Consider the following 62,391-nt stretch of genomic DNA (forward strand, 5'->3'; position numbering starts at 1 on the left):
AGGAAGAGCATGAATTCCTGTAATGGTTCTGTTTGTTTCATTTTTAATCCGAGTTTCTCAGGTAGCGGACTTAAAATCCGTGGTTCACTTGCTCATTTCTGTCTTCAAAAATTAGCATACGGTTGTTCCCTGAGTAAATCTGTGCATTCTCTGCAGTTTTAGAGCTTAGCCTTTCTGTGGTCTGAATTAAAGCACACACATACAAAAATCTACCTTTATTAGACTCTATTCTATAAAAACACTTTTGAGAGTGTAATACGTCTTCTTGAGGAATTATCCAGTATCTTCTCACAATCTTTTAAGATAACACTTGAATCAAGGTCTTTTGTGGGTTTACATTTTCCTGAGTCCCCAAACGAGTGCTCGTTTATACCATAGCAACACCAATTCTCTATGAAATGGACCAGTTACTCCAACAGTTAACATGAATAATTGTCACAAAGATATAGTGCCCCTGATTCCCTTTATAAATTATTCTAAAATAATGTGATTTGCTGTCATTCCTTCAGCTTGTTTGCCACTGTCCCATGCCATATACTTAAATCTACACTCGCGATGGGTCCCTGCATCATACATATGACACAACAAAGCACAACAGTATTTGTGTGATGAGAACTTTAATGCCAAACATTAGCATCACAGACAAAAAAAAATTAATACAAACGATGCTCCCGATTCCCCACATCCTCTCCACTCTCAGCCACTAGAGTGACCTGAGAGCCTCAACAGACGTAGGGACCACTACCTGGCTGGCCACACAGTGGCTCGTGCTTCCTGGCGCCCAGCAGTTCTCCCAGCAGGTGAGAATTCACATCAGTCCTCCCCCTAAATTCAGAGAAATGTCCCAGAAGCCTAGGTAGTAGTGTTAATTCTCATAAACTGGATTTCTCATAAGCCAGATGGGTGTCTATTGGGTTGTCCCTGGCTATGAGGGACCTAGCAGACTGATCTGTAAGTAGAAACTCCCGTTTCACGTATTTGATGACTCTACAAAGTTTCAATTTTGACTTTTGAAATAACCTAGTGCTCACCTTTAATCCATGTTCTTGTGGGTCCCCAGACCTTGCCAAGGTGTTGCTTAGACATCTGTTTTTGGTCACAGAAAACTGTAAAGTAGGTAGAGGTTAAATTCTATAATTTCTCTTTCAGTTTCTTTTTTCCTACTCCATTCTGTCCCCACTGGGACTTGCCTAAACTAACAGTACCACATACTTCCAAACCCTTCTGTCCTTCCCCTAATCAGCCCAAAGCTCACTGTTACAGACTTTGGGGGCAGGGCATGCAGTGTGTATCCATCTCTGAGAACCATTGTCTCCAAAGTCGAGCGGTTAGTACCAACATGGCCCCATTTATCACGCTGACTGGGCTATGCCAGACACCCGACTCACGCTGAGCCAGTCACAGTCTCTCTTCTGGAGATTTAGAATATAAGCCCAGAGACAGCTATCAAGATATCTACCAGGAAGCTCTGGGGGCCACATACAAAGAGAAGCCGAGTGAGTTGGTCTGCAAAGAGAGGAGAAGGAAGGAGATGCATAGACAAGAGCAAAGGGAAAGAGAGAGAGTAGGAGACAAGAGAGAGACTGAGTAGGGCTAACCAGACCCCCAGGCTTTCCAACTCCTCATTCCTCTCTTGTGAGGCCTGGTTGTTCACATTCGAGGCACATTCCATGAGGTAACCCCAGATTCTTAAACACATAGAATAGAGTAGTTTCCTAAAGCTAGTTTGAAGAGGGTTTCTGTTCCTTGCAACCAAGAATAACTTGACTAAGATGCTCCCTTAGGGAATGTGTTTCTGTGTTTAGTACTCTTCATCGATAAGCTGAGGGGTACAGAGGCCTCCTGTAGCACTTAAAGAAACACTTCTAGGCCCCAGGCTAACCCTCTGTGAACTGCTCTCTCTGCTGCTGGGCTCCACCAGCCATCTCACACATCTGCGGCTTCTCTCCATCTTTCATAAGAACTTTTCTTCTCCTTGCCTACTTCAGGATGGAACAAAGGGTCCCAACTGCCACCTCCTCTGTTTTGTTTTGATATAAGCACAATTCCTTTTGAGGGTTTTTGAAAAAATTCTGTTTAGATAGCTAGTAAAAACGGGGAGCCAGAAAATGGATTTTTTTTTTTAAGTGCAGGAGGAAAATAACATATGAAGTGAGATGGTGGTTGGAATGAAAGGGTTCCAAGACACTTGTGGTGTTTGAGAGGAGGGTAGTAAAAGAAATGAATGGGCTTCGTTAAGTATGCATGTTGAAAACGTCAGGGAAACCATTAAACAGGAAAAGAATACATAACTTAAATCCTTGGCTTAGCTCATTGTAAGCAAGAAAGCTAGCAAGTTTCTATGGTCACCTAATATAAGTATCTCTGGCCTCTTATAGCCACTAAGCTAAAAGAGCACAAAATGAGCCCCAGAGATGGCCCTGCAGGTGGCTGACTTTCAACGTAGGCTTAATTTGCAGGCTTGCAGTTCTCTTATGTGACTTTAAAACATTTAGACCAAGAGTGAGGCATTTACAGTTGAGGCAGCGAGATTCGGGAAAACTCTAAGTGCCCTGATCCCACAGTCTCCAGCCCCGTTCCTCTCTCGGAGATGGTCCTGATTTGTTTCAGGGCTCTAGGATGACCTCATCCGAGACAGACACCTTGCGAGAGTCCTCCCTGGGCCCAACACCTACCACTTCTCATTGCTTCTGGTTCTTAACTATACTCACTGTCAGTGCATCCAGAGGACAAGAAGCAAAATCAAATCCAGAACTTGAAAACAGCAAACAAATTGCAGTATTTTGCTAATTTATGTTGGCAAAATTCCAGAAAGCAAGTGTGGGAATTTTTTTTAAAGACTTTATTTGAGAGAGAGAGAGAGCATGGGGGGGGGCAAAGTGAGGAGGGAGGAGCAGTAGAGGGAGAGGAAGAAGCAGACTCCCTTCTGGGTGCACAGGGCTCGATCCCAGGACCCTGAGATCATGATCTGAGCCAAAGGCAGACAGTTAACTGACTGAGCCACCCAGGCGCCCCGAGTGTGGGAATTTTTATTTCCACGCTGAGGATGCTGGTCCATCAAAAGAGGAATGTAATTTTAGAGTGACCTGAATGCATTGATATGTGGATTCGATGTACTGGTGTGAACAGCTGGGAGTGGTTTGTAGTAGGCTCACACTGAAACCTGATCTCGACCATGACCCTTGATGCCAGAAGTAGAGATATAGATTATCTTTGCCTTAATGTAGAAGTAATGCAAAGACATAGGGAGATAAGAATGTTGGAATGATTTCTCTCATGTAACCTGCTCATCCACCTTTTAGTTATGTCCCTGGAGAGGACTAGAGTACCTGTCCTTTACCAAGAAATACACTGATGACAAAGGTACACCACCATCTTTGAAAGGTTTCATTGGCTGATTTCTGTGATGCAGGGATGGAGATGGGAGATGTTCCATTAGAATAGACTCCATGATTTCCATGGGCATGTAGACATCATGGGCATGATGTCCAAGATGCAAAAGCCAAATAGGAGTACTTGATTGACCAGAGACAATGTGAGTGTGATAACTGTAATAGGCAGCAAAGAGAGAGTGAGCATCAGAATGGGTTGACCCACAGAGATCTTGGACAGGAGTAACTGATGGTGAGTCCCTAGGCTAGAAAAAGATGAACAGTACATTAAAGTTCTACTTGATCTGTGCTACCAACACAACCCTGAGTATAGTAAAAAACACAAAAACGAAAACGAAACTTGGATTGTATCACCACGAAAGCCAGAGCCCCTCCCTAATTCCCAGATCCGAGTCAGTGCACAGATCCTGAACCCCTTGAATGAAGGGAAAGCTGGGTAGCCTTGTGGATGGACAATTTGGCCAAATTCTTTGCAGTTTTTTTTTTAAGATTTTTTNTTCTTGTTTTGCCCCCATGCCTACATTTCTTGGCTCATCTCCTAGACACTCGCAGTAATGGGCTCTTCTGATCACTCCTCTATACCAGTCTGCTCTCTATCCCCAAACACACACAAACACATACACACATACAACCATTTCCACCCAAGTTGCTTAATGTTCTGCACAGAATTTAACCCTGTCTGAAATCATAAATTTTGTGTTTACTTGCTTTTTGCCCATCTTCATTACAGTGTGAGCTCCGAGATGAAAGGGATCTTGCCTGTTTTATTCCCTGCTGTGTTCTTATACATAAAGCAGATTCTGGTGCCACAGTGGGTGCCCCCCAAAACCCATGTAATGAGCAAATGAGCAAATTTCTATAATAACCAGTTGGTTGTTTTCAGAGCTGAATTTAAAAAAATTTTTTTAAACATTTATGTATTTATTTGTCAGAGAGAGAGAGTGCACAGGAGAGCACAAAGCAGGGGGAGTGGCAGGCAGAGGGAGAAGCAGGCTCCCCGCTGAGCAGGGGACTTGATTCTAGGACCCCGAGATCATGACCTGAACCGAAGGCAGACGCTTAACCGACCGAGCCACTCAGGCGTCCCTCAGAACTGAATCCTGACAAACTTGTACAGTAGATGGTTTGTTTGGGTGGCTCAAACATCCTTTGCCCAACCTGTTGAAAAATNTGAGATCATGACCTGAGCCGAAGGCAGATGCTTAACCGACCGAGCCACTCAGGCATCCCTCAGAACTGAATCCTGACAAACTTGTACAGTAGATGGTTTGTTTGGGTGGCTCAAACATCCTTTGCCCAATCTGTTGAAAAATCAAGTCCCAGGTGTTACTCCTTCCCAAGAACCAGCTTTATAAAGCAGATAGTACTTGAATGGGCACAGACAATACCCACTTAATGCCTAAATATCTTTCTTTCTAATGTGTGAGTGCTTTAAGTTGTACCTTTAAGGATTTGTTTCTTTGTGCCCTCAGAGAATTTTAGTCTTAAAGTTTCTAATATGCTGAATTGGAGGCCATTGAGATAAAGGGCTTAACTGTTAGATTTTAAATTTAAATAAAAATATCCTTCTAATAGGAAGTCTTCATCGTAGCCTGCTTAGGAAAATATGGGAAGGGGAGAAATGTTTTGAAAGGGTAGGTGGGAAAGCACTAATTCAGGTCTGGATAGTGTGGTCTGGCACTTCTCTACCAAGGCCAGCTCATAGAAAATGATATAATAAAATCATTTAGACTAAATTGTAAATGACTGATTAAGCAAATCAGTGGCCCACTGCCCTAGTTGAAGCAATTGAAATTTTAGATGAAACTGGATAGATAGATAGATAACATACATTTTGAGGGGAAAAGGGTCCTGCCTTGTATCACTGAAATCATGTCTCAGAATTCCATCGTCAATCTCCATTTCAAGATAGGGCGAGAGTGCTGTTTTGTTATAAAAACAAATGCTTGGCAAATAGCAGGTGCTCACATTCTGATACTCATTTGGATGAATAAGTGGACCCTGAAGTTGACTTAAATCAACAAGTTGGCTCAGAGGGAGAAGTAAATACAGGTCCAGGGTTCAGGAAAAGCCTTTTGAAGATGTATCCGTTCAAGGCAAATCATTCCTTGGCTAGGGCGAGGCAGCGGGGCTGGAGAATCTATATTTTCCAAAGGTGCCGGGTTGAGTCTGAAAAAGGATACGTCTGAATATACTTAATAGTTTAAGAGACAGAACAGCAAGGATAAGGGCTTAGAAGTAGGGCTGAGTGCACATGGGTAGAGCTGAGAGCGATTGTCTGGAAATGAGGCCAGAAAGACAGATTTAGGAGCTGTCCTAACATCAAGCCATCTCGTTTTGAGGCAACTGAAGCCAAAATCATTAGAAGTTTGCTCAGGGATGCCCAAAACAGCACTGCAAAAATGGAATTAATACCAGTTTCTCCAATGTTGCTTCCACTATACCAGGGATCTAGATAGGAAAGTCTTGAACTGTCCGAAGTCTGAATTTTTGATAGGAGTTTATCTTAGTCAACAGTAGTTAGATGCCCACTTTTGAATCATGTAACACTCGGTACTGGACCTCCTAAATGCTAAAGGACTCTGTTTTTTGGTCTCAACAGAAAAATATCGGACATTTCCTCTGAACACTGATTTGCCAACATGCGAGATAATGACAGCGCTTTGCGAAGTCTGTAAAGATCTCGCCAAATTCGCCTTCTCCGGCGTTCTGTAAGATACTGTCAGATGACGTCATCCAAAGAGTCCGCCGGGAGGGGCGGTGCGTCCCTGACCACACCCCCTGCAGCCGAAGACCCGCCCCTCAGCAGTTTCTCCCCTTTTCTGTTTTCCGGTGCATCGTGACGTAAGACGTGGGTCACGCAACATTAGCAACTGGTCCCGGAAGCAAAAGTCGAAGGGGCGGTGAAGGCGAAAGGAGGGCCCGCGTCCAGGTCGGCCGGCAGGGGGCGGGGCGGGGAGGAGCTGGGCATGGTAACGGCTCGGAAGCCGAGGGGGCTGGGCCGGACGGAGGCGGAGGAACCGGTGCCCGCCGTGCCGCTGCCGCTGCCGCCGCCGCCGCTGCTCCAGCCTGTTCCGTGAGGCCCGCGCCGGCGCCGCCTCGGCTATGATGATCCACGGCTTCCAGAGCAGCCACCAGGACTTCTCTTTCGGGCCCTGGAAGCTGACGGCGTCCAAGACCCACATCATGAAGTCAGCGGATGTGGAGAAGTGAGGCTCCGGGACTCGGGGCGCGGGCCGGGGAGCTGGGCCTGGGCGGGAGGCAGGGCGAGCTGCGCGCAGCCCCAACCCTCGCCGGGGCGGAGGCTCCGTCGGTGAGGACGGGACCCTGAACCACATTGGGGGAGAATCCCTTGGCCACCTCCTGTCCTTCGGTGGGGGTTCGCCCGGCGCTGCGTTCGTGCAACTGTCAATCCGCGCGGGTTTGAGCAGAGCACGACTGGGCTGGTGGACTTCGCCCTCGCCCAAGGTCTCTACCTGCCCCAGCCTGAGACGCCCTTAGACCGTTTCTTTCTGCGTGGCTGTGACCTGTTTTCTTGGGGGTTGATAACGGGGATGATACGTGCGCTTGGTTTTCAGCACGTCAGGTGCTGTGCCAGGCACTTGAAATATAGGAGATGAGAGAGCCTCTGCTTCCAGGAATTCAGTCTTATGAGAGAGACAGAAAAGGCCATTATAATACCGTGTGAATATCTGATAGAGATGTATATGCAGGGTTATTTGAGATCGTTGCGAGGGACAAGGCGTCCGGGAAATTCGGATGCCAGGGTGAATCTTGTTAAAGTCGGTTGGATGGGGTGGGCATGGGCGCATGTGTAAAGCCAGGAGGCCAGGCATGGTGCGAGCTGTGGGGCGTTTGTGATGCCTGAGCTGAATCTGGACAGAGTTTGGGGGTGTCAGGGGACACGTGTAAAGCCGGGAGGCCAGAGGGAGTGCGAGCCTGGGTTTGTTTGAAGAACCATTTCTGTGTGACTGCAGCGTGATGTACCAGAGGGGGACAAATGGGAAGAGGGAGGTAGGCCCCAGGGGGTGGAGATACTGAGAGAATTTGTATGACAGGCTAAGGACTTTGTATTTGGTGTGACTACCACCGGTGTAATTTTGTACAAAGGAGTGATACTGTCAGATGTACACTCTGAAAGATTTCTCTGAAGGTGATGTGGAGGATGGATTGGAGGGCTACAGGACTGGGTAAGGAGACCAGTTAGAAGGGGAGTACCTGGATTTAATGGCTAATTGACAGGAGGAGGGAGGAAGAAGGAATCTATGCTGATGACAAGATTTCTGGCTTGGGCTATTGCGTGGGAAGGTTCGTCATTGAACAAGGTGAGAAACAGGAGGAGGGGCAGATTGGGGCAGTTGTTGGCTAGAGGAACAGTTTAGATTGTTGAAATGTGAGTTGTGGGGGGTCTTAAGTGGAGATGCAGTAAGCATTTATCTTGGAACTCAAAGAACATGACCGTTCCTTGGGTTTACGTTTGGGAATCATCAGCTTCTGGTTGATACCTGGAGCCTTGGGAGTCAACTAAGATCTTGTAGAAGTTATCCAGAAGAAAAGGAAAGGGTTATGGGATGATACCCTAGGGCGCGCTGGTATTGTAAGATTTAGGCAGAGGGAAGTGACCAGGGAAGAGACTCTTGAAGGGATGATTAGCAGTGTAAATTAGTGACTAATGATTTTACATATATAACTGGAATATTTTGTAGGACCACCAGATTTCTCCAGATATATTGGGGAAAATGCAGAGAATCACATCTTATATTATTTCGTATGCATTATTCAGTCAAGTAGCTAAAATTTATTTAATTGGATGTTTTTTATGGAATATTTATTCCAATACACTCAATCTTCATTTTATTAAATCTTTTAAGTATTTAATATTTTCTTTGTAAAAATTGTGTTTTATTGTAGTAGGAACACTTAACATGAGATTTGTGTTCTTAACAACTTTTCCTTTATTCGAACTTTGTACTTTTTTTCTTGGAAGTATGGTGTGTATGGTGTGTATGTATCTATATCTATCTTTATCCATTCATCTTTCAGTGGATACCTAGGTTGCTTTCATATCTTGGCTATTGTAAATAATGCTGTAGTGAACATAGAGGTACATACTTTTTTTCAAATTAGTGTTTTTGTTTGGTTCAAATAAATACCCAGAAGTAGAATTGCTGGATTGTATGGTAGTTCTGTTTTTAATTTTGGGGGGAACTTCCTTATTCTTTTCCATAGTGACTGCACCATTTTGCATTCCCATCAACAGTGTAGGAGGGTTCCCTTTTTTCTACATCTTCGCCAACATTTGTTATTTCTTGTCTTTTTAATAATAGCCATTCTCACACGTGTGAAGCAATCCCTCATTGTGGTTTTGATTTGCATTTCCCTGATGATCAGTAATGTTGAACATCTTTTCATGTGTCTCTATGTCTTCTTTGGAGAAATGTCTATTCAGCTGCTCTGCCCCTTTCTAATTAGATTGTTTTTTTATATTGAGTTGTGTGAGTATGTATTTTGGATATTATGTATTATGTATTTTGGATATTAATCCCTCATCGGTTATATCATTTGCAGATATCTTCTCCTGTTCAGTAGATTGCCATTTCATTTTATTGACGGTTTCCTTCACTCTGCAAAAGCTTTTTAGTTTTATGTAGTCCCATTTATTTATTTTTGATTTCGTTGCCTTTGCTTGAGGAGACAGATCCACAATATATTGCAAGACTGATGTCAGGGAGCTTATTGCCTAATGTTTTCTTCTAGGAGTTTTATAGTTTCTGGTCTTACATTTAGACCCTAAATCTATTTTGAATTTATTTTTGTGTACAGTGTAAGAAAGTGGGTCAGTTTCCTTTTTTGCATGTGATTTTCCAGTTTCCCCAGCACCATTTATTGAAGAGACTGTTTTTTTTCTCATTGTATATTCTTGCCTCCTTTGTTGAAGATTAATGACCATATAAATGTGGGTTTAAACATTTGTTTATTTAGTTGAGAGAGAGAGGAAAATCATACTCAAGTGGGGGAAGGGGAAGAGGAACAGGGAGAAAAAGAATCCCAAGCAGACTCCCCGCTGATTGCTGAGCCTGATGTCGGGCTCAGTCTCATGACCCCGAGATCATGACCTGAGCCGAAATGAAGAATCGGAAGCTTAACNTGCAGATATCTTCTCCTGTTCAGTAGATTGCCATTTCATTTTATTGACGGTTTATTCAGCTGCTCTGCCCCTTTCTAATTAGATTGTTTTTTTATATTGAGTTGTGTGAGTATGTATTTTGGATATTATGTATTTTGGATATTAATCCCTCATCGGTTATATCATTTGCAGATATCTTCTCCTGTTCAGTAGATTGCCATTTCATTTTATTGACGGTTTATTCAGCTGCTCTGCCCCTTTCTAATTAGATTGTTTTTTTATATTGAGTTGTGTGAGTATGTATTTTGGATATTATGTATTTTGGATATTAATCCCTCATCGGTTATATCATTTGCAGATATCTTCTCCTGTTCAGTAGATTGCCATTTCATTTTATTGACGGTTTATTCAGCTGCTCTGCCCCTTTCTAATTAGATTGTTTTTTTATATTGAGTTGTGTGAGTATGTATTTTGGATATTATGTATTTTGGATATTAATCCCTCATCGGTTATATCATTTGCAGATATCTTCTCCTGTTCAGTAGATTGCCATTTCATTTTATTGACGGTTTATTCAGCTGCTCTGCCCCTTTCTAATTAGATTGTTTTTTTATATTGAGTTGTGTGAGTATGTATTTTGGATATTATGTATTTTGGATATTAATCCCTCATCGGTTATATCATTTGCAGATATCTTCTCCTGTTCAGTAGATTGCCATTTCATTTTATTGACGGTTTATTCAGCTGCTCTGCCCCTTTCTAATTAGATTGTTTTTTTATATTGAGTTGTGTGAGTATGTATTTTGGATATTATGTATTTTGGATATTAATCCCTCATCGGTTATATCATTTGCAGATATCTTCTCCTGTTCAGTAGATTGCCATTTCATTTTATTGACGGTTTATTCAGCTGCTCTGCCCCTTTCTAATTAGATTGTTTTTTTATATTGAGTTGTGTGAGTATGTATTTTGGATATTATGTATTTTGGATATTAATCCCTCATCGGTTATATCATTTGCAGATATCTTCTCCTGTTCAGTAGATTGCCATTTCATTTTATTGACGGTTTATTCAGCTGCTCTGCCCCTTTCTAATTAGATTGTTTTTTTATATTGAGTTGTGTGAGTATGTATTTTGGATATTATGTATTTTGGATATTAATCCCTCATCGGTTATATCATTTGCAGATATCTTCTCCTGTTCAGTAGATTGCCATTTCATTTTATTGACGGTTTATTCAGCTGCTCTGCCCCTTTCTAATTAGATTGTTTTTTTATATTGAGTTGTGTGAGTATGTATTTTGGATATTATGTATTTTGGATATTAATCCCTCATCGGTTATATCATTTGCAGATATCTTCTCCTGTTCAGTAGATTGCCATTTCATTTTATTGACGGTTTATTCAGCTGCTCTGCCCCTTTCTAATTAGATTGTTTTTTTATATTGAGTTGTGTGAGTATGTATTTTGGATATTATGTATTTTGGATATTAATCCCTCATCGGTTATATCATTTGCAGATATCTTCTCCTGTTCAGTAGATTGCCATTTCATTTTATTGACGGTTTATTCAGCTGCTCTGCCCCTTTCTAATTAGATTGTTTTTTTATATTGAGTTGTGTGAGTATGTATTTTGGATATTATGTATTTTGGATATTAATCCCTCATCGGTTATATCATTTGCAGATATCTTCTCCTGTTCAGTAGATTGCCATTTCATTTTATTGACGGTTTATTCAGCTGCTCTGCCCCTTTCTAATTAGATTGTTTTTTTATATTGAGTTGTGTGAGTATGTATTTTGGATATTATGTATTTTGGATATTAATCCCTCATCGGTTATATCATTTGCAGATATCTTCTCCTGTTCAGTAGATTGCCATTTCATTTTATTGACGGTTTATTCAGCTGCTCTGCCCCTTTCTAATTAGATTGTTTTTTTATATTGAGTTGTGTGAGTATGTATTTTGGATATTATGTATTTTGGATATTAATCCCTCATCGGTTATATCATTTGCAGATATCTTCTCCTGTTCAGTAGATTGCCATTTCATTTTATTGACGGTTTATTCAGCTGCTCTGCCCCTTTCTAATTAGATTGTTTTTTTATATTGAGTTGTGTGAGTATGTATTTTGGATATTATGTATTTTGGATATTAATCCCTCATCGGTTATATCATTTGCAGATATCTTCTCCTGTTCAGTAGATTGCCATTTCATTTTATTGACGGTTTATTCAGCTGCTCTGCCCCTTTCTAATTAGATTGTTTTTTTATATTGAGTTGTGTGAGTATGTATTTTGGATATTATGTATTTTGGATATTAATCCCTCATCGGTTATATCATTTGCAGATATCTTCTCCTGTTCAGTAGATTGCCATTTCATTTTATTGACGGTTTATTCAGCTGCTCTGCCCCTTTCTAATTAGATTGTTTTTTTATATTGAGTTGTGTGAGTATGTATTTTGGATATTATGTATTTTGGATATTAATCCCTCATCGGTTATATCATTTGCAGATATCTTCTCCTGTTCAGTAGATTGCCATTTCATTTTATTGACGGTTTATTCAGCTGCTCTGCCCCTTTCTAATTAGATTGTTTTTTTATATTGAGTTGTGTGAGTATGTATTTTGGATATTATGTATTTTGGATATTAATCCCTCATCGGTTATATCATTTGCAGATATCTTCTCCTGTTCAGTAGATTGCCATTTCATTTTATTGACGGTTTATTCAGCTGCTCTGCCCCTTTCTAATTAGATTGTTTTTTTATATTGAGTTGTGTGAGTATGTATTTTGGATATTATGTATTTTGGATATTAATCCCTCATCGGTTATATCATTTGCAGATATCTTCTCCTGTTCAGTAGATTGCCATTTCATTTTATTGACGGTTTATTCAGCTGCTCTGCCCCTTTCTAATTAGATTGTTTTTTTATATTGAGTTGTGTGAGTATGTATTTTGGATATTATGTATTTTGGATATTAATCCCTCATCGGTTATATCATTTGCAGATATCTTCTCCTGTTCAGTAGATTGCCATTTCATTTTATTGACGGTTTATTCAGCTGCTCTGCCCCTTTCTAATTAGATTGTTTTTTTATATTGAGTTGTGTGAGTATGTATTTTGGATATTATGTATTTTGGATATTAATCCCTCATCGGTTATATCATTTGCAGATATCTTCTCCTGTTCAGTAGATTGCCATTTCATTTTATTGACGGTTTATTCAGCTGCTCTGCCCCTTTCTAATTAGATTGTTTTTTTATATTGAGTTGTGTGAGTATGTATTTTGGATATTATGTATTTTGGATATTAATCCCTCATCGGTTATATCATTTGCAGATATCTTCTCCTGTTCAGTAGATTGCCATTTCATTTTATTGACGGTTTATTCAGCTGCTCTGCCCCTTTCTAATTAGATTGTTTTTTTATATTGAGTTGTGTGAGTATGTATTTTGGATATTATGTATTTTGGATATTAATCCCTCATCGGTTATATCATTTGCAGATATCTTCTCCTGTTCAGTAGATTGCCATTTCATTTTATTGACGGTTTATTCAGCTGCTCTGCCCCTTTCTAATTAGATTGTTTTTTTATATTGAGTTGTGTGAGTATGTATTTTGGATATTATGTATTTTGGATATTAATCCCTCATCGGTTATATCATTTGCAGATATCTTCTCCTGTTCAGTAGATTGCCATTTCATTTTATTGACGGTTTATTCAGCTGCTCTGCCCCTTTCTAATTAGATTGTTTTTTTATATTGAGTTGTGTGAGTATGTATTTTGGATATTATGTATTTTGGATATTAATCCCTCATCGGTTATATCATTTGCAGATATCTTCTCCTGTTCAGTAGATTGCCATTTCATTTTATTGACGGTTTATTCAGCTGCTCTGCCCCTTTCTAATTAGATTGTTTTTTTATATTGAGTTGTGTGAGTATGTATTTTGGATATTATGTATTTTGGATATTAATCCCTCATCGGTTATATCATTTGCAGATATCTTCTCCTGTTCAGTAGATTGCCATTTCATTTTATTGACGGTTTATTCAGCTGCTCTGCCCCTTTCTAATTAGATTGTTTTTTTATATTGAGTTGTGTGAGTATGTATTTTGGATATTATGTATTTTGGATATTAATCCCTCATCGGTTATATCATTTGCAGATATCTTCTCCTGTTCAGTAGATTGCCATTTCATTTTATTGACGGTTTATTCAGCTGCTCTGCCCCTTTCTAATTAGATTGTTTTTTTATATTGAGTTGTGTGAGTATGTATTTTGGATATTATGTATTTTGGATATTAATCCCTCATCGGTTATATCATTTGCAGATATCTTCTCCTGTTCAGTAGATTGCCATTTCATTTTATTGACGGTTTATTCAGCTGCTCTGCCCCTTTCTAATTAGATTGTTTTTTTATATTGAGTTGTGTGAGTATGTATTTTGGATATTATGTATTTTGGATATTAATCCCTCATCGGTTATATCATTTGCAGATATCTTCTCCTGTTCAGTAGATTGCCATTTCATTTTATTGACGGTTTATTCAGCTGCTCTGCCCCTTTCTAATTAGATTGTTTTTTTATATTGAGTTGTGTGAGTATGTATTTTGGATATTATGTATTTTGGATATTAATCCCTCATCGGTTATATCATTTGCAGATATCTTCTCCTGTTCAGTAGATTGCCATTTCATTTTATTGACGGTTTATTCAGCTGCTCTGCCCCTTTCTAATTAGATTGTTTTTTTATATTGAGTTGTGTGAGTATGTATTTTGGATATTATGTATTTTGGATATTAATCCCTCATCGGTTATATCATTTGCAGATATCTTCTCCTGTTCAGTAGATTGCCATTTCATTTTATTGACGGTTTATTCAGCTGCTCTGCCCCTTTCTAATTAGATTGTTTTTTTATATTGAGTTGTGTGAGTATGTATTTTGGATATTATGTATTTTGGATATTAATCCCTCATCGGTTATATCATTTGCAGATATCTTCTCCTGTTCAGTAGATTGCCATTTCATTTTATTGACGGTTTATTCAGCTGCTCTGCCCCTTTCTAATTAGATTGTTTTTTTATATTGAGTTGTGTGAGTATGTATTTTGGATATTATGTATTTTGGATATTAATCCCTCATCGGTTATATCATTTGCAGATATCTTCTCCTGTTCAGTAGATTGCCATTTCATTTTATTGACGGTTTATTCAGCTGCTCTGCCCCTTTCTAATTAGATTGTTTTTTTATATTGAGTTGTGTGAGTATGTATTTTGGATATTATGTATTTTGGATATTAATCCCTCATCGGTTATATCATTTGCAGATATCTTCTCCTGTTCAGTAGATTGCCATTTCATTTTATTGACGGTTTATTCAGCTGCTCTGCCCCTTTCTAATTAGATTGTTTTTTTATATTGAGTTGTGTGAGTATGTATTTTGGATATTATGTATTTTGGATATTAATCCCTCATCGGTTATATCATTTGCAGATATCTTCTCCTGTTCAGTAGATTGCCATTTCATTTTATTGACGGTTTATTCAGCTGCTCTGCCCCTTTCTAATTAGATTGTTTTTTTATATTGAGTTGTGTGAGTATGTATTTTGGATATTATGTATTTTGGATATTAATCCCTCATCGGTTATATCATTTGCAGATATCTTCTCCTGTTCAGTAGATTGCCATTTCATTTTATTGACGGTTTATTCAGCTGCTCTGCCCCTTTCTAATTAGATTGTTTTTTTATATTGAGTTGTGTGAGTATGTATTTTGGATATTATGTATTTTGGATATTAATCCCTCATCGGTTATATCATTTGCAGATATCTTCTCCTGTTCAGTAGATTGCCATTTCATTTTATTGACGGTTTATTCAGCTGCTCTGCCCCTTTCTAATTAGATTGTTTTTTTATATTGAGTTGTGTGAGTATGTATTTTGGATATTATGTATTTTGGATATTAATCCCTCATCGGTTATATCATTTGCAGATATCTTCTCCTGTTCAGTAGATTGCCATTTCATTTTATTGACGGTTTATTCAGCTGCTCTGCCCCTTTCTAATTAGATTGTTTTTTTATATTGAGTTGTGTGAGTATGTATTTTGGATATTATGTATTTTGGATATTAATCCCTCATCGGTTATATCATTTGCAGATATCTTCTCCTGTTCAGTAGATTGCCATTTCATTTTATTGACGGTTTATTCAGCTGCTCTGCCCCTTTCTAATTAGATTGTTTTTTTATATTGAGTTGTGTGAGTATGTATTTTGGATATTATGTATTTTGGATATTAATCCCTCATCGGTTATATCATTTGCAGATATCTTCTCCTGTTCAGTAGATTGCCATTTCATTTTATTGACGGTTTATTCAGCTGCTCTGCCCCTTTCTAATTAGATTGTTTTTTTATATTGAGTTGTGTGAGTATGTATTTTGGATATTATGTATTTTGGATATTAATCCCTCATCGGTTATATCATTTGCAGATATCTTCTCCTGTTCAGTAGATTGCCATTTCATTTTATTGACGGTTTATTCAGCTGCTCTGCCCCTTTCTAATTAGATTGTTTTTTTATATTGAGTTGTGTGAGTATGTATTTTGGATATTATGTATTTTGGATATTAATCCCTCATCGGTTATATCATTTGCAGATATCTTCTCCTGTTCAGTAGATTGCCATTTCATTTTATTGACGGTTTATTCAGCTGCTCTGCCCCTTTCTAATTAGATTGTTTTTTTATATTGAGTTGTGTGAGTATGTATTTTGGATATTATGTATTTTGGATATTAATCCCTCATCGGTTATATCATTTGCAGATATCTTCTCCTGTTCAGTAGATTGCCATTTCATTTTATTGACGGTTTATTCAGCTGCTCTGCCCCTTTCTAATTAGATTGTTTTTTTATATTGAGTTGTGTGAGTATGTATTTTGGATATTATGTATTTTGGATATTAATCCCTCATCGGTTATATCATTTGCAGATATCTTCTCCTGTTCAGTAGATTGCCATTTCATTTTATTGACGGTTTATTCAGCTGCTCTGCCCCTTTCTAATTAGATTGTTTTTTTATATTGAGTTGTGTGAGTATGTATTTTGGATATTATGTATTTTGGATATTAATCCCTCATCGGTTATATCATTTGCAGATATCTTCTCCTGTTCAGTAGATTGCCATTTCATTTTATTGACGGTTTATTCAGCTGCTCTGCCCCTTTCTAATTAGATTGTTTTTTTATATTGAGTTGTGTGAGTATGTATTTTGGATATTATGTATTTTGGATATTAATCCCTCATCGGTTATATCATTTGCAGATATCTTCTCCTGTTCAGTAGATTGCCATTTCATTTTATTGACGGTTTATTCAGCTGCTCTGCCCCTTTCTAATTAGATTGTTTTTTTATATTGAGTTGTGTGAGTATGTATTTTGGATATTATGTATTTTGGATATTAATCCCTCATCGGTTATATCATTTGCAGATATCTTCTCCTGTTCAGTAGATTGCCATTTCATTTTATTGACGGTTTATTCAGCTGCTCTGCCCCTTTCTAATTAGATTGTTTTTTTATATTGAGTTGTGTGAGTATGTATTTTGGATATTATGTATTTTGGATATTAATCCCTCATCGGTTATATCATTTGCAGATATCTTCTCCTGTTCAGTAGATTGCCATTTCATTTTATTGACGGTTTATTCAGCTGCTCTGCCCCTTTCTAATTAGATTGTTTTTTTATATTGAGTTGTGTGAGTATGTATTTTGGATATTATGTATTTTGGATATTAATCCCTCATCGGTTATATCATTTGCAGATATCTTCTCCTGTTCAGTAGATTGCCATTTCATTTTATTGACGGTTTATTCAGCTGCTCTGCCCCTTTCTAATTAGATTGTTTTTTTATATTGAGTTGTGTGAGTATGTATTTTGGATTATGTATTTTGGATATTAATCCCTCATCGGTTATATCATTTGCAGATATCTTCTCCTGTTCAGTAGATTGCCATTTCATTTTATTGACGGTTTCCTTCACTCTGCAAAAGCTTTTTAGTTTTATGTAGTCCCATTTATTTATTTTTGATTTCGTTGCCTTTGCTTGAGGAGACAGATCCACAATATATTGCAAGACTGATGTCAGGGAGCTTATTGCCTAATGTTTTCTTCTAGGAGTTTTATAGTTTCTGGTCTTACATTTAGACCCTAAATCTATTTTGAATTTATTTTTGTGTACAGTGTAAGAAAGTGGGTCAGTTTCCTTTTTTGCATGTGATTTTCCAGTTTCCCCAGCACCATTTATTGAAGAGACTGTTTTTTTTCTCATTGTATATTCTTGCCTCCTTTGTTGAAGATTAATGACCATATAAATGTGGGTTTAAACATTTGTTTATTTAGTTGAGAGAGAGAGGAAAATCATACTCAAGTGGGGGAAGGGGAAGAGGAACAGGGAGAAAAAGAATCCCAAGCAGACTCCCCGCTGATTGCTGAGCCTGATGTCGGGCTCAGTCTCATGACCCCGAGATCATGACCTGAGCCGAAATGAAGAATCGGAAGCTTAACTGACTGAGCCACCCAGGCACTCCATAAATGTGGGTGTATTTCTGGACTCTCTATTCTGTTTCATTGATTATTGTGTATGTTTTTGTGCCAGCACCATACTGTTTGGGTTACTATAGCTTTGTAGAATACTTCTAGCTTTGGTCGTCTTTCTCAAGATTGCTTTGGCTATTCAGCGTCTTTTGTAGTTCCCCTCTTAACAAATTTTTAAGTGTACAATACATTAACTATAGGTACAGCATTGTACAGCAGATCTCTTGAGCTTATTCATCTTGCTTGACTGAAAATTTATGTCTGTTGATCAGTGATTTATTTTCTCCTCCCCTCCCAGCCTCTGGTGACCACCATTCCACTGTTTGATTCTATAAATTTGACTGTCTTATTGTTATTTTTTAAAAGATTTTATTTATTTATTTATTATTTATTTATTTATTTATTTATTTATTTTAGAGAGAGAGAGACAGTGTGTGTGTGGGAGCAGGGGAAGGGGCAGAGGCAGAGGGAGAGAGAATCTCAAGCAGACTCTGGGCTGAGTCAGAGCCCAACTTAGGGCTCGATCTCACAGCCCTGAGATTATGACCTGAGCCACAATCAAGAGTCCGACATTTAACCAACGTAGCCACCCAGACACCCCCAAATTTGACTATTTTAGATGCCTCATATAAGTAGAATCATGTAGTATTTGTCTTTTTGTGACTCACTTATTTTACTTAGCATAATGCCTTCAAGTTTCATCCATGTTGTTCCATAATGCAGACTTTCCTTCCTTTTTTTAGATTGCATTGTATTCCATTGTATGTATAAACCCTATTTTCTTTATCCATACATTTGTGGATGGACACTTAGGTTGTTTCCACGTATTGGCTGTTGTGAGTAGTGTTGCAATGAACATAGGAGTGTTAATTTCTCTAGTATGTAATATTTTCTGTCTCCTAATAACTAAGAATAAATTTTACTTAAATTTGTGATGAAAAACTAACTTTATTAGATATCATACTAAAGATGTGCACCTTAAAACATTAGATCACTGATATGTGCATACATACATATACAACAAATGTGATAAATATATGTCCATATTTTTCCTTACTGTGTATCACATTTTTCCTATTTTATTATATTTTCTCTTTAAACATTTTTGATGATTCTATAATATTTCATTGTATGAATATACTGTAGTATACATAACCATTTATTTCTTTATAATTGGATGTTCTGAGTATTTCTTTTTTACTGTTATAAATAAGATGGTTTTGAGTATTGATGTGTATAGCTCCTTTTTGCATTCGGAATTATTCTCTATTACAGATTTCCTAAAATTGGTATTTTGAGTCAGGATGTAAATTTGATTAAATTTTGGTTCTTTTTGCTTAATTGGTGCACCAGGGGATAGAATGTAAATTGACACAGTCCTTCCAGAAATCCATGTAAGCAAAGCGCCTGGCTTCCCTCATCAGTGTTGGTGTTTTTGCCTTCTCATTACCACCTTTTAAAACTTGTGACAAGTTGAGAATTCTATTGGAAAGGTTGTTTTCCTACAAGAAACAGGCCCTTTAAGTGCTATCTTTTCTTCATAACTACAATTAATGTAATTGTTGTGTAAGAACAAAAAGTCTACCAGAAACATGAAGCTTATGGAAACATGAGACTATGGTATATTAGGTCGTCTCCTAGGCAGTCATAGTAGAATTAGAACCCACGTATTTATTCTTGCTAGTGGTGGGCCTTTGGTGATCCAGGAATGAATAGATGTTTCTAATAAGAATCAGTATTGATTGTTTAATTTGTTCATACAGGGCTTTTTTGCTTATTTGTTTTTAATATATATGCAAGATTCGATTGGTATGTCTGATTAGAAATGAATCTAAAGCAATAGGAAAGAGGGTAGTTGTGGTCTTAGGATATGCATAGGTCCTTTGTTGGCTTTATGTAACAATATATTTTTAATATAGTATTATTTTCCCTTACCTAACAATAATAGCTGTGTAGCTGTTCAAAATCCAGAATTAAAAAAGAAAATTGAAAAGAAAGCCTTCTGATCTGCTAAAGTAGCTATCATAGAAGACTTGCACTCAAGTCCTGTGCTTTCATTGTGGTCCCTTAGAACTTCACTCAGAGCTCATTTCAACTTTTGCCTCTATTGCCTCCTTTAAAATTATAACCGTATTGGAATTATTATCTGACTTTTGGTTATGCATAGGTTAGCCGATGAGTTACATATGCCATCTCTCCCTGAAATGATGTTTGGAGACAACGTTTTAAGAATCCAGCATGGCTCTGGCTTTGGGATTGAGTTCAATGCTACAGATGCGTTAAGATGTGTAAACAACTATCAAGGAATGCTTAAAGTAGCCTGTGCGGAAGAGTGGCAGGAAAGCAGGTGAGAATCTGGGCAGTTATGGGTTAAAAGAAAAAGAAGAGTTGAAAGAAATCTTCAGTCATGATATGTGTATTTTATTAGCGTGAAAGGCAAGTATTATTGTTAAACTTGATAGTTGGATCATTCTAGGATTCATTTTTCTCATCCATAAAATGGAGATTGGTTACCCCACCTCGTGAATACTTGTTGAGTTCCGTTGAATTACAGTTGAGCTGAACTATGTGAGGCTTACATTTTTGAGCTTTCAGTGTTCTTCAGTGAAGAGGCAGTACACCGTGTGCTTTATTGTTCCTGTTTTCGAAGAAAAATGGTTCGTTGTGATTTGCATTGTAAATGTGAGGAGGATTGAAATAGAGAAAAGTGTATTTTCTTTGATAATCAAATCAGCAATTATTTACTTTGTACCTATTATGTACTAGGTACCTCAGAGAATACAAAGAAGTATAAGCCGGCTTTTTAAATCATGTTCTCAGGCAGAATACAGACTAATTGGAAAGCCTCTATCAGCATATGACAAGTTTAATAACAACAAGTATGCAGAAAAACCGAGAAAGAGCTTGTATTAGTGAATTACGACAAGTATACATATATATTAGGTTATTTGTATTATTTGTAGAATATAATTTGGTGTGATATATGAATACAGATGATCTATATTCTGCATTTTTGAACCTGATCCTTCTTATTTTGATATTTGAGGACGGAGGGTGAACACTCCAAAGAAGTTATTAAACCATACGATTGGACCTATACAACAGATTATAAGGGAACATTACTTGGAGAATCACTTAAGTTAAAGGTAAATCTTATTTTTTGCTTTTATGATAAAGTCATTAATTGTCTTGGACAGTCTCAGCATTAGAACTTTCTAATAATGGCTTAATTTTGCTACTACTTTCATCCCACTTAACTCTCTATTGAGGGAAGCTTCAGAACCTAATGCGAAGGGATTTTGCTTATTGATTATAAACAGAAAATAAGAAGGCCATAGTGGAACAATTTTTATTCTCAGCAGTATGTTTAGTGGCAATGGCGAACTGCCTTAATGCTATCCTTATCACTGTCAAGAAGCGTTAAAATGTGTATCTGCCCTTGGTGTAATGAATTAGGCAATTTGGACAGAACCTGCTAGTTAGTAGCTTACAGTTTTACGGATGAACAGGCGGGTGGGCAGATAGGACTTCCAGTCAGATAGCTTAGGTTTTTGTCCTGCCTGCACTGTCTGTGAACCTGGTGTGATTCTAGACAAGTTGCTGACTTTGAGCCTCAATTTTATTAGTAAATTGGGTAAACAGAAATACTGACCTCAACAGCAGAGTTTTGATATGAGCTAATCTGTGGGAAAGTGCTCAATAAATGCTTAAGTTCCACATTAATAATGTGTCTGTTTAAACCGTGCTTAAGAAGAGACGCACTTCATGGTGAATGACGCTGGGAAAGTGGAATTGGTAGGTCTCATATTGGGAACTTAGCTGCATTTTGACATCTTGTACAATTTGAAATGAGGAAAATTTGGCTTAGGTTGCAAGTCTCTGTCACACTGAATTACAGAGAACAGAATTATTTTAGTGTAAAAGTGATTATTGGAGACTCCTATGTTGGTGCTTAGGCAGAAATGTTAAGGAGATAGAGCTGTGTATGGGCTCCTTGTCTCTGCAGAGATTTTTTTTTTTTTTTTTTAAAGATTTTATTTATTTATTTGACAGAGATAGAGACAGCCAGCGAGAGAGGGAACACAAGCAGGGGGAGTGGGAGAGGAAGAAGCAGGCTCACAGCAGAGGAGCCTGATGTGGGGCTCGATCCCATAACGCCGGGATCACGCCCTGAGCCGAAGGCAGACGCTTAACCGCTGTGCCACCCAGGCGCCCCTCTGCAGAGATTTTTAGAGTCTTGGGAAGACAGAAGTTCATAGCAGGAACTCTGTTCTCTTCATTTTCTGCCACTCCTATAATACAAGCTTTAACTATTTTCCTCTGCTCGTTCCAAGACAAATACACATTTTTTGAGAGAACTTGTATGCATTCATTCATTCATTCATTCACTCATTCATTCATTCTTGAGCTCTTTCTCTGAGCTAGGCACTGATTCTAGGAGCTGTGGCTATAGCAGAGAAAAGACAAAAATCCCTCCTTTACAATCTAATGGGGAGCAAGGTTATTTCAGTCCCTTAATACTTCATAGATTAATGTTCTCCTTTCTTCTCCCGAGTGAAAAACTTTGTAAAGAACATAGTTCATTTGATATTTCGTTGCTGGGAGTGAGGAAATGGGAACTTCTTTTAACCCTTTGCAGGAATGATGACTTACAAAAAGCCTCCTATGGGTTATGAAGTAGGATTAGCTGTGACCAGTGAGCAAGAAACACAGCAGTAGAAACAGGGAGTTTGAGAGTTGTAGGAGGTGTCAAGAGCGTGCTCAGTAGTCTTACTGACACTTTTGCCTGTAATGTAATTTGTTCTGAGGTGGTGTTGACAAATGTCAGTGTGATCACCCCTCACTGGTAGTAATGAGCTCCGGCTTTGGCAGGCCTGGAATCAAATCCCAATACCATCACTTAACTTGGAAAAGCAATTTAATCTTGCTAAACATTGTTTCTTACTTTGGTATACTGGATAATAGCAATTGTAAGGTAATAAGAGTATATATCTGAAATGTTTAGCACAATGTCTGTTCCACAGCAAGATCTCCATAAATGGTAGCTGCTGTTATTATTATGATGATAATATCATATCCCAAATGTCAGGGAAACTAAGTTAATATTATTGAAATAACAAGACTAAAATATTAGACTAGATATATACCAAGATGTAATCGAAAATATATATTAAGTATTATTGAAATACCAAGACTAGATATGTTGCCTAAATATTTATTTTTGTTTTATGGTCTAAACAGAGTTGATGAATATGTTCCTTTATTGCCTTAAAAAATTGAGTAACCGTTTTCTAGGCAAAATTATTAGAACTTTGTTGCTTAATTCTCAAAATAACCTTATATCATAGGCATTCTTATCCTCGTTTTATGGTGAAGAAATGGGTTCAAGATCTTAAAGTGTGTGTCTCTTAATAACATAATACCAGTGCTGTAGCTTATTGTTAAGCATGTTTGTTGTTTGTGTAAGATCACTCCATTGGAACAGTTTTTTCATTTGACTTTCTTAATACCTAAGGATTTTTTTTTTAAAGATTTTATTTATTAATTTGACATAGAGAGACAGCCAGCGAGAGAGGGAACACAAGCAGGGGGAGTGGGAGAGGAAGAAGCAGGCTCACAGAGGAGGAGCCTGATGTGGGGCTCAATCCCAGAACGCTGGGATCACGCCCTGAGCCGAAGGCAGACGCTTAACGACTGCACCACCCAGGCGCCCCAATACCTAAGGATTTTTTGCCCTAGAATATTACTTGGGATTTTAAATTATTTGATTCTTCCACCCTTTCTGAAAACAAAAGCCCTGGTGTGTATAGGAAGTATACGCCTGTGGAGGAGAATGTATTTTATATAAATGGTAAGAATGTCAGAGAATGAGGCATTAGAATGAAGCCTTTCCTTTTGCTCTTAAAATTCTTGCCTTTTAATTGCTGGGGGGTGCTGGGGTGTGTGGGCGTGTGTGTGCACGTGTGTGTGTGTGTAGTGTTTTCTCACTCTTTTTGGGTGGTTTTACCTATTACTCCGTGAGCTGTAGCATAGTATAAGAGAAGAGAGCCAGTCATAGAGTTGTACTGGCTGGATTCAAATCCAGCCTTGCAACTTATTAGCTGGGTCACCCTCAGAACATCTCCGAGATTATGGTGTAAGAATGTTATGACATGAGATGCCTAATATGTACCTGGCAATATGTGGTCATTTTCTTCATTCTTGTTAAATAAATAAATTGACTTTGCAGGAGGATAAAAGGGGAAGACTGCCTCTTCTAGTTATCTTGCCTTTTAGGAATAAAACGTGTATAATGTCCATGCATTTAAAAAAGTATTTTTAAAAAAGGTGTATTTATTTATTTAAGAGCAAGTGAGAGAAAGAGAGAGCGTGAGCCAGAGGAGGGGGAGAGAGAGAGGGAGAGAGAATCTTCAAGCAGACTCCTTGCTGAGTCTGGAGCCTGACACAGGACCCTGAGATCGTGACCTGAGCTGAAACCAAGAGTCAGATGCTTAATGGACTGAGCCACCCAGGCGCACCTAAAGAAAGCACTCTTTTTTTTTTTTTTGTAGTTTTATTTTTTATTTTTATTTATTTATTTATTTTAATGTTTTTTTATTATATTATGTTAGTCGCCATACAGTACATCCCTGGTTTCTGATGCAAAGTTCGATGATTCATTAGTTGCATATAACACCCAGTGGACCATGCAATATGTGCCCTCCTTACTACCCATCACCAGTCTATCCCATTCCCCCCTGCCCCGAAGCCCTCAGTTTGTTTCTCATAGTCCATAGTCTCTCATGCTTCATTCCCCCTTCTGATTACCCCCCCCTTTCTTTATCCCTTTCTTCCCCTACCGATCTTCCTAGTTCTTATGTTCCATAGAAGAGAGAAATCATATGATAATTCTTTCTCTGCTTGATTTATTTCACTTAGCATTATCTCCTCCAGTGCCATCCATGTTGCAGCAAATGTTGAGAACTCGTTCTTTCTGATAGCTGAGTAATATTCCATTGTATATATGGACCACAACTTCTTAAACCAGTCATCTGTTGAAGGGCATCTCGGTTCCTTCCACGATTTAGCTATTGTGGACAATGCTGAAAGCACTCTTTTTTAAAGCATGTTGGAACATTTACCAACTTATTCAGTGTGATTTTATATTTTGAGCTTTTTTTTCCTCTTTCTTTTTTTTTTTTTTACTGTGGTAAAAAGACACGTAACAAAACTTACCATCTTAACAATTTCTATGTATTTTAAGTTAGTGTTAAATATATTCATGTTGTTATGCAACCGATTTCCAGAACCTTTTCATCTTGAAAAACTGAAACTGTACCTGTTAAACAATAACTCTCCATTTCCTCCTCCCCCAGCCCCATGGCAGCCACCATTCTATTTTCTGTTTCTATGAAGTTGACCACTCGAGATACTTCAGATAAGTGGAATCATACAATTTTTGTCTTTCTGTGACTGGCTTATTTCACTTAGCATAGTTCCTCAAGGTTCATCAATGTAGCACGTGTCAGACTTTCCATCCTTAAAGGCTGAAAAATACTTCTGTGTATGTATATGCCATATTTTGTTTACCCACTCATTTGTGAGCATTTGGGTTGCTTGTCCTTGGCTATTGTGAATAGAGCTGTTATGAACAGAGGTGTGCAACTATCTCTTTTGAGATTCTGCTTTTAGTTTTTTGGATATATACCCGGAAGTAGAATTGCTAGATCACACGGCAATTCTATTTTTAATCTTTTGAAGAACTTATATACTGTTTTCTGCAGTGGCTGCCCCATTTTACATTCCCATCAGCAATGCGTGAGGGGTTTTAATTTGCATCTCGCTAATGATTAGTGATGTTGATTAGTGATCTTTTCATATGCTTATTGGCCATTTATATATCATCTTCAGTATCTTAAGCTTTTCGAAGTACATTTTTAGAGAGAAATGTACAGACGTAAACATTGGAGATGAATGGACTTTGTTAAGTCTAAAGGCAAAAGGAACTGCCATAAGTATTGTACCCTAGTTGATAAAGTTTTTCACAGAGGTATGGGTTAACAATTCTAATAGTATTTCAGTTTTGCAAGATGAAGACGTTCTAGAGATGTGTTTGACAACAATGTGAATATAGTTAACGCTATTGAATTGTATGCTTAAAAATGGTTAAGATGGTAGATTTCATGTTACATATTTTTGGCTGCAAGTAAAAGAAGTTAAACGTAGAGTTACCGTATAACACAGCAATTCTACTCCCTCGGTATACACTCAAGAGAATTGAAAAACCTGTAACCATGCAAAAACCTGTACCCAGCTGTTCATGGCAGCATTATTAATAATAGCTAAAATGTGGAAAACAGACAAATAACCATCAGATATAAGCAGAACTGGTGTATCTAGGCAGTGGGATATTATTTAGCCTTGAAAAAGGAGTGAAGCGCTGATACATGCTGGAACATGGACGGGCCTCGGAAACATGCTAAGTGAAAGAAGTCAGACACAAAGCACACATGTGTGATTCCAGAATGATTTGCAAAAGAGGCAAATCTATAGAAACAGAAGTTAGAGTAGTGGTTTCCAGGGGCTAGGGGAAGGAGGGAATGGAGAGTTGCTGCTAATAGATATGGGGGTTTCTCTTTGAGGCGATGGCAATGTTCTGGAGTTAGTTAGCAGTGAGGACTGCACAATCTTTGAAAATACTAAAAACCACTCAGTTGTACACTTTCAAAGGGTGAGTTGTATAGTACGGAAGTTACATCTTCATTTAAAAAAAAAAGAAAAAAATCACCGTATAACAGTAATTTCACTATATATTACTAATGGTATGTACTATAGAACAAAAAGAAAAAAGTTTTCTTATATATATTATATGTATATATATGATGATAAATATATAATGTGTGTGTATATATACACTCACTACTTTCAGTAATTTTTAAAGAGGAAATTTTTTAAAAGGAAATTTGGCATAGGGCTCTTAGCATTTACCATTAACTTTATATGATAAATTAAAAAATATTTATAGGTCAAGTGAGTGTCATAAACCTCCATCTGACGTGTGGGAAGTCTTATTTGAAAGATGTGAATGGGACTCACTCTTCTTGTAAGGTATTAAGAATGTTTGTAGCATCCCGTATGTTTCTTAAGCCTTTTAAAGGTTGTGAAATAACTCCGAAAACATGAAGGTACAGTTTAGTGAACTGTGAAATGTAGCCACCCAGGAAAAGAAATAAGATGTTGTGAGCACCCTCCAGCAGGACCCTTCCTGATCAAAATTCTTTTTAAAAAATATTTTCTAGTATAATTTGAAATTCTCGACCTTAGCTTTTAGTTCCTTAAAACTAGTGTGCATTGTTATTTTACAGCTTGGGCCTCGTTTTCAAAATCTGGAGTCCCTAGGGTCTTTTATTGTCTTGTTATTTCTGTTGGTTCTGGTTTATGGCGTCTAGGCTCCTAACGTGTCTCCTTATTTTGTTGAAATCCCAGGACGATGATATTTTTCTCCGGAGAGGATTTTTGTTATTTCTGACAGGCACCTGGGGGTGTTCATAGTCAAGGACACAGTTCTCCAAACGTTTGTAAAGACAGCGAATGTTTTAGGCTCTGAGGGTTGTAGAGTTTACGTTGCAGTTGCTCACCTGTGCTGTTGTAGTTGAAAGCCGCCGTAGACAATAGGTAAATGAATAGTCCTGGCTTTGTATCAGTAACATTTTACTTTGGGACGTGGAAATTTGAGTTTCATATAGTGAAATATATATGAATCCATATATATATTCATATAATGAATTTGAATTTCATGTGTCCTGAGGTATTCTTTTTTTGAACTTACCTGCTTTTTCCAATCATTTAAAAAAATGTAAAAATGATTCTTAGCTCACAGTTCATTCAAAAATAGGTGATGGGCCACATTTGGCCACATCTGGCCTACAGGCCTTCGTTTGCTAACCTCTGGCTTGGGACCAGTGTTTGAGGTTTCTAGGCCTGTAACATAAAAAGTTGTGAAACCAGAGTAGCGCTCGTCGCAAAATTGGGAGCGGCTCAGTGAATTGTCAAAGGTCCCTGTCCTTAGTGACCACTGAGCAGTGATGGAGCCAAAGATTAGCAGAGCCCAGCCTCTCACCTGGATCAGCCATTCCAGTTGCCTCCAGGCCCCAGCTCGGCTCACTTGCACTTTTTCTGGGCTCCAGTCTCTCAGGTCTCAGTCCAGTAATTCTGCATCTTGACCATTTGATGTTTTTAAGGTTTTGTTTTTTTCATCCAGCTTTTAAGTTGTCTTCAGCAAGAGAGTTTGTCTGGGTTACTTATTCTGACAATACTAGAGGCCAGAAGTGTTTGATCTGTTTTCATTTGAGCTGTTGGTTTTGGGGATTTTTTCCTCCTTTCTTTTCAGATACCTGAGTTTAGGGAGGACATAAATAGAGTTGTGGAAGAGAAAAGAGAAAGAGAAAATACGTTTTAAACATGTTTGTCCTTGCAAATGAAGAAGAAAGTATAGATAAATATAATGAATATCCCTAACCCATGTTTTATCTAATTGTTTTCTTTCTCTTTCAAATTTTTTATAAGAACAAGTAAATGACAAAACTGATAGATTCATTTTTATGGTCCCTTGTGAAGGTATATATGAAACATTAGTGAAGTAGCCATTTACTAATGAGAAAATTGATATGATTGGTTAATTTTTTTGGAAGTCAGCTGTTTTTATAAGGAGGATCTTACAAATGTATTCCTTTGAACTAAAACTAAATAAAAAGTAAGGAATTTAGAAGTTGTGTTTATACTGACAGAACTTTTATGCTCTTAGGCAGTCCTAGAAGAACCAGCTTTTGTCTTCGATAGAATCCAAACATGCAGGTGACACAAGGGGCTGGTTATATGCTGCCCTGTCGCTGCCCCTCGCCTCCCTTCCCATTCCCAATTTTCACCTTTGTATGTGGCCGCAGGTCTGCTCCAGACACATTTTGGAAAAAAATTGCAGAGGGCTAAAGTGTTATCTGTGAGTGAACATGGGAGAAATATGGACATTTTTCACCTCTTGGAACTCCTATCCTCACTGCTTCTTGTCATCGTAATCTTTTCCCCCCTACATCACATAATACTCCCTTAAACTGATCCCCTGCCCCTTTATGTCAAGAGACATAAAGGATGTCTCTTGAACATCCTTTATCATATTCTTCTAATGTTTGTCCAGTTTTCTCGAACTACTCTCTATTTCCTAATTCTGTCCAGGAGTCAGATTACCTCATGATGGCTACTGAGGAAGGTAAAATAATAGCTACCATTTACTGAACACCTGTGGTTTGACAAGCATTGTTGTGTGTATTTATGGTACAACTATGTCAAAGAATAGAAAAGCTGAACATCTTCTAGTGAAATCGGGTGGCGTAGAGAATGATAGCTCAGTTCCTACTCTATAGCTTAGGCGACACTTGGACTTAGTAAGCTGCTGCTATGACTTGCCACGTTAACATTGTTGATGCTCTTGTTGGGTCGTGAATCTGTGTGTCTGCGAGCTACGAAATAATACAGTGAAGAGATGGCCAGCATCCTCTAAAGAGCTTTGGGGTGCTAGGAGTTTTTCCTTCAGAATTTCTTTGAAAGTTCTTACTTACCTCATTACTTAAAACACTATTTTGTTTGTAGGTTTGGGGAAGCTAGGCAGGGAATCTAAAAGATTCTAGTGGGAATTTTTTAAGTTCCTAACCAGTGTCTTAAAGGTGGACTTTCACAGCACAAAACTGCTTTGGACGTCTATGATCGTAGTTCATCACACTAATTTTCAGATGATTAATTCTCTCATAATCACAACAGAACACTTGCTTTGAATTGGACTTTTATGAAAGATGATGAATTTTGACTCTGTGTTTCGTGAACCTACAGTATCAGCCACCTGTAGTATCTTCAGGTTTTCAGGGACAAGGAACATCTTCATCTGTCACGTCTGCTGACGACGCCCAGAAGTAGAGCTGTGTGCTCCGGCTATGAAGACAAGGCTGGTAGGAAAACTATTTTCCTGTGACTCTAGCTCTTTAAATTTTTATGTGTTCTTTCTTGAATTTTTTCTTTCAGGTTGTACCCACAACAGATCATATAGATACAGAGAAATTGAAAGCCAGAGAACAGATTAAATTTTTTGAAGAAGTTCTCCTGTTTGAGGATGAACTTCATGATCATGGAGTTTCAAGCCTGAGTGTGAAAATTGTGAGTACTATGATTTTTTAAAAAATTAACATGGTCGGGGCGCCTGGGTGGCAGAGCGGTTAAGCATCTGCCTTCGGCTCAGGGCGTGATCCCGGCGTTCTGGGATCGAGCCCCACGTCAGGCTCCTCCACTATGAGCCTGCTTCTTCCTCTCCCACTTCCCCTGCTTGTGTTCCCTCTCTCGCTGGCTGTCTCTCTCTGTCAAATAAATAAATAAAATCTTTAAAAAAAAAAAAATTAACATGGTCGGGTATGTAAGACTCACTTAGAGTCACACTGTCTTTTTTTTTTTTTTTTTAAGATTTTATTTATTCGACAGAGATAGACAGCCAGTGAGAGAGGGAACACAAGCAGGGGGAGTGGGAGAGGAAGAAGCAGGCTCAGCGGAAGAGCCTGACGTGGGGCTCGATCCCATACGCCGGGATCACGCCCTGAGCCGAAGGCAGACGCTTAACCGCTGTGCCACCCAGGCGCCCCTAGGATCACACTGTCTTAACGTGGTGTCATGTAAAGTATCACTTGGGTCTAGAGTACCTCTTCATATCCGTATAAAGTTCACAATGTCTTAGCATATTCCTAAGACTTCAGTTTCACCGAACATTTTCTTTTAAGAGCTGCCTGGCTGCTTTGTAGTTTATCTGCTTACTATTTAATCTGAACGAAAATTATGGCTTCAGTTTCACTTTTGCATTAAAATTCTATTGAAACGATCTGCAGACAGCACCGTGGATATAGGAATTTCACTGCATCGGAAACTGCGCTTTCCAACTTCAGCACAGAAATAGAAAACAAATGACACATGTAAATGCCCTTCTCCTTTTGTATTCTTTTCTGCCTGGAGGACACACTACTTGCATTTACAATGTTATTGGTGGAACATGTTTAAACAGAATAATACAGAGCTCATTAGCAGTTACTCATGTGTGTTTACTATTAGGTCATAATTGGGTTTCTAACACTTTATAGAAAAATTTCAACTGAAACTTTGTATTGTATGGCTTGTCCCTTAAGACCCAGCGAAAATGTCATCTCCTGTGTAAGGCACACAACAGCTCCCCTAGGCAGAGTTAAATATTCCTCTTCCAAAGAAAGACAATTATCATATGATTTCTCTCATCTATGGAACATAAGAACTAGGATGATCGGTAGGGGAAGAAAGGGATAAAGAAAAGGGGGGTAATCAGAAGGGGGAATGAAACATGAGAGACTATGGACTATGAGAAACAAACTGAAGACTTCAGAGGGGAGGGGGTGGGGGAATGGGATAGACTGGTGATGGGTAGTAAGGAGGGCACGTATTGCATGGTGCACTGGGTGTTATACGCAACTAATGAAGCATCAAACTTTACATCGGAATCTGGGGATGTACTGTATGGTGATTAACATAATATAATAAAATAAAAAAAAAATATTCCTCTGCCAGACCCCTATAAGTACTTTCTATTAGACCTCTCGATTATAGCACTTATCATAAGGTATGTCAAAGACAGGGCCCCACTACCAGAAATTGTGCTTGGAGTGTAATGGTTATGGGTGTTGTGGTTGAAATGATAAGGAATGAAAACAGTAAATCAAAACAGCAATATGTTTTAAAGTCAAGTTTTTCTATACAATCACAGAATTTTAGAATTGTAATGACTGTGTAGAGAATCGCTTAGTCTAACTTCTGTGTTTTATAGACAAGGCCCAGAAGTTTGGTTTATCTAGGGTCATGAAACTACTTAGTGACAGTTTTCTTTGTATCACCTAATATCTATCATTATTCTGCCATTAGATAATTGTTTTGTTAGCACCTTACTCCCTTGTTCACCTGTAAACCCCCCCCCCAATTCAGCTCTTGTCATTTAGATTTGTTCACTTTCCAATTTATCCAGTCATGCACCTTTCTGCTTGCCTACCCACCTACTATGACTAATTGACTATGTGGAATGTTCCTTGTGGGTTTGCATATCTGGGTGTGCATTTGTATCCAAGTAGGTGGCTATTCCTTGATGTATCCAAGTGGGTAGCTATGTGGGGAGCGCATGTGTTTTTGTGGGTGAAGGAGTTGGAGAGGATGGGCATGAATATATTATGTGTGTACCAGAGTAAATAGTAACTAAGTCTCAAACTGAAGAGTAAGGTCATCTTAACATGTTCTTTTTACCTCGTGTAAATTTTTATTTTTTATTTATTTTCAAAGATTTTATTTATTTATTTGTCAGAGAGAGAGAGTGTGAGACAGAGAGAGAGAGCACAAGTAGGGGGAGCAGCAGGCAAAGGGAGAAGCAGGCTTCCCGCTGATCAAGGAGTACAATGTGGAACTTGATCCCAGGACCCTGGCACCATGACCTGAGCTGAAGGCAGCTGCTTAACCAACTGAGCCACCCAGGTGTCCCTATTTTTTTTTTTTTTTAAGATTTATTTGAGTGAGAGAGCACGCGCGCGTGCGCACGCGCACACACACACACACACGCAAGCACAGGTAGGGGGAAGGGCAGAGGGAGAGAGAGAATCTCAAGAATATTCATGCTGAGCTCGTAGCCCCATGCAGGGGTTATTCTCACCACCCTGAGATCACTACCCGAGCCAAAACCCAAGAGTTCCACGCTGAACTGACTTCACCAAGGCGCTCCTTCACCTCATGTAACTTTTTTTTTAAAGATTTTATTTATTTATTTGAGAGAGAGTGTGAGCAAGCACGCACACAAGCGGGGGGTGGGGGGTGCAAAAGGAGAGGAAGAAGCAGATTCCGTGCTGAGCTCCACACAGAGCTCCATCGTACAACCCCCAGATCACGACCTCAGCAGAAATCAAGAGTCGGATGCCCAACCAATGAACCACCCAGGCGCCCCCAAATGAAGTTCCCTTCTATAGAAGCAAAGATTAGCCTGGTAAATATAAATGGAGGTGAGAAACCAGGAATGCGGTGCCTGGGAAACTAGGGAAGCAGAACTTTTCAAGAAGGACGTGAAAGTCAGTATCATGCTGTAGGGAGATCTTAGAATGAGATGGTGTCCACTAGACTACAAACCTTGTTTATTGGTTTTAGCAAGTAAGATATTGTTATTCACCTTGGCAGGTGCAGCTTAACTTACATGTTGAGGGGGTAAGTGAAGGATGTGGAGGTGCAGACAAGGAGTAGACCAAACTTCCAGAAAGCTTCCTGGATGAGAAGAAACAGAGCTGTACCTAAGAGAGGACATGAGGTTGACCGAAGTGTGTGTGCTTTTTGTTTTTTTAAGTATGGGAAAGACTAGGGGTGCCTGGGTGGCTCGGTCGGTTAAACATCGGACTCTTGATTTTGGCTCGGGACGTGATCTCGGGGTCCTGGGATCGGGTCCCACGTTGGGTTCCCTGCTCAGCAGGGAGACTGCTATTCCCTCTGTCCCCGCCCCCACACTTGTGGTTTTGTGCACGTGCTCTCTCTAATGAATAAATAAAATCTTTTTAAAAATATGGGGAAGACTAGCATGTTCAGGTGCTCACAGGAAGGAGTCACTTGTAGAGAGAGGAGAGAAAATGAATGGACCGAGGTTTCAGAGGAGGAGGAAGGCTTTGAGCCTTTACTGTCTGTGAGACACTGGGTTGGAAGAACTCCAGTCTTCTCCTCCCAGGTTCCTCCTTTACTCTCACACTCAGGGTGCTTATGACATCAGATGTATAGGTTTTTCCCCACACCTAGGATTCTGCTACATTAGCTGGATGCCCTGCAATTTAACTCACTATCTACTTGGAGATAGTGTCAGATCCCACAGGCTAAGGGCTTAGTCCCACAAGACACCAGCCCCCAACCCTGCCTCCTCAGTGCCAGCCACAAGTGATAGGTCCCCGATTACCCACAACTTCTGTCCAACTTGGCTACAAATTGGAGGTTCCTATGACCTCTTCCCCTTGGATTTGATTATTTGCTAGAACAGCTCACAGGGAGCCACTGACTTACGTTTATGGGTTTATTAAAGGATATGGTAACGGAGGTAGAGATGAGCAGCCATATGAGAGATACGTAGGGGGAAGTGTGGGATGGTCCAAGTGCAGTGTTGGGCTACTTAATCCTCCTGATGTGTTCACCAACCTGGAAACTCTGAACCCCATACTGTTAGGATTTTATGGAGGCTTCCTCACATGGGCATGGTCAATTATTAACTCCATTTCCAGCTCCTCTCTTCTCTCTGGAAGATGAGAATCCAGGCTTCTCATCATGCCCTGGTCTTTCTGGGGACCATCTCCGACCCAGGTGTTCACCCAGATTTGCTTCATTAGAACAAAAGATGTTCCTAAGTGCTCTTATCACTTAAGGAATTTACACGGGTTTCAGAAGCCCTCTGTCAGGAACCAGAAACAGACCAATATATTTATTTTCTATTATTTCACAGACACCGTGTTAGATATTTGTCTGTATTATCTCCTTATCTACACAGTGAGAGGATGTGGAAGGTCAGAGAGATTAAGTAACTTGCCCAAGATCATTACCCAGTGGATCAGTCTGACTCTGCCTTTCCTCATCATCTTCTAGGATCTAGCTCCTGGGGAGGAAGGGTTAGCCTTAGGAGAGATGCTGCTTCTGTGGAGATAGGAGGAAAGGGAGACGGGATGTAGGTAACCCACCTCTAGTCCAGTGATGCCCAAACCTGGAGTTTTATCAGAATCACCTAGACAGATTAGAGATACAGTTATCTCTTAACACAGTGGGACAAAGAGTGTTTCTTGTCTGACCATCCATAGTACATAGTACACTTGCTGTATGTGTGTTGACTGGAAAGTTGGGTAGACACATGGGAATGGAGAGAATAGGTCGGGAAAGGCTTTTTAGAGGAGGTGGTCCTGATCTGAGTTTTAGGTGTGTAAGTTTCTCCAGCCTGACCAGGGAGGGGTGGGTGGTAGAACACAGTGACAGTGAGGTGTTTTCTGAGCTGGTTGTTTGTGACAGCTGCCAGTAGCTTCAGGCTGTCATGTTACCAACCTGTGCCTCAGAATGAAGTACGGGGATCGTTTCCAACCCCCTGCTGGGTACTTACCGCTTGAGGCCATTTAATTGGCCTTTTTACTTAGAGCAGTTTCTGACTTCACATTTTCCCAGTTGCTTTCAGATAAAATGTGAACTGTCTCAGATTATTTTTAGTGTAACAGAGCTCTCCGAGGAACTTCTAAAAATAAGTATAAAATTTTAAGGACTACCGTATATATTTCCCCATGGCTAGGAGTTTGGGGAATGGAATAAGCAGTTGACTCTTGAACATTGTGGGAATTAGGGATACCAATAACCCTCCCTCAGAAGTTGAAAATCCTTGGGGCGCCTGGGTGGTTCAGTCGGTTAAGTGGCTGCTGTCGGCTCAGGTCATGATCCCAGAGTCCTGGGATCAAGTCCCACAGTGGGCTTCTTGCTCAGCGGCTAGCCTGCTTCTCCCCTAGCCTGCTTCTCCCCCTCCCTCTGCCTCTCCCTCTTCTTGTGTCTGCGCACACATGCACTCTCTCTCTCTCAAATAAATAAAATCTTTAAAAAAAAAAAGTTGAAAATCCTTGTATAACTTTTGACTCCCCCAAAACTTAACTAATAGCCTACAGTAAGAACATAAGTCTTACTGGTAACATAAACAGTTGATTACACATATTTTGCATGTTATATGTATTATATACTATATTCTTACAATAAAGTAAGCTAGAGAAAAGAAAATGTTAAGAACGTCATAGGGAAGAGAAAATAGAGAAGAGAAAATTTATTGAAAAACATCGGCATATGTGGACTTGCACAGTTCAAACCTGTGTTGTTCAAGGGACAACTGTATAGATATCCTTCACTTTCAAAATGTTCTTGGAATCATCTGGGATAATGGTAGTCATGTTCATTGCCTTTATTTGGTGTTTTAACCTTGGCCAGAAAACTGCTCAAGAGTTTTTGTTTTAGAATTGTAAAGCTAGTTGCTTATGAATGTTTGGTTTTTTGGTTTCCATAATAATTATAAAACACTCTGAAAAGAAATGATACTGAAATGTGCCTGCTTATATAAACAAAGTAAGATTCCTGATATTGTTATAGCCTTTTGGGTTGCCTTTAATTTATTTAATTGTTTCAGGTTTTGAAGTGATTTTACCATCTTTTTTTTTTTTTTTTTTTTTAAAGATTTTTTATTTATTCGACAGAGAGAGAGACAGCCAGCGAGAGAGGGAGCACAAGCAGGGGGAGTGGGAGAGGAAGCAGCAGGCTCATAGCGGAGGAGCCTGATGTGGGGCTCGATCCCAGAACGCCGGGATCACGCCCTGAGCCAAAGGCAGACGCTTAACCGCTGTGCCACCCAGGCGCCCCGTGATTTTACCATCTTAATTTTTAATTCTAAACTTAGGCAATTTTAATTAAAAAAAGAAAATTTCCTGTGACACGGATCCCCAGGGAGAAAGAGTAGATTTGGAGCTCTGTGCACCGTGAGGTCTAGGATGTTTTTGCATTTGCTTCAGTGAGTTTCTTAGGAGTTTTGATAATTTTGTGTGAGTGGCATTACCTATATCTAATCACAGGATATTTCAGAAATTAAGTTTTGGGGTTTTTTTCTTTCTTTCTTTTTTTTAATTGTATTTATTTGTCAGAGAGAGAGCACAAGCAGGGGGAGCTGCAGAGGAAGAAGGAGAAGCAGGCTTCCTGCTGAGCAATGAGCCAGATGTGGGACTTGATCCTGGGACCCTGGGACCATGACCTGAGCCCAACCACTTAACTGACTGAGCCAGCCAGGTGTCCCAGTTTTGTTTTCTAAATCAGCTTCTTTTAGCTGTTTGTTTTTAGGTTAGGATTTTGTGTTTTAATAGACTGTCCTGGGTAGGGTTTGCAGTTGATAGGACTCCTCTAACAAAGATCTAAAGGAAAGCTATTTTCATGCTAATATGTAAGTTTTTAGCTTTCAAAGGAAATAAATTCCCTATCTCCCAAATACTGACAATGCTGTTAGGTTTTGTAATGGTTTTTCCAGCTAATGGGTAGTTCCATTCTGAGTAGTCGGGAGTGAATGTTACCCACCTTCTGCTTCCATGTTTTACTTACGAGTCCAAGTATACCAGGTAGGAACATATCTTTCATCTCTGGGGACAAAAAGTTCCACAAAACCTGTGCAGAGGTAGCTTTTGTTGAAATGTAGCCCTGGCGAAATGCTGGATTTTACAGAGACAGGGCCTAAGAAATTGTTTCTTCACACCCCCTATTTTTATAGATGAAGAAGGAGACTTTGGGGGGTTTAGTAACTTGCTCTAAATTAGTGGTTCTCAACCTAATTACACACATTGCTCTGTTGTTGTTGTTGTTGTTGTTTACCAAGTACTTGAAGCACCCCCTCCCTTTTACTACCCCGAAACATAATTCATAGATAATATAGCCCACCTTCTTTCCAATAAACCAACATGATGTCCTAATTATAAAATAAAAGAGAACTAGAAGGAAATTGATTTAGAATCAAATATGTATTGCAGTATGTAAGTGCATAATGTGCCTGCACTAAAAGACATAATGAAGTAATCAGGTACTTACATTTGCACACTGACTCTCTGTGAATGAGACAGCTAGAGGCGGAGGCGGGCGGAGATGCCAGGTATCAGTGAGGGACTCAGATAGCTCAGATAACACAGTCAGGACTGCAACTGGTGATGTAATTCTTCAAAAATGGTGAACAGCCCTTAAGTAAAGTTCCAAGTGAGGCAAAGTATAATCTTTCCTTGATTTACAATTAATTGCGTTCCTGGAAATTGAGTGAATTTTGCATATGTATGTCATATGTATGTAAAATGGAATTAGGTTCTAAGGTCAGAACAATATAAATTGTTTTGTTTTGTTTTGACCCCTGTGAATGCTCTGTAAGGTATTTGGAAGTTTTCTGGGTTGCAGGATTGGACTTTGTTGTGTGGGATTGTCTTGTGCATTATAGAACATCGAACATCTCCGGTCTCCAGCTGCTAAATATTGCAGTTGCTCATCATTGTGAGAAAAAACACCCTCTCGGGGCGCCTGGGTGGTTCAGTTGTTAAGCGTCTGCCTTTGGCTCAGGGCATGATCCTGGCGTTCTGGTATCGAGCCCCACATCAGGCTCCTCCGCTGGGAGCCTGCTTCTTCCTCTCCCACTCCCCCTGCTTGTGTTCCCTCTCTCTCTAGCTGTCTCTCTCTCTGTCAAATAAATAAATAAAATCTTAAAAAAAAAACAAAAAACAAAAAAAACACCCTCAGGTGTTTCCAAACATCCTGTACAAGAGAACTACTGCCTTAAAATATATACAGTTGAATTGTGCAATTGGGACTAGAAATTGGGTCTTCTAATTCCTAGTCTTCCCTCTGCCATGCTGAAATGATTGCTTCCTGTGTTGTGCCCAGTGTGACTGTTAATAAGTAATTTGGAAATTTGAAACAATGTTGCCAATCAGTCTTCCAATAATTACAGGTAGCACTCTGTCAGGTAATGATGGCTTCCCGGTCAGTTTATCCTGACACATCAAGTTGTCATACGTCAGGCTCTTCCTCCAAGATCTTCTTTGTTCTAAGCCTTGCTTTTAAGTCTGTTGCTGATAATCCCATCAGAATGCATTGTGACTGTGAGCCTTCTTTCCAGATAGTTCTAGCCTCTCTTTCCTTCAGGCAGTTGCTAACGAGCACCCATTGTGTGCTGGCTACTTGTCCAGGCAGTAGGGAAGCAGTGATGAATAAAACACCTTTCACTGTTCATGCTCACTGTTACGGAGCCTACGGCCAAGCGGAGGGACATGGGCTTCAGGCCCAACGCACAAATGGATGTAGTTATAAATCTGCGAATTTATAAAGGAGTGGAGAGAAGATAACAAGAAATCTACTGTGATTATGGAATGGTAGGAAAAGCTTCTCTGTAGAAGTGACATTTATTTACACTGAGACCTGAAGACAAGTCAACATTAGGTCTGACAACAGGGTGTGTAAACGTCCTAAGGGAGGGGGCGCCTGGGTGGCTCAGCCGATTAAGCGTCCAACTCTTGATTTTGGCTCAGGTCATGATCTCAGGGTCCTGAGATGGAGCCCCGAATCGAACTCTGCACTCAGTGGGAACTCTGCTTGAGATTCTCCCTCTCCCTCCGCTCTCAAATAAATAAATAAATAAATAAATAAATAAATAAATAAATAAATAAATAAATAAATAAATAAATAAATAAATAAATAAATAAATAAATAAATAAATAAATAAATAAATAAATAAATAAATAAATAAATAAATAAATAAATAAATAAATAAATAAATAAATAAATAAATAAATAAATAAATAAATAAATAAATAAATAAATAAATAAATAAATAAATAAATAAATAAATAAATAAATAAATAAATAAATAAATAAATAAATAAATAAATAAATAAATAAATAAATAAATAAATAAATAAATAAATAAATAAATAAATAAATAAATAAATAAATAAATAAATAAATAAATAAATAAATAAATAAATAAATAAATAAATAAATAAATAAATAAATAAATAAATAAATAAATAAATAAATAAATAAATAAATAAATAAATAAATAAATAAATAAATAAATAAATAAATAAATAAATAAATAAATAAATAAATAAATAAATAAATAAATAAATAAATAAATAAATAAATAAATAAATAAATAAATAAATAAATAAATAAATCTTTTTAAAAAATGGTCCTAAGGAAGGAGAGCTTGGCCCATGGCTGGTCACTGTCTAGGCAGTAAAGCCACTATTATTCATGGGTTATCTTGTTATTTCTTCACTCTTCATTAATGTTGCTCGCTTGCCTGGAACCCTGACTATCTCTTGCTATTTCGTGCCTCAGAACTTTTTGTGCATGCTCTTTCCTCTTTTTGGAGTTCTCCTTCCCACCCTGAGCTCTTCTTTCCATGGTTAGCTTTCCACTGCCTTCTCTGACTCTCTTCAGTCAACTTAGGTACTTCTTTCTCTGACAGCTTATTGACCCTCTGCATCCTCCCGTACATTAGCTACCACATCTTGTTTCTCTGTTTCCCTCTTTGATAAACTTCCTGACCGTTGGGATTGTGTCTTTTTTTTTTTTTCAAGATTTTTTCATCTGTTTGATAGAATATTGAGAGAGGGAACACAAGCACAGGGAGCTGGAGAGGGAGAAGCTCAGCAGGGAGCCTGATGTGGACCTTGAACCCAGGGTGCCAAGATCATGACCTGGGCCAAAGGCAGATGATTAATGACTGAGCCACCCAGGCGCCTCTGGGATTGTGTCTTTTTATTGACATAAATCCAAGACCTACTATAGGAAGAACTGGACACACTTAGTAGACAATAAGATTTATTTAGTAGTAAATGGTCAAGCACTTTTTTTTTTAAAGAAATGGTCTTTTTATTTTTTAAGATTATTTATTTATTTGAGATACAGAGAGTGAGCAAGAGAGCACAAGCTGGAGGAGGGGCAGAGGAAGAGGGAGAAGCAGACTTCCCACTGAGTAGAGAGCCCGATGCGGAACTCGAACCCAGGGCCCTGGGATCATGACCTGAGCCAAAGGCAGATGCTTAACCATCTGAGCCACTCGGGCACCCCTGTTTTATTTATTTTTCTAAAGTAATCTCTACCCCCAATATTGGGCTTGAACTCATGACGCTGAGATCAAGAATTGCGTGCTCTACCTACTAAGCCAGCCAGGTTCCCCCAAATATACTCTTCTTTTTTTTTTTTTTCTTTTTTTTTTAGAGGGAGAGAGATGGTGGGGAGGGGGAGCGGGGGAGAGAGAGAGTCTTAAGCAGGCTCCACACCCAGTGCAGAGCCTGACATGGGGCTCAGTCTCACAGCCCTGAGATCATGACATGAGCTGAAATTTAGAATTGGATGCTTAACCGGCTGAGCCACCCAGGTACCCCAAAATATTCTTTTTAAAGATCTAAATACCCCACACACTATCCAGCCCCTCTTTCCCTGCCACCAGGACCAACCTCACTCTCTCAACTGTCTCTGGCTTTCTGACTTTCTTCAGTGGTTTACACTTGGAAAACAGAAACGTGTAGATATGACACAGATGAAAGATGTTAAGAACATGTTATAATCTGGTAAACCAGTCTTTGGCAGTCTGAGATAGTACTTAATTGGTTGCACTGAATTAGACCATTCCATTAAAGGTCTCTTCTCTTTATTTAAGGTAAAGTGAATAAGAGACAAGTAACAACAAAGAAATAGGTTATTCTTTCATTTTGGTATTACTGGTGTTGACGTTTACTGTAAGTACTGTCAATTTTTAAAGTGAACATTGTAATTTTCACATTACTTAGTGTTTTTTAAGTCTTTTTAACCTCAATATCTTTTGACCTAAAAAATATTTTTCTATTGTAGGAAACTGAAGCCAGGATGTTTATATTATAATATAATATCTCGAGCCTTACTTGAGGCTATGACAGAGAACCTCTAGATTAGAGATTTCTATATACTGCTACTTCAGCCTCCCTCTGATGCTTTTAAAAAATTTATTTAAAAAAATTATTTTCTGGGGCGCCTGGGTGGCACAGCGGTTAAGCATCTGCCTTCGGCTCAGGGCGTGATCCCGGCGTTGTGGGATCGAGCCCCACATCAGGCTCCTCTGCTATGAGCCTGCTTCTTCCTCTCCCACTCCCCCTGCTTGTGTTCCCTCTCTCTCTAGCTGTCTCTCTCTCTGTCAAATGAATAAATAAAATCTTTAAAAAAATTATTTTCTTTTAGCAAAGTAATAACATATTTAATTTTCATTAAAATATTACCTTACTGTTTTTTTCAGAGAGTAATGCCTTCTAGCTTTTTCCTGCTGTTGCGATTTTTCTTGAGAATCGATGGGGTGCTTATCAGAATGAATGACACAAGACTTTACCACGAGGTATCTATTCTTATTTAATGAATATACTAGTTGATGGTGGCCTTGTTCATGTTGTTTCATTGTCTGCCTGAGGATTTGAAATGAAATTATGCTTTATACTTCATGGCAGTCCTTCTAACCTTCAAGATTGGGTGTTCTGCATTCACTGTTGTCTGCACAGTGAACGAAACAACACATCTTTTCTGAAAGTTCTGGCAGCTAAAAATGTTTTCTAGAAGACACTCCCCAGTAGAGGATGTCTGATGCTTCTAAAAAACCCTCATGTGTATTTAATCTGTGTTAAAGAAAACGGTCCCTTAACTCTTACCTTTGTTTATTGTATGTTTTGTTTATATAATGTCTTGATATTAAAAATACCAATCACATGGCCTTCTGAAGTTTGTATTACATAATCATTTTGATAGTTGTTCTAAAGTTTGAAAACTCTGTACTCCATCTGAAGGAACTGTTGACATACAAGGTTTTCAAAAAAGTGTTTCAAAAAGGGGGGAGGCTTAAACGGAGTCAGGGAAATTCCTCTAGTAGCTTATAGCAGCCTGTCCTTTTGGAAGGGATTTGTGACCTCTGGTTTGTGATCATGTAGAATGGTGAGTTAGAGAGGAGACCTCCAGCGTCAGTGGGCAGTGGTAATGACTGAACTCTCACAACCACCCGTGAAATAAGTGCTGTCATTATCTCCGTTTATAGCTGAGGCAACTGCAGCAAAGAGATTAAGTCACTGGCCCAAGTTTTACAGTTAATAGGTGGCGGAAGTGGGATTTGAACCCAGTAAGATGGGGTTGGTTCCCAAATCCTGCCCTTAGGGATACGTGGGGTTTTTTCCTCGGAAAAAACTATGATTTTTTTTCTTTTTAACAGTGATAGCAAAGTACTAAAGATAGACTGCATTTTTCTGCCTCAGAAAAGTTTAAAAGTTTAAAAAATGCTTATGCTTTAATTCAACAATGTTTCTTAGGAATTTATCCTAAAAAATTCTCATATACAGTAATCCACAAACATTAATCAGGCAGTTATACAGAGTTTTATATATATAAAGATGGATATGGACATATATGGATGTTTGTGGCGATGCTATTGTTTATAATAGCAAAAAGAGAAGGAAAGAGCTTAATGCCCACTGCATGGGCACTGATATAAATTATTTAATTTACATCAATATAGTAGAAAAGTTTACATCCATTAAAATTAAAATGAGTGGCAGAGAGTTGTGTTTAACTGATGTGTAAAGATATGCATCTCAGTGTTGAACTTTAAAAAGCAAGTATGAACCTGTATAAGATTTTGTGTAGAGATTTCTAAAGGTTAAGGATAGTGTTATCTGTAGAAGCTGTGGTTGCTTTATACTTCTGTATTAATCTGATTTTTTTTCAATGAGCATTAATCTGTTTTATTGATTAAAGATTAAAATTTGGATTTATTGGTAGAAAAGATTAAAACTTCAAGGGAGTTTAATCTTGTGTGATTTTTCTTTTATTGAATAATGTTTCACCAAAAAATGAATTGTAATAAATTGTTTTCTAAAACCTAACTTTAAAAAGTTGGAAATGGGAAAAGTTGGAGTACTAAAAATGTGCTTTATAAAATAAGCAATTTGACAGTTTTGTGGAAATGGGAGAGAATAAAATTTAAGCTTTTTTTTTTTTTTTAAACATGAGAGTAGCCATGTTATGTAGGTAGATGATAATATAACATCAGGAGAAGATGTAGTTCCAAACACTGAAGTAATATTAAATTTTGCAAATATACATATTTTTTTCTAAAACTTTTGCTTGTATTTCTCTTACATGGTAATTATTAAATCTGTTTACATATGATATCACTGTGATTCATAGAGATTGGCATTCATAATTAAGAATTCTTGTGAGAATTTGTTATCTCTTGGGGAAGAAGATATTCTTGTCAGACTTCATGCTACTTTTACAACCTGTTGTCATAGGCAGTGCTGTTTAGCAGAAGGGATTTTGTAACAATAGAAATAGATTTATTGCAACCTTTTTTTATTTTTCAAAATAGGCCGACAAGACCTACATGTTGCGAGAATATACATCACGAGAGAGCAAAATTGCTAATTTAATGGTACAGTATTTTAATATCACTTTTTAGAAGTTGACAATGTTTCATTTTGTGTATTTCCACCCAGATCTGCATTGCTAAATCTATCGATTGACCTAATAAGCCTCTAATAGATAAATCCTACTGGAGCGTAACTTTTCTGAGCTCACCTCAAATACAAAACCAGTTAGAGTTGTTGAGGGTACCAGAGCCATCATCTAATCTAATTTCCAGTTTTTATTCTGGAAAGCAGATCCAGAGGTGTGACTCACTGCACGTCACACAGGTGTTTGGTGGTGGGTCTGCGACTGGCACCACTTGGATGTTCTTTCCACTTAGCACCTTGTCACCCTGTAATTTCTTTCTACCCAGTCTACTTTCTTCTTCTTAAAATCTGGTAATTTTGTACCGCACCTTATTTTGGCCTAATTTTCTTTATTTTTTTGCTCTCCTGGTACTTGTAAAGGCTTCTGCAAATCTGCAGGATTCTATAATAGGCTGCTTCAAAAGTGATACCTTTTTGTAAATATCACTGTGATTTAAGGAGATTGGCACTTCTGGTGCTTATTTCTATGTGGGTGTAGAGTATCGGTGGGTTAGAAAAGTTACTTAGAGTCCATTGTAGACCATGTCCTGGCTCTATCTGAAGGCTAGTGCTTTCAAGGTGCAAAAACCTCGGGAAAGGGGATTAGATTAAGATGCAGTAAATTTTATTTTTAAGTAGGCTCCACACTGAACGTGGAGCCCAACATGGGGTTTGAACTCATGACCTTGAGATCAAGACCTGAGCTGAGATCAAGTGTCGGACACTTAACCAGCTGAGCCACTCAGGCACCCCAAGATGTATTAAATTCTCAATACATCTGTGGGAGCATTATAAATAACGTATCGCTGTGAGCTTTGAGGAAATCATTCAGTAAGAGGGCTGCATGATTCGGTAACAAGAGATACCTGTTATTTTATTTATTTTATTTTATTTTATTTTATTTTATTTTATTTTATTATTTTTAGAGATTTTATTTATTTATTTGTCAGAGAGAGCACACAAGCAGGGGGAGAGGCAGGCAGAGGGAGAAGCAGACTCCCTGCTGGGCAGGGAGCCCAATGCAGGGCTCGATCCCAGGACCCTGGGATCACGACCTGAGCCGAAAGCAGATGCTTAACCAGCTGAGCCACCCAGGTGTCCCATGGAGATACCTGTTATCATTAGAAACACCTTATAATGCTCCTCACATACAAATATTACAGCTCATTTTAAAATTGGTGGGTTGGGGCGCCTGGGTGACGCAGTTGGTTAAGCGTCTGACTCTTGGATTCGGCTCAGGTCATGATCTTGGATTGTGAGGTCGAGCCCCGAATCGGGCTCTGTGCTTGGGTTGGAGTCTGCTTGAGATTCTCCCTCTCCCTCTACCCCTCCCCCCAAAATAAATAAATGATTCTTTAAAAAATAAAATAAAATTGGTGTGCTTTATGAATATTTGAACCAAAGCATTTCTAAAAGCTACCAGTGTGATAACTGAATATGTGCTAATGTGATTTATGTGTTTCCAGCATGTTCCACCCTCCCTCTTCACGGAACCTAATGAAATATCGCAGTATTTACCGATAAAGGAGGCAGTTTGCGAGAAGCTACTATTTCCAGAAAGAATTGATCCTAACCCTGCAGACTCACGGGAAAATACCCCTGTGGAATAGAATGTGGTACAACACATACTCACCATGGAATCTGACTGCAGACCTTAGCTATTTGGAGGGGGTATTTTTATTATGAGAATTAATTGCCTTGTATATGTGCCGATTTTCTGTAGCCTTAAAGGAAAAAAAAACATAAAGGATTGTTGCAGGCAGGTTCCACTCAACTGCTGTTGTACTGTCTGTCTTCCAATTCATATTCCAGACTTATATTTTCTGGAGTGAAATTCGGGTTTCTAAGTTGTGACAAAGTGGGATCTCACTAGTCGTGATGTGTGTATGTCTCATGAGCAGTGGGCGTAATCTGCATCCATCATGAAACACTGTCTTCTACCCTGAGGAGGTTAATGTAAATCACAGAGTCACAGCCCCTGTGACTGTCACAGGGGTCCGGATCGTGCATGTTGAGGTACTAGCTCTTTACTTTGGGCTTTTTCACGTTTATTCGTACTTCTGGAGAGTTGTGAGTTGCCTTTTAGGAGATTGATGTCGTACTTTAATGATCTTTACCCACAAATTAAAAATATACATATATTTCCCTTCTAAATTTAAATTGGCTTTTGAAGTCTTTGAGAAAATTTCAGACGCAGAACCGAATAACCTAGGGTTGTGGCCACCTGACGGTGTCTGTCCGTGGACACACCTGAACATGGTTTGCCAGCCACAGGGGATGTCAGCTGTCCTTCCTCCATCTTTAGGTGCTTTTTCTTACGTGTGGTTCTACTTGTCCTGGCGTTTTCTACTTCCTTTTCCATGCAACCTTGGAATGAATAAATCCATTGAATATTGAATTTGTATTGCTGTCTAGCTAATTTTATTAGCTACATTTTGTCACCAGTAATTTTGGTATTTGTTTGCCTTCTGCTGCATCACCTGCAAGGTATAGGAAATCAGGATTTTGTTGGCTTTAAGAAAATGCATGGCATGTTCACTGTGTATTAAGTATACCTGTATTTAATGTTTTCTCTTAGGACAGAAAAGTGTATATATTGTGCTCAGCCTTCTGTTGTATTTTATTTGCCATGCGGATTTGAACAGAATAGATTCTTTATTCATACAAGATAGAAGAAATAAAAACTTGTAAGAATATTCATTAGTTGAAGTTCTGAACAACATCATTATATATATTCTTAACTTGAATCAGTTGTCTTAATCTCTGAGTCAGGTTTAGATGACTTATTTTGAGAATACTTTATTTAAAATTGTGGGAAATTAAAAGAATTGGCCTTTTTTACAGAGGGTGGAAGTTGGTAGGATGAGTGTACTTCCGGAGGCTCCTTTAGCTCATTCCTGTGGAGAATACCCAGAAAACCTGTATTTGCCCATTGCTAAATAAGACATATGCCATTTTGTATTTATTTGTTCCAAGTGTCTTTTTGTAAGAAAAGAATAAACAATAAGGAATTACTGATCTATGTTTTGCTATTTCATTTATTTCCGTTTTTCGTGAAGCTTAATTAAAAAGTGGTTTGGTATACTTTTTTCATTTGTGCTTTGTTTTGAAGTTGGCCAGCATTATAGCCAGATTCTGCAGGCAGATTATCATGAAAATCTACAGATAGTCCGGAATATAATCCCCCAGTTTCGCTTTTGGGCTCTTGTTCCTCCTGTTCCTCAGCCCTCCCCGCCCACTACTTCTATGGATGTTTTAATCAGCCAGTGTTTGCTGTATGATGAGTTAATGTTTTTGAAAATAGAGATAACCTGCCATTAGTATCATTCCATTTACCTTTAAGTGCTATGTGTCCAATATGGCACTAGGCAGAAGGGATTACAATAACGAAAAGCTATAGTATATGTCTCCACAGAGTTAAAGTTTAATGGAGGAGACAAAGTAAAAAAGAATTACAAATTTTAATAAAGTTTAATGGAGGAGACAAAGTAAAAAAGAATTACAAATTTTTTTTTTTAAGATTTTATTTATTTATTTGACAGAGACAGAGACAGCCAGCGAGAGAGGGAACACAAGCAGGGGGAGTGGGAGAGGAAGAAGCAGGCTCATAGCGAAGGAGCCTGATGTGGGGCTCGATCCCATAACGCCAGGATCACGCCCTGAGCCGAAGGCAGACGCTTAACCGCTGTGCCACCCAGGCACCCCAAGAATTACAAATTTTAATAAGTATAATGATGGCAAAAATACCAATTTCAGAAAATAACAAAATCACCATTAGTAGATGTAGTCAGAGTTATGCTTCTGAACAGGGTGTGGAAAGCCTCAAGAGACTGCCAGTCACTCCTAACTTCACAAGGAAGAAAGCTGGAGAATCTATAAAGTTACAGCTTTTCTTGAGCATGTCAGAGAGCTGAGGTTGGAGGACAAAGCAAACCGAATCCCGAAGGGTGAGAAGCCCTCCAACAGGAGGTGGGACATACACGTTTCATTTTAGAAAGAGCACTAAAAACACAAGTGGCTACCATGTAAGCAGCTAACCATAATCTAGAACGTGAAATTCCTAAAGGAATTTAAGAATTTGGAATAGCTGAGAGTTTCAAATAAGGGGACTTAACATACACACACATACACTTCTTTCCCAACCGCCTTCACCAAGTGCTCATAAGAAACACGGGCAGGGCAGGGGACCAGAAAGTCCCTGGCAGTGGTTCAGGCATGCAGGATGTAATGGGCTACTGCTGAGGAATAGGTAGATAGGAACTTCCCCAGACCCTTTTCTTGAAGGACGCAAAAGCTTTAGGCTGCTGAGGGAGGTGTACCAAATCATATCACCCCTACCACGGCACAGGCAAAAATCTATTATTTCTAGGGGAGGAATAATGACAAAATCCATTTCCTCTGGGGAGTTGGAAATGTTCTGCCTATGGACACAGCCAAAGAACCATTACTGCTGGAGAAGGAGTACAAATGGCCTCCAACCTTGGAGGAGGGACCGAGAAACCTGTGCCCAGGATCTTACATGGATAACAACAAGATCGGCTACCACAGTGGGGTGGGCATGAAATTCACACAACAGTACAATACACACTGTCTTCAAGTGTGTATAGAACATTCATCAAGGTAGAGAAGATTCTAGGCCATAAACTTCAATACATATAAAACACTTGGAGTCCTATGAAGTTTATCTTCTGACCCTAACAGAATTAAACTAGTAAAATTCAGTAACAGAAAGACACCTGGGAAATCCCAAATAACTTCCCACGAGAGAAATTAAGGAAGTCCTGAGTAAATGGAGACAAATACATGTTTGTAGAATCAAAGACTCAAAATGTTAACATACCAGTTCTCCCCGGATTGATCTATAGTCAATGTAATCCCCTTCAAACTCCTAGCAGGCTTTTCATCAGAAATTTACAAGATGATTCTAAACTGTATATGGAAATCCAAAGACTCTAGACGGCCAAATAGACGGCCAAAACAGTTTTGTAGAACAGCAAAGCTGGAGGATTCGAATTACCTGATTTCAAGACTTAGTCTAGAGCTACAGTAATCAGACCGTGTGTCAACTCTTAGGATCAGCGTAAGGATCACTGAACAGAATAGTGAGTCAAATTGACCCACACTGGGGCGCCTGGCTGGCTCAGCGTGAAGAGCATGCAACTCTTGATCTTGGGGTTGTGAATTCGAGCCCCGAGTTGGGTATAGAGAGTATTAAAAATAAATCAACTTAAAAACTTGATCTACATAGATAGGTTTGATTGATTTTGAACAAGACACAAAGATAATTCAATGGAGAAAGGACGGTCTTTTCAACAAATAGTACTGGAACATTTACATTCACATGCGAAAAAGCGAATCTTGAACCTTACCTCACACCATGTACAAAAATGACCTCAAAATGAATCAGAGACCTCAAGGTAAAACCTAAAATTAGAAAGGTTGTGGAAGTAAACCAGAAAATCCTAGGGACTCGGGGAAGGCAAAGATTTCCTCAATAATACACAAAAAGTCCTAACTGTAAGGAAAAATTGATAAAATGGCCTTCATTAGAATAAAAAACTGCTTTTTCAAAGACCCTCAAAGAATATCAGCAGATAAGCTACAAACTGGGAGAAAATATTTCCAAGACACGTATGTGACATAGGACTTGTATGTACAATGCATAAAGAACTCTTATAATGCAACAAGGAAACAACCCAATTTAAAAATGGGTAAACGTTGTGGATGGTAAATAAGCATATGAAAAGATGCTCAAAATCATCAGCTATTAGCAAATGCAAATGAAAACTTCAATGAGATACCCCTACACCCATTATAACAGCTAACATTTAAAAATGGACGAGACCACGATCAGCGAGGGTGTGAAACAATGAGAATCTCACACAATTTAATGAGAAGGTGAAATCATTCACCCACTTGGGAAAACAGTTTGGCAGGTTTGTTTTTTTTAAAGGTTTTATTTATTTATTTGAGAGAGAGCGTGCACACACACACACACACACACACAAGCACAAGGGAGGGGTAGAAAGAGAGGGAGAAGCAGACTCCCTAATGAGCAGGGAGCCTGATTGGGGCTGATCCCAGGACTCCAAGATCATGACCTGAGCCGAAGGCAGATGCTTAGCTGATTGAACCACCCAGCCAACCCAGCCTGGCAATTTCTTATAAAGGTAAACTGCTTCCCTGCTCGGTGGGAAGCCTGCTTCTCCCTCTCCGCTCCGCCTGCTTGTGTTCCCTCTCTTGCTGTGTGTGTCTCTCTCTCTGTGTCAAATAAATAAATAAAATCTTAAAAAAAAAAAAAAAGACCTTTGTCCCAGCTCAACAGGCAGGAGGAATGGGTCCCCACTTAGACCTTTTGTCCTTTTTAGGTCTTCATTTCGCTGGGTGAGACCCACCCACGTGAGGGAGGACAATCTGCTTTACTGGGCATACCATTCAAATGTTAATCTCTCTCAGAAACACTCCACAGACACACCCAGAATAATGTCTGACTGCATGCCTGGGCAGCCTGCGTCCCAATCAAGCTAAAAAAGAACCATCACAACAGCATTCTGGAAAAGGCAACACCGTTGGGCAGAATTCAGATCAGTGGCACGAGGAGGGGAGGTTACCGAGCGCTAAGGAATAGGAGGAAAATTTGGGAAAGGTGATGAAATATGCTCTATTTTTATGTGGTGGTGGTTACACAGCCATATGTTTTTGTCAGAACTCAGTGAATTGGTGACTTTCCTTATATGTAATTACACCTCAACAAACATTCATTAAAAAACACAAATAATTGGAGGAGCCACCTAAAGAAGAAGAACTTGAAGAGGTAGGCTGGGAGCTAGTCTGAGGACGTGTCGCTGAAGTTGCAACCTGAAGGATGAGAACAATCTCGCCATGGGATTAGTTCAGGGAGGGAAGGGCTTTCAAAGAGAGGAACAGTATGAGCAAAGTCCTCCAGGCAGGATAGATGGGCGTTTTCACGGAAGCAGATGGAGCACAGGATGAGACGAAAGGGACCAGCCACCTGAGACCAACTGAGGGGTTTCTGGTCCTCTTTAAGGTAGACAGAGTTTGATGCAACGAGAAACAAGGAGAAGTTAAGCATGGGGGGAACTGATTTGATTTACCTTTTAAATGCACTTTAGAGGCAACACGAGGATGGATGGAAGGTGTTAGGGAGAAGCAGGGCCTCAAGGAAGGAGGCGGCAGACAGCCAGGTGATGCCTTTTGAGCCAGGGTTTCAGCAGTGCCTACGAAGAAAACTAGATCCAAAACATATTTTGAAGGCCGAATTTATTGGATTTCCTGATACATTCAGTGTGAGGAATGAAGGAAATGGAGGGATAAAGGAGGATGTTCAGGGTTTTGCCTCCCCATGTCGGGGGGTGTGGGTGGAGACAGACAGGAGAGACGGGCTGGGGGGAATGAAAGCTGTGTGTGAACACGTTGGGTGTGGAATGGCTCTGAGCATCCACAGGGGAATGTGCATGTGTCCCATGTGTGCTTTACTGGGTAACGGAGTGTGCGGTTCAGGAGACGTCTGACCTGACAAAGAAGCTGGTCACAGGTCGCACTGAGAGTCACAGCAGTGAATGGGAGCACTTGGAGAATTGTTCTAAGGAAATAAAGATGGCATTGGCAGGAGCCCTGAGCAGAGAGAAAAGAGAGCCGTGACATGGTAAGCGGAAATCAGAGGAACGTGGGGTCATGGAAGCCAAGGGAAGAGCACAATGTTTTACAAAAGGAGTTGTGGGGCACCTCAGTCCCGCAGTCGGTGGGGCACCCGATTCTTGGTTTCGGCTCAGGTCATGATCTTGGGGTCATAGGTTCGAGCCCTTCGTCAGGCTCTGTGCTCAGTGGGGAGTCTGCTTGAGACTTTCTCTCCTTCTCTCTCCCCACCTCTCTCTCTCCCTCTCTCAAATAAATACATAAAAAAGGAATCGTCACCTCTGTTGAATGCTTTAAGGTAAAATGACAGAGTTTCTCTCATCAGCATGTGGGCTGTGGAGACCAAGCATGGAGATAGGTATTTCAACAGGACTGGGCTGGCAGCTGGAGTGTTATGGGGACAGTCCAGGGACCAGAGGGGGGCTTCAAGAGAGGGGATAACCAATGAAGGAGCAGTGTTACTGTCACTGAGGGGATTTAAAGCCCCATGTTTTACGATTGTCAGCCATTTTCTCACAGTAACTTGGTGAAGAATTGTTACCAACTCTATTCAAACAAGGTTCCAGAAACCGGAAATAATCTCATGTCTTTCCTTGCATGTGTAACCACCTAGCTTCCCTCAGGGATTCACAGAACACCACGTGCCTTCTCCAATCTTTCCCTTGAAGCCCCCTTCACCGTCACTGGGATGTCATCCTCACGGAAACACGAGGCCTGCCCTTGGCTTCGGGCTTTACTGAGTCGCATTCTAACTGCAATGTCGGTCGTTGCTCGTGGAAAACCTGCCTGTCCTGGTACTTTCTCCAGGAGACATCTGCAGGCATGTGGGTTTTTCTAGTTATGATGTATTTAGGGCACTGGCAGAGGAAACACCTGGTTGGATTTGGAGGCTGGACCTCGTGTTCCAGTGAGAGGCCTCCGTCCGGGTGTGAGACCTGAATCCGGCCCCGATAGAAACGCGAGCCCATTCCAGCACGTAGCACCCTGGCTTGATCTGGATGCCTCCAAAGCATAGCTTGTCCCGAGACAAGCTCCAGGGGGCAGGCAGTTAGGAAGGTAATCTCAGCAGGAGCAAGTCAGAAAGCGGGAAAGAGAGAAAGGAGAAAAGGCAAAAAGGTGGGGTACCGCGTGCGGGGGTCCTGCTGTGATCCCCTGGGCTTGATATTGCTGCAGACTTCTGAGATACTGTGGGGACCATGCCTCGGATTCTCCCGCCAGGGGAGGGGAGGCTGGGCTGTGTAGACCCCCATCCCATTTAGTCCCCCATCCCGGCTCCAGGGTGGTAGCTCCCTTATAACACCCCATCCAATACACACACACGCACATGCATGCACACAACACACGCATGCACACACACGCATACACACATGCACACACACACACACACACACACACAAGAAGGTGCTTGAGGACGTCTACACAGGCACAGATGGACTCAGGTGGGGCAGGGACTATGAGGTGAGGCATCATGACACAGTCCATGGTACAACCTCCAAATTTATGTATTGCAAAAGGTCTTCCCCAGCAGTGATGACCAGATTATCCTCCATTCGGTGTACTTTTGAACACTAACGGCTTCCTTGGTTTCTGTCCACAGAACTCACCCTTTATCAGCAAGCCGGATTGTCATTGATGAAGGGCCGACGGGGTGGGGAGAATACCCGAAGTCTGACAATTAGACATCAAGCCGTTAGTCTTCAGCTGCCTTTCCTACCTTTCAGTGACCCTGCCTCTCCCCGGAGGGCTTCTGGAGGAATTATCTTCCACTCTCACACCGCCACTGAAATCACGGGAACACACAAATGCGTCTAGTGCTTGGAGGGAAAGACAGCTGGTAGGTGTCTGTTTTCCCCTAAGCCTGGGGTTCTCAATCGGGGACCCACAGTCAGTGGCTGAACTTCTGGTCTTCATAACCCCCTCGGATTTTAGGTAACTTTTCTGCACGTGGGCGTATGGAGAGAGGCCCTACGGCAATCCTATTCTCAAAAAGGTCCGTGACACCGAAATAGAGTAAGAACCCCTATCCTGGTTGGTTGAACAAGGGCCCCTTTTCTACTATATTTATTAACTTCATGTGGAAGATTCAAGACAAGGCAAAAATACTCATTGGAAATAGAGAGCAAGTCTGGCTGCCCAGACAACCCCCACCGAGTGGCTCAATCCTGAGGAGTCGACCGTAGTCCAACCACAGGTCCAGGGTCTAACTGGTGACCACGCAGAGGACTGACATCTTCCCAGAAGCAGGCTATCGTGCGGGGGGCCGCTTGGGAAGCAAGAGATCAGAGCAACGGAATAAAGTTCAGGCCTGGCACAGTCCACAGCCCCAGGCTTTCACAGTGTGATGGGATGTACCCGGGTCTGGAGGAACCCCAGCTCCAAAACCATGTCTTCCCTGCTCTGTGTGTAACAGGGCGTTGCCAACAGTGCCTGAGACTCTCCTTTTTCTAGCCTCTACGATTAAGCAGTCTGAGGACTTGCCTGTCCTGCACTCCCTCGCTCTTAAGACATTCAAGCTTGGTATCTTAAGGTCTTTTTCTTTAAAATCACCAAGAATGCGTGTCTCTCTCCAGTTATTTCTATGTTAACTTCATGCATTAATGCTCACAGGCCCACCCTGTTTCCTGCTCTCTGAATAAAGACTCCTTACTTAGAAACTCTGAAAACCATTTTTAGGTCTTGCTGAGGGAAGGATGCAATTTAACAAGGCATGCATCAACTTTCATCAAAAGCCACCTGCTTGTCCACCTTGGTAAGACAGGTGCGCAGAAGAGCTGAGCAGAGGTGCGTGGCTTGGCCTGGAGGACCCGCTCGCTTCTGCAGGGCACAGTGGGGAGCGAGAATGGCTAACAGCAAGCCTTCTGGGCAGCGACGGGGGCCCGTCATTGAGCACCTGCTATGTGTCCCAGGCACCGTGCTTGGTGCTGGAGATGCGAACTCAAACAAGACACGGTCCATGCCCTGCAGGGACCTTTGTGTAAATGGGAGAAACAGTGGATGAACAATCAGAGCATATTGTCCTGTTAGGGTTGGGGTAAGAGTAAGGGGACTGGGGCGCACTGTGTGGGGGGGGGAAGGAAGGGGACAAGGCTGGGAGGACAATGGTTGTTTTCTAGCAGGACAAGGTGGGGAATGAGTTCAGGAACTACGTTTTCTTATGCATGGAGGCTGGGGTGTGTGAGCAAAAGGAGAGAGAGGAGTCCAGAAAGGAAGTTATGTGAGGTTGAGAAGTCGGTCACAATTCATTTGTAGGTGGTGTGGACCCACAGGCGTTAGCTTCCTGGGGCTGTTATAACAAATTCCCACAACCTTGGTGGCTTCCAACACCAGAAATTCACTCTCTCACAGTTCTGGAGGCCAGAAAGCTAGAAATCAAGGTGTTGGCAGGGCTGTGCTCCTGCGGGGCCTGGAGGGGAGAATTCTTTCTCTGCCTCTCCCGGCTTCTAGCAGCTGCCAGCCTCTGGCATTCCTTGGCTTGTGGCCCTTCCGTCCCTGCCTCCATGGTCACACTACCGTCTCCTCTTCTGCCGGCAAGTCTCGCTCCACCTCCTGCTTACAAGGATGCTTTTGACTGTACTGGGGGCCCGGCTGGATACACCGGGATATTCTCTCCATCTGAAGATTCGTAATTGCATCGGCAAAAGCCCTTTTCTTCCCCTGCCATATAGGATAACATGCTTGGATTCCAGAGATTAGACACGGGTGTTTTGTGGGGTCATTTTTCAGTTTTCCACGTGGCGGGAGATTTTAAGCAAGGCAACAACTCAGTAGACTGCAGTCCGCAAAGATCCTTCAGGGGATGGTGGGGCTCACCCGAAGGGACATTTACTGAAGCCGGCGTGACACAGCTCGGTGGACACAGTTCTGTGGAACAGTGGCTCCAAGGGACTGTGTCTAGCCAGGGTGGCAGCCTGTGGGTGCGTTCAGGGAGGGACTCAGGAGTCCGACTGCATGATGCCAAGCCTCAGTTTGCTGGTCTGTGAAAGCTGGATTATCACAACCCTGCCTACCTTTTGGGCCTGCCGGAAGGAAGGAGTGACCTAAATATGACCCACGCCAGGTGATTGCGCAGTACTTCCCAAAGCACGCCGATTCTCACTCGCATTCTGGAGTCAGGCTCCTGAACACAGATGACCGAAAACCGTGAGACGGGGCACATTTCATCCGGGGGCCTCTGAGCCGGCTTGGCAAGCCAGTCTAGACAAAGACAGACACAGGCATGGCCCTGAGGGCATTCTGGCCTCTGGAATGTCTTAGCTGCTTCAAATGCAGAAATCACCTACAGGTCGTGTTCTCCTAGACTTTCAGAGCCCGCCAGTGACGTTTGACTCTAAACTTCATACATATTTAGCAGGAACAATGCAGTTTCATTTTATTTTTTTATGATTTAAAAAACGTTCTGTGTTTATTTGACAGGACTCGAGTGCACATGAGCAGGGTGAGGGACAGACAGAGGGAGAGGGAGAAGCAGGCTCCCCACTGAGCGGAGAGCCCGACAACACGGGTCTCCAGCCCAGGACCCCGGGATCATGACCTGAGCCGAAGCCAGCCGCTTCACCGACTGAGCCACCCAGCTGCCCCTGCATTTTGCATTTTAAAGTGTAGTGTTTCCAGTCAACCAGTACATATTAGTTAAGCAATTATGTGCAGATGATGATGCTTGAGTGTTTGTATCAGGAGACCAGGCTGGAAGGTCCATTTGGCCCCATTGTAAGGGGCCTGGACTGCCAGGTGAGGCCTGCAGACTCCATGGTGAGGGCAGTGAGAAGCCGGTGGGGGCTTCTGAGTAGGGGGTGTGACCCGATGAACATGGCGCCTGAGGTGATCACAGCTGTGGTAGTGGCTGGTTGGGTTTGAGGAAGAAGCATGGCCGAGGCAGGGAGGCCATTTTGGAAGCTGGTGCAGCTTTCCGTCTGTGAGGTGACAGGGATGGAAGCTCCGGGAATGGAAGGGAGAGGACTTGCAGGGAATCTGCCTTCAGAGAGCTAGTGTGTGACAGGGTAGGTTCACAGGGCAGGTGACAGAGTTGTAACAACACAACCTGGGAGAGAATGGCCGGCAGGGTCACTGCAGGTTTTCCTGGCCCTGGCGATCACCTTGTTGGCCTTGGGAGGAGAAACTCAGGAACGTTTGTGGGGACTGAAAGTTCTGGGGGTGCCTGGAGAAGATCGGGCTCTACCCCTACTGTCCTGGGAGAATAATCAGCCTTTTGTGTGAACTGTTATAAGAAGGGGCTGCCTGGCCAGGCTGTGGCTGGAGGCAACCAGATGGGAGTGGGTGCACGTGCCGGAGGGGTTGGGGGTGGGTGAGTGTTTGCGCCCCCGAAGGGTGGCTCTGAGGAGGGGCAGGGATGGGAAGGGTCCTTCCAGGGCCATGGCCTGTGGATGGCAGTGGGGGGTGGAGGCCAAGTACTTTCCGACTGATGAGCCCCTAGTTGCAATAAAGGCTTTGGACATCAGAGGGGAGCACCCAGGAGACGAAAGGAAGTGGGCACCCATCTGCTCTGCGGTCCATGACGGTGCCTGGTCTTCTCACTGTGACAACTGTCTCCTCCCTCAGTTCCTTACTCAGCACAGGCCTCTGCATACAAAGCTGTTTGTTCAAAACCCTCCAGGCCAGCAGCTGCTCTGGGATGGAACTTGTGCACCCTCCCAGTCCCTCCCTCCCTTTCCTATCTTCTTCCTATTTTCCTTTTCCTCACCCTCATTTTCTTTCAAAAAATAATTTATGGAGGTGAAATTTACAAAACGCAAAATTAACCACTTCAAAGCGGACAATTCCTAGTGCGTTCACAATATTGCCTAACCATCACCTCTACCTTGTTTCAAAATATTTTCTTTTCTCAGATCGTATTTATTTATTTAACACAGAGGAAGAGAGAGCACAGGCTGGCAGAGGGAGAGGGAGAAGCCGACTCCCTGCTGAGCAGGGAGCCTGACTCAGGGCAAGATCCTAGAACCCTGGGATCATGACTTGAGCCGAAGGCAGAGACTTAGGATGGAGCCACCCAGGCGCCCCTGTTCCAAAATATTTTCATCTCCTTGATCAGTTTCTCCCCAGTCCTCCCTCCCCCTAGCCCCTAGCAACCATCAATCTGCTTTCTGTTTCCATGGATTTAACTATTCTAGATATTTCCTATAAAAGGAAGCACATAATATGTAACCTTTTGTGTCTATATTTATTTTGAAAAGCAGGTGCTTTCACAAGGTTCATAACTGAGAAGTCAGTAGATACATAGTGAAAAGTTTTCTGCTCCAGGGTCGCCTAGTTTCCCTCCCTGGAGATAAAGAGTAACTTCCGTAGTTTTTGCTTGTTTATTCTTGGTTTTGTCTTTCTATCCTCCCAGATATATTTTATGGATATATAAGTAAATATAAGTATGCCTACACACATGTTCTATCTATCATATATCTGTCATCTATCTATCTGTTTGGATCTGATTTTTTTTTTCTCTTAACAACATATCTTGGAGATAGTTTCATATCAATATATAAAGAGCTTCCTCCTTCTTCTCTAATGATTGTTTGTATTCTTGTGAATGGATGTATCAGAATTAATGTAACTGTTCCTCCCACCAATGGACTTTTAGGTTGTTTCCAATCTTTTGGTATTATAAAACAATGTCCCAGCGAGTCACCTTGTACATTGACCAATGTATCTGTAGATAAATTAGGAGTCTGATATTCTGGGTTCAAACTTAGACACATTTAGGCAAGGTAAGAAGGAACTCCTGTTACATTATATAATAAATAACATTCACAGATTGGGAAATATGCATTAGACACCGCGCTGTTTTTTTAAGCAGCTTTATTGCAATATAATTTATATACCATAAAATTCACTCATTTAAAGCATACAGTTCAATGGGTTTTTTTAGTATTTTGACAGTTATGCAACCATCACCACAATTGATTTTAGAACATTTCAGCACCCCAAAAGAAACCCTGTACCCATTAGCCATCACTTCCCATACTCCTCTGCCCCCAACCTGTGGAAACCACTCATCTACTTTTTGTCTCTGGATTTGCCCATTATGGACATCTCATACAGATGAAATCATACGATATGTGGTATTTTACGTGTGGCTTCTTTTACTTAGCATAATGGTTTCAAGTTTCATCCGTGTTTTAGCATGTGTCATTATTCCATTCCTTTTTATTGCACAAAACCCCTGTATTTTGATATCTTGAATCAATCTAGCATTTCCACTTAGGCAACCCAAGTCCTTTGACCAGGGCACTTACAGGCAGGTGTACCACAAAATTTGCAGGGCCTAGGAAACAGAAAAAATGGGAGTCCCGTGTCAGATGCCTAAATACTTAAAAGCTGTAAATCAAGCCAGACAATTGCTGAATAAATTATGTTTGATCCTCCTACATTGACAAATAGGTGTAATTATAGCTTTTATATGACTAAAAATTGGCAAAATATCAAAGATGACTAAATTCGGGTCCACTGGGTGGCTCAGTGGGTTAAGCGTCTGCCTTCGGCTCAGGTCATGATCCCAGGGTCCTGGATCTAGCCCTGAGTTGGGGTCCCTGCTTGGCAAAGAAGCCTGCCTCTCCCTCTGCCTGCTACTCCCCCTGCTTGCTCAGTCTCTCTCTCTCTGACAAATAAATAAAATCTTTGAAGAAAAAAAGAATACATTTCTTTAAAAAAATGACTGAATTCAATTATTACAAAATTAGAATATATTATAGTAATATAGGTTCAATTTCAAAATAAAAGTTATTTTTTATGTTTTTCAAGAGCTTTTCCTTTTTTTTTTTTGTAAAGATTTTATTTATTTATTTGCGAAAGACAGAGAGAGAGAGAGACATGGAGCAGGGGGGAGTAGCAGAGGGAGAATCAGTTTCCCTGCTGAGCAGAGAACCCCACACTAAGGCTAGATCAGGACCATGGGATCATGACCTGAGCTGAAGGCAGATGCTTAACAAACTGAGCCACCCAGGTGCCCTTCAAGAGCTGTTTTTCTAAAATATTCAAAATTATCTACAAAAGTTATAGGAAAGAAATATAGTGAAAAATTAAATTTCAAGTATTTGCAGTTAAGATTTTTACTTGACTTTTTGAGAATGTAATGAAATCTTATTGACTGTGATTATGAAAAAGCTATTTGTGATTCTAGAGTTCCATGTCTCTGAATTAGTATCATGTTTCATGTATGTTATGCCTAGACCTACATCTATACACATGGGAGAGTAATATGAATTCTTTAACAATGAAGAATATTCCTTAGCCTCCATGTGAACTGTTGGATTTACTGCACTAATTTTTGGGAGTCCCTCTGGAATTTTACATTAGAGAAACGGGAGAATGGAGACTTGGCACTGCCGGGAAATGGCATGTTGTTACCTAAGACTCTATTGCAGTCAAGGTGTTCCAGTGGAGGGATGGGCCAGGTGGATTTGTCTTTTACTGAAGCACCGCCATGGTTCGGTTCATATCCCACGTCTGCATGGGTAGTGGTATAACCCACAACCTTCACACATTCACATGCCTTTTGTTTCAAGGGCAGAGGGCAGGAGACGCAATTGGAGAAGCAGTGCCCTGGGGTCTAAATGGTGTTACTTGTGGGAGGGGGTATCCTAGTTCTCGTGCCAGATTTCAAGTAACAGAAGAGCCACGTGTTCCTTCACACATATTTGTGTGTTTGTGTGTGTGTGCACGTGTGTGTGATTTGCAGGCTCCTTGACAAGTGTAGGCCAAGAGAAGAGGCCATCCCTGCCCAGCTCTGAAATACTGCTCTTACGCATGAGCTGAGATTACAGATAAGGCCTTTCTGATCTAAACCTCTTTTACTGTGATGAGGGGGGTGCCTGGCTGGCTCAGTCAGTGGAGCACGAGACCCTTGATCTCTGGATTGTGAGTTCGAGTCCCATGCTGGATATAGAGATTACTTAAAAATAAGATCTTAAACAAACAACCTTTTACCGTGATGAATGCAGGGAGTGGAAGCGGAAGAGGAAGGCAGACCGATTGTCTTACTTTGCTGACAAAAACAAGCCTCTGTCTGCTGACTTGCGTGGCATGGTCATTTTAAATGTTGCCCTATCTGCCCATCTGTCTGTTACAATTCACACAATCGCAAAAGCAGACGCAAAGTTTCTCATTCATTCATTCATTCAATGGTATTTACTGAGCACTATTTTCTAGGTGCCTTTATGGGTTGGCAGAGGAAAGAATGAATGGATCTGTGAGGATGGGGGACAGACTTGGACACGAATAATGGTAACAGTGTGGGGTTTAAAATGCTGTGGGAGCACAGAGGAAGGAGCAACTGCCCTATCGGTGTGGACTGGGCTGGAGGAGGCTTCAGAGGAGATGGCAGACTAATCCTAGCTTCCATAGATGCCACAGAATGCCTGCCACCTTATAGGCTCTCCTCGTATACTGTCACCTGTACTTCCCACAGAAACTTTCAGGGGTACTCATTGATGTCCATTTTACTGGTGAGAAAATTGAGGGCCAGAAAGTAAGTTGTTCAATGCCACATAGCTGGTAAGTGATGGTTCTATAGCTGCAATTTCTAGTTCTTCCTAACTTCACAAGGGATGAACTTTCCACCGTGTCTTGGTATTTGAGGGGTCTTGAAGGACGGGTAGGAATTTACCTGAGTGGAACAAGGGGATAAGGAGCCAACAGGGAAAAAACAACAGCATCCGTTCCTGGAGATCTGAGATGTAAACTAAAATTACGGCTGAGCACGTTTCAGTATCCATGAGGATGAAATCACATAAGGGATGTAATTACAGTCACCTGACTTGAATAGGGTCCTGTGCAAAATCCCTTTGCCCGATTGATTTATAATTCCCAACAGGCCCAAGTTCTTGGTAACATCTGAATTCCCTCCACCCAGACACACATTCCTACTCTTTCACAAGTGTTCTTGGCGGTGGCAGGGTGGTGGAGAGGCAGCGAGGCGATTCTCCAGTGTGTGCGCCGGACAACCTCACTGTGGATTTGCTTTTCTGAGCCATCTAGTGTTGAAGGGAGCTTTCCAGACATTCCCCAGGCAGCCCTCTGAGATGCGAGCCTGTGTGCCCTCTGAGGGCCTGGCCTGGGGGTCACGCGGGCTACACGGATTCTCCAACAGGGAATCACTGGCGCTGGAGCCCAGCAGGCTGCTGTACCCTGCCCCACTCCCTCACCCAAGTTCAACCCTTTCCTCAAGCTTTTGCCCAAATCATACCTCTAGAAGCATTTTCAGTTGGGATCACAGTGGCTTGGTCTAGACTGAAGTTACAAGGGCTTTTTAAAAAATCGTTTCACTTGAGACCACCTGGAATAAGTTCCATCCAGGACACGCTATGTGGCAACATTAACAAAAACACAACTGCGCCTGGTACGTACGCAGCGTTTGTGGACCGATCTCAGAAGCGCCGGGAGGGGGGGCGGGTCCGGCTTCGACCCGGGCGCCAGAGGGAGGCCCGGCCACAGGGCGAGGCTGGGCGGACCCTAACCCCAGCGCCCCCAGGGCGTCCCGCCC

General features: G+C 40.6%; 1 protein-coding gene across 1 annotated transcript; it reads left to right on the top strand.

Moving 5' to 3' along the window:
• Window positions 1-6,284: 6,284 nt before the first annotated feature.
• Window positions 6,285-47,269, top strand: TIPRL (TOR signaling pathway regulator). Its single transcript, XM_002930787.4, has 7 exons — window positions 6,285-6,601; window positions 20,288-20,467; window positions 21,167-21,266; window positions 30,169-30,300; window positions 42,017-42,112; window positions 44,126-44,188; window positions 45,716-47,269. The coding sequence occupies exons 1-7, from the start codon at window positions 6,498-6,500 to the stop codon at window positions 45,857-45,859; spliced, it is 819 nt and encodes a 272-aa protein (XP_002930833.4). The 5' UTR covers window positions 6,285-6,497; the 3' UTR covers window positions 45,860-47,269.
• Window positions 47,270-62,391: the final 15,122 nt, after the last annotated feature.

The sequence above is a fragment of the Ailuropoda melanoleuca genome, chromosome 8, assembly GCF_002007445.2.
Source record: "Ailuropoda melanoleuca isolate Jingjing chromosome 8, ASM200744v2, whole genome shotgun sequence".
NCBI classification, from domain to species: Eukaryota; Metazoa; Chordata; class Mammalia; order Carnivora; family Ursidae; genus Ailuropoda; species Ailuropoda melanoleuca.

Bases quoted from the DNA above. Each gene is read 5' to 3' on its own strand.
- TIPRL (XM_002930787.4), top strand. From the start codon at position 6,498: ATGATGATCCACGGCTTCCAGAGCAGCCACCAGGACTTCTCTTTCGGG. The intron at 20,468-21,166 runs GTGAGAATCTGG...TTGATATTTGAG, and splicing joins GAAGAGTGGCAGGAAAGCAG to GACGGAGGGTGAACACTCCA. The intron at 44,189-45,715 runs GTACAGTATTTT...ATGTGTTTCCAG, and splicing joins GCAAAATTGCTAATTTAATG to CATGTTCCACCCTCCCTCTT.